The sequence below is a fragment of the Cajanus cajan genome, chromosome 4 (assembly GCF_000230855.2).
Source record: "Cajanus cajan strain Asha chromosome 4, NIPB_CcT2T_4, whole genome shotgun sequence".
Classification (NCBI taxonomy): domain Eukaryota; kingdom Viridiplantae; phylum Streptophyta; class Magnoliopsida; order Fabales; family Fabaceae; genus Cajanus; species Cajanus cajan.
The window spans coordinates 65,968,936-66,041,024 of record NC_138520.1 but is presented as its reverse complement, the minus strand read 5'-3'; the positions used below and the strand labels follow the sequence as shown (position 1 = coordinate 66,041,024).

The 72,089-nt window shown below is 31.0% G+C and overlaps 6 protein-coding genes and 1 long non-coding RNA gene across 8 annotated transcripts; 3 read left to right on the top strand and 4 right to left on the bottom strand.

Annotated features, from left to right (window-relative positions):
• Window positions 1-1,000: 1,000 nt before the first annotated feature.
• LOC145957469 (uncharacterized) lies at window positions 1,001-1,990 on the bottom strand. Its single transcript, XM_083073731.1, has 3 exons — window positions 1,537-1,990; window positions 1,373-1,444; window positions 1,001-1,257 (listed from the first exon to the last, which is right to left on the bottom strand). Exons 1-3 carry the CDS (start codon window positions 1,988-1,990, stop codon window positions 1,001-1,003), a joined length of 783 nt encoding a protein of 260 aa, XP_082929857.1.
• An 11,528-nt stretch (window positions 1,991-13,518) lies between these two features.
• On the bottom strand, window positions 13,519-14,487 carry LOC109790171 (uncharacterized). The gene has a single exon (XM_020349288.2). It carries the CDS (start codon window positions 14,485-14,487, stop codon window positions 13,519-13,521), a length of 969 nt encoding a protein of 322 aa, XP_020204877.2.
• Window positions 14,488-15,578: 1,091 nt separating this feature from the next.
• On the bottom strand, window positions 15,579-17,421 carry LOC109790173 (protein NODULATION SIGNALING PATHWAY 2). Its single transcript, XM_020349289.3, has one exon. The coding sequence runs from the start codon at window positions 17,353-17,355 to the stop codon at window positions 15,724-15,726; it is 1,632 nt and encodes a 543-aa protein (XP_020204878.1). The 5' UTR covers window positions 17,356-17,421; the 3' UTR covers window positions 15,579-15,723.
• Window positions 17,422-36,941: 19,520 nt separating this feature from the next.
• LOC145957468 (putative mitochondrial protein AtMg00310) lies at window positions 36,942-37,379 on the bottom strand. Its single transcript, XM_083073730.1, has one exon. It carries the CDS (start codon window positions 37,377-37,379, stop codon window positions 36,942-36,944), a length of 438 nt encoding a protein of 145 aa, XP_082929856.1.
• Window positions 37,380-42,163: 4,784 nt separating this feature from the next.
• LOC145956924 (uncharacterized) lies at window positions 42,164-43,492 on the top strand. Of its 2 annotated transcripts, none has more exons than XR_014433315.1 (4): window positions 42,164-42,273; window positions 42,478-42,555; window positions 42,629-43,139; window positions 43,240-43,492. It is a non-coding gene; the product is annotated as an uncharacterized LOC145956924 (long non-coding RNA). The 2 variants fall into 2 exon arrangements; XR_014433314.1 differs by having other exon boundaries at window positions 42,645-43,139; window positions 43,240-43,491.
• Window positions 43,493-43,970: 478 nt separating this feature from the next.
• Window positions 43,971-47,929, top strand: LOC145957467 (uncharacterized). Its single transcript, XM_083073729.1, has 7 exons — window positions 43,971-44,032; window positions 44,377-44,649; window positions 44,734-44,860; window positions 44,949-45,230; window positions 45,314-45,415; window positions 45,523-45,995; window positions 46,188-47,929. Exons 1-6 carry the CDS (start codon window positions 43,971-43,973, stop codon window positions 45,988-45,990), a joined length of 1,314 nt encoding a protein of 437 aa, XP_082929855.1. The 3' UTR covers window positions 45,991-45,995; window positions 46,188-47,929.
• A 5,013-nt stretch (window positions 47,930-52,942) lies between these two features.
• On the top strand, window positions 52,943-55,236 carry LOC109790174 (lectin-domain containing receptor kinase VI.3). The gene has a single exon (XM_020349290.3). It carries the CDS (start codon window positions 52,977-52,979, stop codon window positions 55,044-55,046), a length of 2,070 nt encoding a protein of 689 aa, XP_020204879.2. The 5' UTR covers window positions 52,943-52,976; the 3' UTR covers window positions 55,047-55,236.
• The last annotated feature ends 16,853 nt before the right edge of the window (window positions 55,237-72,089 follow it).

Sequence of the window (72,089 nt, the reverse complement as noted above, 5' to 3'; positions counted from 1 at the left end):
TAATATATTTACATAACTTTAAGGCAAAATGGTATAAATAAAAGGTATTCTAGATCAATTTATTTAGAAACTAATGTAGTATTGCTCGAAAACAAATGTCTGGAGAATACTTCTCGTAGCTCACATTCTCATTTCATTTTATTAACCTTACCATTAGATGAATTAATTTGAATAAATAATTTATTTAAATTTTTATGTGATAAAAATTTATGTTATAAGTTTTAGAATTTAATGAATTTTTATATTTAAATATACATATTAATAAACATTTATATAATTTTAAAGTATTTAAATATATTATTATTTAAAAATTTATAAAATATTATCTTATTTTAAAAATTAAAAAATTATAAATTAAATTTTGATAAAAAATAAAATGAAAATACTTAAAAAAAATCAGTCCATACAAAATTTTTTAGTTTTAATTTTAGTCCCTGTAAAATCTTTTTTTTTTTCTTTCTTTCATTCTTCTAAAATTGAAACAATTATTTTTAGTTCCTATTTTTTTTGTGAGCATTTTAAATCACTTTTTATTTATGGAAAAATTAGATGAAAATATTAAGTGTTACATACAATTGTTAGTAATATTATGTAAATCCTTGACATTTTTAAAAATTTCGTATAGATATTAAAATAATTAATTGCTATTCATTTACCTTAAAATAATTTATAAAGATAAAAAAATAGTGACTTTAAATTTAGATGAATGAAAATTATATATATATATATATATATATATATATATATATAACACGTGAATTAAGTCAAAATTCATTTATTTTACAAAGACCAAAACACAGTGTTTACAAATTTTAAAAAAATCATAATCAAAGAAAAATTTAGAAAGATTAAAATCAAAACTCTCTTTTTTTTTTTTGATAAGCAAAAAGATTATAATTATACGGAGTACAAGGGGTACTCCAACCCATTACAGAAGAGTTCAAAATCTAAGCAAAATTATGAAATACACAAACGTGGGCTGAAATACCAACTAGAGTAACTAAAAAGAACAACCAGGGACAGAACTTTTAATCCACTTCCATGACCGCAGTTTAATGTTGTCCAACACTTCCTTACAATCCATTACACCTTGCTGAAAGATTATACCATTCCGATGAAGCCATAGTGACCATATTACGGACACCCAAACCACTTTAAAACACTGGGTGGATTTTTTATATATACCAAGATTCGTCCAATATAGATAGAGAGAAGTTAGGGAATTTGGAAGGACCACCTCAACATCCAACCACTTAGCTACAGATAACCAAGTATTAAAAGCCATTGGACACATTAGAAAGAGATGAAGAGGGTCTTCGATAAAAAAAGAGCAAAGAGAGCATAGATTATTTTCCAACTCCACACCACGTACTTGTAACAATGATTTGCAAGGGAATGCATTCATGAACACCTGCCAACAGAATACCAAGCACTTGATCGGAGCCTTGCATTTCCAAAGACTTTTTATGACTAGATGAAAATCTGAGGAATATGAAAGTTCTCCACCCAGCGAGTGTTGCAGCCAAGAGTACGCACTTTTCATTGAGAATACACCATCCTTATCACAAATCCATCTCCATTGATCTTGTTTAGAAGAGAAAATTTGTAGTCCCTGAAGCATTTCTAGTAAGGAATTCACACTCCCTACTTCATGGACAAAAGGTTCTCTTCTCCATTTAACCTGCCACAGCCACGTAGATCCCTCCCAATTTCCATTATGCCCCACCATTGACAACGGATCAAAGGCAAAGGAGTACAAACGAGGAAAGACATCCAACAAGCGTAAACCACCTATCCACTTATCCTCCCAAAATCGGGTCGAAGTACCATCACCAATACAACGATCAATCTTTTCATCCAACCAAAAATTTCCTTGTTGAAGCACCCAAACTATATCCTTCCACCACCAAGAATCCCTCCTATCCACATTTGAAGTCTTAGAAAAGGACTCAATGCGCCCATACCTACCTTGAAGAACCTTAGCCCACATCGTACTTGGATAGAGCATACACCTCCATACCCATTTCCCTAATAGTGCCCAATTGAACAATCTGACATCCTTGATTCCTAGTCCACCCTCATCTTTTGACTTACACACCGTTTCCCATTTTACCCAAGGAATCTTTGAGCCATCTTCGACACCTCTCCACAAGAAGCCATGTTGGATATGGCCACAATTTCCTTAATCACCGAGTTCGGTGCTTTAAAAAATGACAGAAAATGGATGGGCATTGCATTCAAAACTGCCACTACAAGAAAAATACTAAATAGCGACCGAAATTAGCGACCGAAATTTTTCGGTCGTTATTTTGCGACCGAATTAGCGACTGATTAAAATAGCGACCGATTTAGCGACCGAAATTTTTCAGTCGCTATTTAGCGACCGAATTAGCTACGGAATAGTGTGGTAGCGAGAAAATCGGTCGCTATTTAATTGTGTTTTATGAAAGCATGGCTTGCGACGGAATTAGCGACCAATTTTGAATAAATATCAAAATAAATTGCGACCGATTTTAATTCGGTCGCTAATCCTAAACTTTTGTATATTTTAGCGACCGAATTAAAATCGGTCGCTAAAACTTTTTTTTTTTTTTATCATTCAAATGTCAATTTGATGTGGCAATTTTTATTAAAATGTCAAAGCTAGGATTCGAACCATGAGAATGGAGATTATGGGCCACCCATGGTACCGCTGTGCCACTTTAATTTCTTTGTAAAATATTAAAAGTAATATCTATATATAATATAATATCTTTTCTAAACTTTGAAAAATCCTCCGCATTATATTAGATATCTTTTAATTTAATATTAAATATATTTTAATTATAAAATATAATAAATCAAATCTAAAATCTGTAATAATTTATTTGATATAAATATTTAATATGAAAATATTTATTATAAATTTAGTTATGATTTTTATAATCTTTTAATTTAATACTGGATTTCTTTTGATTATAATATTTTAATATATTTTATTTAAAATATCAATTAAAATATTTTATTACCTTTTCATTTTAATTTATTGTAAAAGAATAAGAATATTTAATTTAGCATTATTAAAAAATAACTATTATAAGATTTAATTTGTTTAATTTTATTATTTATTATAATATTTTTAGTCACTATATTGATAAAAAAAATATTTTTAATTAAAATATATTTTAAAATTTTAATTAATTTATTATCATTCACTCACTTTATTAAAAAGTGATAAAATATAATTTATATTCAATTAATTTAATAAAATAAAAACTTTAAAATATGTATTTAAAACCTATAACAATTTCTTAAATATAAATATTTAATTAATTTTAGTATATATTAAATTTAATATTAGAAAAATTATTATGATTTTAGTTATATGTAATTTAATATTAGATTTCTTTTGATTATAAAATATAGTAAATAAAATCTAAAATCTGTATAAGTTTCTTTGATAAAAAATATTTAATTAGGTTTAATATATAATAAATTTAATATCAAATTATTTATTATGATTTGAGATATAATTATTATAATCTTTTGAATTAATATTAGATATCTTTTGATTATAAAATATAATAAATAAAATTTAAAATCTATAGCATTTCTTTGATACAAATATTTAATATTAGAATATTTATTATAATTTTAGTTATGATTTTTATACTCTTTTGATTTAATACTGAATTTTTTTAATTATAATATTTTAATGTATTTAATATTTTTTATTTCTTTTGATTTGAATTATAATTTTTATAATCTTTTGATTTATTATGATTTAATTTTCATAATCTAACAATTTAACGTTTAAAAATAATGTTTATTTTTAAGATAAATATTATTTAATTATTTATAAACTTTATTTATTAACATAATTATTTAATTATATTAATAGGATGTGAAATTATTTAAAAATTTGATAATAAATTAATATAATTATCCTATTCGAGTGAAATTTAAAATAATTCCTTTATTTTAATCTAATTTAATAATAACATGTTTGATTCAAATAAAATTTTAAAATAAATGTTTATTTATTTATTTATTTTAAATAAACTAAGCACAAATTAAAATTTAAAAAAATGCTTATAAAGAATTAATTTTTTTTTTACTTTTATAATTTAGTTTTGTGAAACCTTCCTCCTTCTCAGTGATACGAGTGACTCTTGCCCTAGCAGAGCCCTTCTTCTCCGTTTCTCCGTTCTTTTCTGTTCCAACGCCGGCCACTACGCTTCCTTCTCCGTTAAAATGCTCCAACACTCTCTCGCCGGCGGTGAGTTCTTAACTTGGTCCTGTTTTAGGTGAACCTATGGGAAGAGAAAGGTATTTGATTGAATGGAATGGAATGTATTCTTTTATGTTCCATTCGATTTCATCCTATTTTAAACATGCAATTCGTAAACAATGGAACCTAGTATTATTTCATTTCGCTTTTTACTCCATTTCATTATTTTCCATTAATTTAAACAGTAAACATAGACCTATAGTTGATCTTTAGGTGTTAATTTGGCTAAGATATGCTCCCTTGCAGTTCTAATGATATAGTACAACTTAGGAAAATGTTGTGCACTTGTTGTATGCATGGGTTGAGGTAAGACAAAAAATGTAAGTTATAAATTAAGATCTCCTGATGTTTTTGAACTGTTATATGATCTTGTATGATACTTACATTTTTCTAATTATATAAATGTAAGTTATAAATTTGTAAAATGCATGTATGCAGTTGTTAAGTTGGCTGTGATGTTTTATGGTTGGGTATATTTATTTTGATATATTGATATGCAGCCCTCATGGACTGACTAAGATGAGTTGCGTCTTCATTGAGTAGGATCCGAACAACAAGAATGTGGTCAACTGTGATGAGAAGTTAAAAAGTATTTTGTATAGGTGATTAACTCAATAAAAAATATCCCTAATTGGATTTATTTTCCCATGCTTTTATCTATTGTGACTCCTCACTGTTCAACTAACACCCACCCATCTTCGTCAGTATTTCTAGCATTAGCCACCTTCTATTCTCTTATCTACTTTGCATTTTGAATCATCTCTGTGTTCTAAACTGTGAACCATCAACCTCTTTTGTTCTTTTCTTTCTGCAACACCCACCCTTTCTTTTTATTGAATGTTTAAGCTGTCTTATATTTGAATTTTGAAATATGATTATGCCTTTAATTTTGTTTGTTTTCTTCACATCTATTGTTATTTACTTGTATGTTTTGATTAAAACATATGACCTTTTATTGTTAATTAAGAATACGTCATGAATGTTATGTATTTTCTTTTTAAATTAGCATTTATATGTATATAGAATAAATTATTTAATCTGCATAAAAAATCAAAATAGTGGTCATCTCGCTATTTGCTACACTGCTATAGCATTGTTTGGGGTATTAACTAGGATGCCTTTCTCTTTGGGTATTGCAGGTAACAAGAGCATTTGAGGGTCCAGAAAAATCTGCAGAGGTAAAGCAAACCAATCTTTTTCTTTTTTATTTTTTTTAAATCTTTTATTTTATTTATTTTTTATTTGTGTGTGTGTGTTGTTGTCAACATTCCTTTTGATTTGTGAATGGCTGCTGTCTTAATGAATTAACTCTAGTCATAGATATTCATCAGGAAAGTATAAGGAAAACTGAACTTTGTTGTTTGAGCATGTGTCACTGTGTGTGTGCTGGTTATACAGTTGGAAAAAAATACTTAAGAGGGCATTTAACGTATGATTTTCGGACATGAAAAAAAATTTCTTCACAAAACGCACCCTTTGTGTATGTATGATCACAAGCACCATAGTCCAAAATCCAGGATCCAATAGCCAAAGTTTGAGAAAAGAAGCTAAGGAATTACCATACGAATTCACTAAGTCTGAGGTAAATATATAGAATGGACGACCTTTAGTTGAAGATTCTCCTTAAATGTTGTGATTTTTTTTTAGAGTATTCATCCTTTTTCCAAAATCCCACACTTGGGATCAAGAGTTGTTTGGTGTTGTGACTCGTGACGGAAAATGCAAGCACCTTGGTAGGGTAGGGGAATAAGTGGGCTCCTGGAGGATAGAGCCTGACTTGGGTTGGTTCCAATTGGGTTACAAATACAATCCTGTTGGCTGTGCAGACATCTATATATACTTTTTTAAGTTGATTAATCAATACCCTCTGTTTGTTTCATGGTGAAGTAGCATCCTGGCAATTTGCTTCTCTTCATGTTCTTGGGTATTTGTACATTTTGTCCAGTTTTGAGAAGAGTAAATTGGGCTTCTGAATTTTTATTTTTCACATTATGTAGTGTTATGTGTCTATACCAAAAATGAAGTATATTTCTGTTACATATTCAAAACAGGCGAGGTTCGCTAAATTCAGGAATAAGGACAGAAAATGTTATATATTAAAGTAAACCTCTATGGATTTAAGTTTTAATCAAATGAGAGTGTCACGTGTTCCGTTTAATAAAATTTATAATAGAGAGATAATTGAGAGCAGTGATAGAGAAAACAGAAATTGATTCATTAGCTGGAAAATACAGAGAGATGATCATTATAAACCTATTCTAGATAACTCACTGCTAAGTCAGCAAGTAAGTAATTCATAACAGCAAAGCTAACTCTGTTTTAGAGTAACAAAATTACAAGTGAAATTACAGTGAAATAAAATGAATATATGTATACTCTACTACTGTCATAATTGGCTCAGTCTTTCTATAGTAGGATTGTTAGATATGACATATATTACACATGTATGATGAATCATGTGCCTAATCAGATTTCCAATTTCAGCACATGTAACGTAAGTGACATACTAACATTTGATTAGGACTTTATTAGCATTTATTACCTTACCCAACTCATGTAAATATAAATAACAATAGTGTGTGGTCTGCATTTGATACACAATTTCCCAAATTCTATAAGGATGTTAGAAATTTTTTATTTTTGGTTTGTCTCGTTTGGTGGATTTACTGATTTTTGGAGAAATACAAAAGATGTACGTTTCCCTTTCTCTAGTTAAATTTAACACTTCAAAATGTTTTCTAGATAAAAATGGTGGAAAATGAAGAAAACATGCTTGTACAATATAATAGATTTCATGAAATTGCATTTTTACCTTCTACTTTTTTCATCCCTGCATCAAATTTTATTAATTGTTTGAAAAACCTCAAGAGAACTATAGAAAATCAATTTGTATGGTTGATAAACGATACAAGATGCTCTGTATGTTGAGCTAATTACAACTAGCAATTAGCTCTAACAAACTAATTCTCAAAAAAAAAAAACTCTAACAAACTAATAATAACTAATAAATTATTCTATCAAACTAACCACTCTTCATACTTAATATTAACTGAGCTGTAAAATTCTTATTTCCTAGTTGATGCTATAATGTCCAAAGTATTTACTTTCTCAATTGAACAAAAAAAAAGTATTAACTGAACTGTAAAATTCTTATAATGCTATAATGTCCACTCTTCATACTTAATATCATGCATCCTTTACTAATAATTTTTTTTATTTGCAGGCTCAGTTACTTGCTGTAGAGAAGGAGAAACATAAATATTGAATAATTCATCTTTTGAGAACCATCAAGGATCTCAGATCAAAGTTAGAGCAAGTGAGTATAGCTGATTTGTTTTTAAATTTTTATTGAAATAAATGATCAAAATATATTGCCTCTTTTAATGTGTTGCTTCAAGTCAAAATTAGCCAATCTGATTACAAAATAAATTAAAGGCAGAAAAATCACGTATCAATTCATATCATAATCAAATTTGATTATAAAAGAAAAATGAAAGATCAAATCTGGTTCCGTGATCAAATATTGCAAAATAGTTAGTCCTGCTTAACAGCAAAAAGTGAAATTATATCCCTATGGGGAGAACTATTGGGTAAAAGATGCTGAGATAAAAGTAGAAAATTTAAATACTGCCTATAAAAGGACAAACGAGAATTAGATGCTAGAAAAAAAAAGATAAATTATACCCCATTCACACCTTCAACAAGAAAAACATTAGAAGAAATCAGAATTTGTTTCCAAAGTACATACTTGGATATCGTTTAAGCTCTCGTTGGACAAGGTCGTAAGGGAAAGGACAAAGTTGTTCCACTCTACATATTGCAACGTCCTTTGCATCAGCCTTTGTTTGTTGATCATCAAGTTCGTAGTAATTAATTTATGAATTTATTAATTAATACTGAAATACTAATGTGTAGTTACGAAGTAGTAAATTGAAACTTGGTTGACAGCTCACGGTGTGGGACATGTGTGGGGTGCGCTATGGCGCTATGCGGCATACGCCAACCGTGATAGGTGGGTCCCACCACGTCGTTAAACTTAACTGCAATAGGACGTTTTTTTTTTTTTTTCAGTTTTCTTTTGAAAAAGACATAAACAGATTTTGCTTCTCTTGTTTTTACAAAATATATAACATTAAAAAAATAATTAATGGTTTGTATTATAAAGCAATAAATAATTATGATTTATGATTTTGTAATGAATACGCATGAAATATAAATTTTAAGCGTTTTCTTTGTTATATAACTATGCTTAGTAAGTTATAGTTATTGAGATAAGGGTTGTTGGATACAATGTGGCTTGGCATGGGCGGTGGGTAATTAATCTTTTCTCCATGGTAGTGGCACTGGTCAACTTAGGATATAAATTATCTCTTGGACCTATCTATGTGTAGCCCTTCTTTCATGCCATAACTTTACCATGCATTATAGTTAATCTTCTTTTGTCTGCTCATATACTTTCCACTACTTGCATCATTTCTATACTTTCCACTACTTGCATCATTTCTATCCACACTGTTTCACAGATTATATTCTCTGTAATCTCTATGCTCCCTTCTCATCTTTCATTCTTGGAAAGTCCAGCTATGTCTTTGCTTTTATATGTAAAAGTTGCATGTACTTTGGAGACATAGTGCTATCCATCTAAGCTTCTTTTGCATTGATGGGAGACCCCTTGTTGTAGACTTTTATGTTTTGGTTGTTGAAGGTGTGAATTAAATGCTGAGCTTGCTGTAAAGGAAGCAAAGGAAAAAGCATTAGAAGAGCATATATGACAGCATGATGAGCAGATGCGGTATATACTACGCCATCTCAACATTGACCCTTTAAGGCCAACCCCTCCTGCACCGAGTACTACCCCAGATGATCCTGACCATGCTGTTGATGATGTTCTTGATGACATAGCAGAAGACCCTTAATTAAGCTTCTTTATTTTACTTGTTTCAGGATATTTTATTGTATTTTACTATTACTTTGTTGAAGTTTAAACGTTTTATGTTATTATTTTGTTTTTAGCATACTATATTAACATACTTATATTTTATTTAGTTTTCATTATAATATAAATTTACATCGATAAGATTATGTCTTTTAATATGTTCTAGTTTATTATTATAAATTGTGTAATAAATATATTATTAATTTCATATTCGTTAACAGGTATAAATTTATAATTTAAAAAGAATTTAAAATACTGGTATATTTTAGCGACCGAAATAGCGACTAAATCAATTTGTAGCTAATTCAAGCTATTAGCGACCGAAATAGCGACCGATTCTATCCGTAGCTACATCAAGTTTTTAGCGACCGAAATAGCGACCGATTGTATTCGTAGCTAGATCAATTTTTTAGCGACCGAAATAGAGACCGATTTTATCCATAGCTACATCAATTTTTTAGCGACCGAAATAGCGACCAATTTTATCCGTAGCTATATCAGTTTTTTAGCGACCGAATTAGCGACTGATTCATAAAATGTTTTTATTAAATAAATACAAAAAATAGCGACGGAATTTGCTACCAAAAAATTCGGTCGCAAAATTGGTCTTCATAAGTTAGGTGACCAAAATTTTAGCGACGGATTTTATTGTCTAGCGACTGATTTTTCGGTCGCTAAATTGCGACGGAAATATATTTCGGTCGCTATTTGAAATAGCGACCAGGGTTTTAGCGACGGAATTTTTCGATCGCTATTTCGGTCGCTGAATGAAATAGCGACTGAATTTACCTAAATAGCGACCGATTTTGGTGGTAGCTAAAACTTGATTTTTTTGTAGTGTGCATTGATTAAGGTTACCCTCCCCCCAATGGACAAATACCTATGCTTCCAAGAGGATAGTCGGTTACGTAAGCCATCCAGTATTGGTCTCCAAGTAGCCAACTTCCTAGGGTTTGCACCAAGAGGTAATCCCAAATGCTTAAACGGTAGTTGACCCACCTTACAATGCAAGAAAGAAGCTGCCAACTCAGTAAAATCTACCCCAGAGTGAATACCAACGACACTACTCTTGTGAAAGTTAATTTTCATACCTGAAATTAACTCAAAACAACGCAATATGGCCTTTAAGCACCACAAATTCTGCATAGTAGCTTCTCCAATTATCAGAGTATCATCAGCAAACTGCAAAAGAGAAATTAATGGACCTTCACCACCCAAGTGTAAACCCTTAAATAGATTCATATCTAAGGCCCTGGTCATCAACAATCTGAGACCTTCTACAGCAATTAGGAACAAAGATGGTGCTAATGGATCTCCCTGCTTTAATCCTCTACCAATAGCTACTTCCCCCGTGGGACTCCCATTTACAAGTGCTGATAGACTACCCCCACATACACAACCTTCCATCCACCGTACCCATCTCTCATCAAAACCACACCCTCTGAGCATATACAACAAGTAATCCCACTCCACAGAGTCATATGCCTTTTCATAATCAATCTTCATAACAAAAATCGGTTTCTTATATTTATGAGCATAATCAATAGCTTCATTGGCCACTAAAACACTATCCAGCATATGTCTACCAGGAATGAATGCAGACTGATTCTCTGAGATAATTGATGGAAGAATACCACGCAGTCTATTTGCCAATACCTTAGAAATAATTTTATACAGGCACCCAAGCAACGAAATAGGATGAAAATCAGTCATACCTTGAGGGCAGGGAACCTTAGGGACCAAAGCCACAAAATAAGACAAAAGAGCCTTTGGAATCTTCAAGTAAGTATGAAACTCATCAAGCAAATCCATCACATCCACCTTGATAAGAGGCCAAAATCTCTTCAAGAAAGCAAAATTAAACCCATCAGGCCCTGGGCTTTTGTCACCATCGCTCTCCCTAATCAAACAACATACTTCTTCCTCCGTAAAGTCACCAACCAACCTTGCATTTTGTGCATTGGATAGCACAGGAAAACCATCAAGTGACAATCGTGGTCTAAGCCAACTCCTTGCTTTGAAATGCTCATCAAAATATGACCTCACAACCTCTTTCATCTCATAAACCTCCTCTACCATTCGCTCACCTATCTTCAAAGCAATAATCTGGTTACATCGCTGCCTTCCCCTAATACAAGCATGAAAGTATTTGGAATTTAAATCACCATATTTACCCCATTGAACTCGCGCCTTTTGAGCTAACAAGCTTAGTTTATTCCTCCGAGTACACCAAATACCATCCAATAGCTCCTTTTGCCTAATCCTTTCTGAGTTTGTAAGAAATTAATCCTCGTTCTTCGCATCCAGCTCCTTTAATTTCTTGGTCAGACTTTTTATCTTAGTATCCACATTACCAAAGACTTCGACGTTCCACTTCTTTAGAGAAATTTTAACATTCAAGAACTTTCCTCTTAATCTCTGGGCGGCCCATATACCTGAGACCTGTTTCTCCCATGCAGACCTAACCACATCGTTAATACCACTATGTGAAAGCCAACAATTATTAAAACGAAACGGTTTAGGTCCCCAGTTTAGTACCTTATGTTTCAAAATCAATGGACAATGATCAGATACATCACGTGGGATGACCTCCACATATCCAGCACCCCAGTGAGCACTCCAACTTTTTGAGACCAACACCCTATCCAACCTACTCATCATAGAACCATCACCTTTAAACCAAGTATATCGCTTCCCAACTAGTGGTATTTCAATTAACTCCATATCTCTTATAAACGAGTTGAATTCCTCCATATCCCGTACACCGTATTCACCATTCACCCCTTTTCTCTCATCTTGTCTTCTCACCGTGTTAAAATCCCCAACTATACACCATAAACAACTCCCAAAACCACGTTTTGACATGATAATCGCTTCCCACAACCGCCTCTTATCCACTAACTGACAAGGAGAATAAACATTCACCACAACACACCTATTTGCATTGTCGCCCCATTGCAAGCAAACACCATGGAAACCAGAACCAGAAAACGTAAACACCAATTTACCTCGATTGGAGTTCCAAATAGAAAGTAGACCGCCACTCCTACCTTGTGAATGAGACGCAAGCCACTCAAACTCTGAAGATCCCCATAGGTGAGCACAAAAAGCACGATCACACCTCTCCAATTTAGACTCCTGTATGGCAATAAAATCAAGTTCGTTTGCTCTAATAAGCTCAGATATACGACGCCTTTTCACATCACCCCCTAATCCACGACAATTGAATGTACCAATTTTCATTGCATTTCCGAGGAACCCTTTTTAGCAATCGCCACCATACGATCCCTCAACTCTAATGAAATAAGTTTCTGTCGCACATCATCTTCATTCCCACGCACCTCCATTCCAATACTCTTGCAGATAGAGAGAATACGATCAGCCATGGCTTCATCATTACACCATTCTAGCTCTGCACCTAAGTTGACACCTTTAGACTCAATCGACGAGGCCACTTTAGATGTCACCCCATCTTCAACAGTCTTTGCAGACACAAAATCTCTAGTTTGACGACGAAACTTGAGAGACCCTTTTTTTCTGCTTTAGCTTTCTAGTTATTTTTAGTACACTTCTCATATTCTTCCTTCCAATTGGCTCATCAGTTTTGGCTTGAAGGGTGTTTATTGACATCACCCCTTCCCTAGTCTTAATACTCCTCTCCTCTTCAACTGGATGAACAACAGCTGTAGTCACCTCCATTTCCACCTCTGTTCGTACCCCTCCCTCATCTCCCATCACATCACCCCCTATACTAAGCACTCCTTTCTTTTTACTAACCTTCCTACTCATATTGCTTATCAGTCCACCATCCTCATCCAAAGTCACCCCTTCAATTACATTAAAACTTTCCATTACTAAATCTTTATTAATAGTAACTTCCCTAGTAGATTCTGTTACCTCTTCCACCGTTTGCTCTACCCTCTCAACACAATTCCCACCACTGTCATCATTGCCAATCCCCGATGTAGCCTCACCATTCGTTCGTTCTTTAATCATTGACTCCACTTGGCCCTCCTCCATCCCTCTATCCTCATCAGAAGAAAAATTTTCCACATCGTCCAAATCAAGTGATTGATCAATGGAGACATCCTCTAAGGTGCTATCATCACTAGTCCATCCTTTTGTCATAAATTGTCCCCCATGTTCCTCGACGATACGCACCGAAAAGCATAAGTCATTCACCAACACTCGTGTCTCCTCATTGATCAGCGCCTTATACGTCGTACTCATTTGAATTCGAGCATAATCAAGATGCCTTCTTTCCCGTGTAACTTCATCAACTTGAATGAAATCCCCCATCGAAGAAACCATTTTAATAAAAAAATTCATTTGACCATGCGTGAAGGGGGATGCCATAACAACGTACCCATGTCTCACGTCGTACACAAACCATCCTTGGATGCCATTCGACTAACTCATAAAACCACCTTTCCCAAAGCTTTTGATACATTGACACCGTATCCTGAAGATTAACATCCGCATCCGATTCCACCAGTACCATATCATCACCCATCGTTGTCACCTTGATATCTAGGAGACCCTCTTGTAGTAACTCTTGACGAATCGTGTTCAACTGAATATGACGATGACGCCGACCCACCAAAGATCGCTGGCATTCCTCAATTACCTGACCATCAACCTTGAAATGAAGATGACCCCACGGTTCCTTTTTACGCACCCACTGTTTTCCCCCCAAAGCTGGCTCATCGATATTGTCCTTCAACTCCCTAGTGTCAAACCTCTTCGTTCCTTTCAATTTATCCGCATACGATGCTCCATGAATGAGCTTTGCTCTCCCAGGCCCAGGTTGCCTTGTACTTTGCACCCGAGTATCAACATGACATCGGTTTGTCTTCCTCCGTGAGTGACGAGAGAGGTTGACCTTTAGCCTCCGTGCTCCTATAACAATAGAGTTCAGACTCCTTTCTAAACCCACCACATCACAGACGCCAGAAAACCGTACGAAACCAAACCTCTGTCCTTGCTTATCACATTTTTTTGGAATAAACACGTCTACTACCGTTCCCCATTTTTGAAAAAATTTCCACAGCACTGATATCTCCTGATTGTCCGCCACATTGGTGAAGAAAAACGACGTAGAATTATTCAGAATCTTACTGAGGTGTCCTCCAAACTTTCCTTGAGCACCCTCCATTCCCCCTTTTGGAAGCCTTATGATGAAGATGAAAAGTGAAGTAAGACTTAACTTACCGGACGGCACCAGTGAAGTTGGAGGCAGGCTGACAGCCTTAGTATCTTTTGTCAAACACCTTGAGGGCATTTCCTCCTCTTTTCAGTAACTGATTACGCATTCCTCTTGACACTCCCCGAAAACACTTAATAGCAACCAGGTCTATAATTAGGCAACAGATCCAGATCCCGAATAACAAAGCTCATGTAGGATTTCGCAGGGGCATTTTGTCGAACAGTTGATGTGTTGCCCACAAGAATCTTACGTTTACGTGATATATAATTCAAATAAAATCCTCCTTTCTTCAGCAGCGAATCAGTCTCCGTGATGAGCGACGTGATTAAGAGAAGTGCTTGGGAAAAAGCAAAAGCTTGGTAGTAGTGGCTGGTGCCAAGTGCACGTCCGGCTCGATAATAAAATTTATTTAATAGTCACAGTAACACCTCGAAGCTCACTAGACTTCCTCAGAGGAGTTTAAGTAGCTATGGGGTGAAAATGTCATCATAGAAAGCATAACACTTCATCTTTTTATAACTAGAGATTAAAAACATATTTAAGTACTATAATTTACTAGTTTCTTTAAAAACTGCCCAACATTGAATTCGGTACTACATTCCATGTAGTGTAGAAAAAATTAGTCTGAAATGAACTATAGAAGAAATCCAATGCTATAAAGAGATATATAATCAAATTGATTATCTTCATTATTTCAGTTGGTCTCCAAATTCAATTTGTAATTCATTTTTAACTTTATCTGTCAATTTGAGGTCACGATTATGCAGAATGTATTTTTCAAAATTTACCAATTTAATAATTAAAATGAATATTTACACAATAACATAAAATGAACATGTGTTGAGCCCTTAAAAATTAAGATCTTGGTCATGTTGAGCAAGTTGAAGAGTGAAGAGTTTCTCTTTTCTCTTTTTGAGTAGTCTATAAACCCAATATTATGCTTAAAGGGTCTGTAGATCCCATACACCGTATACGGTTGGTCGGTTTTAGTATTCAGATTATAGGTTGATTAGTTTCCAGTTTTGCATATGATCAGGGTACCCTTATCACCTCATGTCCCTTTTCATTAATATATTATTGTCTTTAGCAGTTTAGCTTAAAATAAATAAAATCAAGGTGCAAACATAACAATAAAGTAAGGTTGTTTGCAAACAAGTTGTTAAATATCATGGGAAAAAAGAATGAACTTCTTTATATAATGTGTTTAAGGGTACATATGAGCATGAATCTGTACAAATCAAATTATAATAACTACTACCTTCTGATTGTGTAATTCTGACTTATACACACACAAAAAAGTAACCATCTAGCTTAGTTTTTTTTCCAAGTTGAAAATCTTAATAGTTGAGTTCCTTTATACTCCAAAACCAGTTCATTGTCATATTCTTCTTCAATCCTGGTCTGATAGGAACCTTCACTTCCTCTCAACACTTCTCTGATTTCCATCAAAACATTTTTGCCCAATCTACAACCCTCTAAGCTAATCTTTGCCTCAACATGGCAATCCCTTTTCATTTCCTCCCATGTTTGCAACCAATCAAGAGAAGAAATACAAGGTTGCAAAAATAATTGCTCCATTGTAAGTCTTGCTTCTAAGAAATGAGATGGAAAATGTGATTCAACAGACTCCAACAAGGCTTGGTAATGCACCAAATGTCCATCAAAAAATGACTTGAAATTCAAGCAATTTTTCACTTTCTCAAAAGCACCACCATCCCCAAAAGTGATCATTCCCCTGTTGCCAGAGCTATTGATCAAATCCTCAGCTACCCTTAGAAACTCTAAGGCATGTCTTCTACTTCTTAGTCTTCCCATGTGTGGAAGGTCAATCATGCAATTGAAGACCAAAAACTCTCCTCTCCGACCCCTTTTGTTAATCTCAGCAACAAGTTCCTCCACTCCTTTCTCCTCTACCACTAACTTCACACCATAAGTTTTGGCATGTTCATATAGTTGCCTTCTAGTTTCCTCAAAATTGCATGGAGTGGAACAATATTCAATGCCATCATGATCAACCAATTTGATTGATGTCAATTTCAATGTTTTGTGCATGTGTGCAATAGCTTCAATCATAATAGGCCATTCCTCCCCATGTCCAATACAAAAGTCCACTATGTGCACAACATCACAATCTTGTGGCCAGGCTTCAACAATTGCTGAAATAGCTGCAAAGTGAGCAACTTTCCCGATTGGGTTTCCTTGATAGAGTGCCGTCAAAGCAGGCTTAAAGTTCTTGAAGGCCTCCCCTTTGAGATAGTCTCCATGATTTGCTATGCCTTGAGACAAATAAAATGCAAGGCGCTCTAGAGACTCACCAAGTGGACTAGCTTTCTGGCTCATGCACTTCAAAATCACTTCTGCCAGTGCTTTCTGGTCTTGCTCCAAGGCCTCTCCGCAAGCCTCCATCAAGTGTGGAAGACTCACTTGGTTGTCAATTTCCATGTGTTCTTGTGGTAAAGTCAGAGGTGGTGTATGAATTGAGGATGATTCTGAATTCACAGATAAGGCAGGACTCCATGCATCATTTTCCACCTCACTGGAGGATAAATTCTGTGAAGGGAAGAAACTCCCTTCACTTTCACCTTGAGAACTAACAATTTGAGCACTCAATATGGAATCAAAATCATCCAACTCCATCAGTGTTGGAAGGTAAAGGGTTTCTTCATTGATTGGGAATTGGACATGATCATTGGGGAATATGTGGGAGGAAGGAAAGGTGATGGAGCATATTTCAGAAGTAGTGTCCTCTAGAGAACTCAATAGGGTATTGAGTCCACAATCATCAACATGATCATCCATCATAGTGAAGCCATAAGGTTCAAAATCAACATGGTTATTCATGGTGAAGCCATATAACTCAACACCTTGATCAAAAGTTGAGTTCATCTCTTCATAGAATAACCATGGAGATTGTTGATCCTCTGGCTGCATCATCTTTTCCATTGGATTGTTTCACACTTCAGAGAAGGAGAGTCTTGTTTTGAAGTAGGTTTAATGAGTAATACTGTTTGACTATTTATAGAAGAAAAGAATATTGGAGAAAGGGTTGCTCCCCCTCGCTTTCAACCAAAAATCCTTATATGTTATTAAAATAGCATGAATTATATTTTAATGAAGCATTATCTAATCCTCAAAGTTACGCAAAAGATTGAATAAATACATATTAAGATTATTTTACTAACAGGAATTCTAACAAAAGGAACTGATTTAATTTTAACCTGTTAAACTTGCACCCGAAGCCTTGAATATCCTTTAAGAAAACACTGTACAGAACTGATATAATAATACGTATATACTGAAATCTCATTATAGAAAATAATAAAATAGCAAAATAATTGGCCAATCGCTATCTTTACATGGTAGGAATTGAAAACCACGAATTATTTTTACCAAAATTTTAGAGAGTTTTATTCGTAGAAGGTTACCATGTAAAGTATACTTCCTTCGTTTGGCAGCTTCGATGAAACGCGGAATTAAATAATGGTACCCCAAATAACCGGTGATATCACTATTCCATATTATAACTAATTAAATGATTAGTTAATAGTTGATGTCTTTTCGGCACAATTACGCATGAATTCATGAGAAATTGAAATTCAATGACGACGATGTTTCACTGCCTTCTGCATAGCCGTGTACGTATGGTGAAATATATTATTGTACACGCGTCCACGTGGGAAGGCTCCTTAATGCACTGACACGTGTTATTCTCACTCATCGTTGGAAGGGTGCTTTCTAAAACACGACAAATTTAGAGCTCTGCTAGTAATTATATATGGGTAATGCTATTTTCATTTGAATTTTTTACTATTACTTATAACAATTAATGAAATTGAATTTTCAGCTAATTATGCAAAGACTATTTTATAGTTGGACACTTTGAAGTTTTATACACCAGCATCAATACTTGTCATGTTTTTTCATCTCTTTTTTCTTATTTAATCATATCACCTCTCCCTATTTTATAGGTGGCAAATACATACAATTGGTGTTCAACAACCATTTTTGTCATACACTACTCATCACATTTAATTTGAATCTTTCATATCACTTACTTCTATAGTTCTATTTATCTTTTACCTTTTTTTTACTCTAAAATAAAAATTAAATATGCTTTTAGTTCTTGAATTTTTATCTATTTTTATTTTTAACTCCTAAACAAATTATTTACTAGTTTTTATTTTTAAACTTTTATCGTTTTAAATTTTGTCAATTTTTACTTCTATTTTTTAAACTTTTTTTTTCCACTTATATTTTTAATCTCCAACGTCAATATATTTTGTTTCTGAAGAAAAATTTTAGAGATCAAAGTCAAATAAATTTGTTTGGAAACCAAAAATGAAAATGGACAAAAGTTCATGACTTGAAAACATATATAATCTTTAAAATAATATTGAAAAGCAAGTTTATCCTAGTTTTTATAATAATAAAAACGTAGATGTAAAATAGAATGAAAGATATGGCATAAAAATTAAAATATTAATAAAAATATTGTAAGATTTTTAAATGAAAGTAACATCGTGTTTAAAGTATTATCTCCATAACAACGACAGCAATGTTTTATTTAAAGATATAGTGGGAATTTATGTAAAACTATTTTTAAAATTTTAGTTATTTTATGTTTTTTTTAGAAAGTATTTTGTTTTTTAAAAACAAGTTAAAATAAATATGAAAATAATATTTTAAATAAATTTGTCTTGATTTATATATGAAATTTAAATCATCTTTCAATAATAATATAATAAAAGGCTTTTTGTTCAGATAATTTACGTAATGTGTAGGCGTTGTTGTTATTCTTTAATAAACGTTTAATTTTTACGGATAAGAAAAACTTAAAATATGCCCCATAATTTAAATGGATAACTTTTCTATATCTAAAACTTATTTTCCATGAAGAGAATATATATATATATATATATATATATATATATATATATATATATATATTATTGCATGAAAGCTTAATTAATTAGTACATGGAGTTATAACTAAGGTCGTCACTTTACATAAACTAGTATCCTTCATCCAATTTTCCAATCTTAATTTCTTGTTATATTTTGAGAGTTTATCCTTTAATATTAGTCAACATAAAAGTAAAAACAAAATAAAATTGCTCGGATCCAGAATGTACAAGTTGTGGTGAGTTTGACAAGATCCAATGTTGGGTACGTGTTTTTGGTGCGATTAAGTTTGATTTTTACTTAAAAAAATTATATGAATAAAAATAAATTAAGTGCATTTTGATTTTATTCAGACTAAATGAATTATTATTGAATTTGAATCAAATCAAACCAATCTTTTCTCATATAATTTAATTATTAAAATTTTTAAAATTTTTCATTTTTAATGTTATGTTAAATGTTTAAGAGTGTATACCAAAAATAAAATTTAAAGTATACAAATACAAAAATATTTTAATCACTTGTGTATTTAATATTAATTCTTATCTTATTATTTTAATAAAAATATTTCTTTAGTATAATTTTATTATCTTATTAATTTTTTTTTCTCATAAATATTATAGACTCTAAATCTTAAACCCTAAACCTTAAATCCATATATAAAAATATTTTGATCATTTGTGTATTTAACACTAATTCTTATCTTATTATTTTAGTAAAATATTTCTTTAATATAATTTTATTATCATATTAATTTTATTCTCATAAATATTGTCACTTAAATGTTTTTTAACATTATAAATAATGCATAATTTTTTATTAATTCTAAATTTTAATTTAGTAGTTTACAATTTTATTAAATATTTTTTAAATACTATTGTATACTTAAAGAGAATAACATCTTTTAGTATCTTACAATTTTGTAAAATACCTTTTATGTTATGCATTAATTTTGTATACATAATTGTGCATTTGAAAAAAAATATATCTACAAATAAATATAATTTGATTCGATTTGAAACGATTTTATATATTAATTAATCCGAAAATCAAACTGAATTACACAATTTTATAAACTTAAAAATTGAATCAAACCACAAATTTGTGATTGTCCATCGATTTTTGGGTTTATCGCTTAACAATTTTTCGTTTGATTGGTTCCATTTTGAAAATTCCTAAGTATCAGTTAAAGTTTCATGCTCGTACCGTAAGATGTAAGATGTTGAGCCATCAAAGAATCTTTCTATGCAAGACTAGGAGATAGTTCCAATTTCAAGGGAAAAAGACTTTTTTTTTTTACTAAAATATATTGATAATTCCTTTTGTACCCCAAAGTTTTGGTGCCCCTTGGTGAATTAATCAATTGTGTTAAGACACATGTTTAAGTTGGTCACATTAGAATCTAATTCGAAACTTTGACCAAATTGGGTCTCCTCCGCTACATTTGTAACACCCCAGTTTTCCAAAATGGTTACTATTATTATTATGATATTTGGTAGTTATCTTTTATTCCAAATGTAGCTAATTCATACTCCATTTATGCTTAATTATAGGCTTTAGAAATATATGTATATTGTTGGGCTTAATTAGATAGTTGTAAACTTTCTTTTCAATAAAATCGTTTTCGCTGGGCTGACTGGCAAACCTCGATGTTTAGGGCATTTGGGCTGTGATGGTCCAAATGATGCAAAATTGGTGTCAATGGAAATCTAAGAGAAAAACGCACAACTTTTACAGAAATAGCCATTTGCAAAATCGGTCGTTTAGGAGGTCAAAATTGGAATTTGATTGATACAATTGTTTCTCGCTGGACTGATTGGCAAGCCTCGGTTTGTGGGGTATAACTTGGTCGGTGGTTGTTCAAATGATACAAACTTGGTGGCTATGGAAAGATAAGAGAAAATCCTACAACTTTCATGAAGGAAATATTTTCAGATTCGGCTGTCTATAAGGTCCAAATCAGTAGCTAAAGTCGATGAGGAAAAGAACATGGCACCAACTCCATTAATTCATCCCACCAACTTTAATAATTCATCTCACTAATTCATTCCACTTAGTTTTGTCTAAGATTTTTTCATTATTTTCCATTTTTTAATGTGTCTTGAAGGCTATAAATAGCCCTTCACTTCTCCATTGCAAACCATCCCTCAATTCTCATTCTTTCTTCTCTTATACTCTCTTCTTCTCCTCTTCTTCTCTTTGAAGACCTAGAGGAATCCATAGGAGATGGTTCTATCCTAGTAGAAGGAGCCTAGAGGAGGAAGCTCTTCTTTAGTTTCAGCGCTTGTCATCCAGGTAAGGGGGGGAGTGAGAAACCTCGCTCTGGGTGTGGGATTGTATGCTGGGTAGTGGGATTGGCTCCCAATCCTGTGTTTGTTATATGTCATATTGTTTGTATGTTCTAATTGCTTGGTTAATATACGTGTATGAATAGAAACTATGTTGAGACTATGATTGTGAAAGTTGTGAATATGATGTGATAATGTGAATGTGATGATATGATATGATGATAATATGATATGATGTGATGATGAAATGTGATGATGTGAAATGACCATGAGATAATATGAAATATGATTGAGACATGAGATATGAAATGTGATAATATGTTAATGAGATATGAAATGACCATGGAAAGTGATAAAGTAATATGAGAATGCATAGAGTCTTGTTTGACATGCATCATATGCATACAATACTCCAGGTGTGCCGCTGAGGCCGCATACCCACGACTAACAAGGTGTACCTTTGGGTCACTCACGATATGATAACCAGGTGTACCTTTGGGTCACCCACGATATGATAACTAGGTGTACCTTTGGGTCACCCACGATATGATAACCAGGTGTACCTTAGGGTCACCCACGATGATATGAGAATCTTCCGTATGGCGCCACATGCATGCATTTGTGAGTCTAGTCAAGAAAACCAATGCATGATATATGTGCAAATATGAGATATTGTTATTTTACGTATGTATTGTTTGTGTTTGGCTATCTAGTATATATTCCTACACTGTGAGCCGAGTGAGATGTTTTCTCACTCCCTTTTTCTTTGTGTTGTTTTTCTTTAACCGTTATACAGGTGATTCTCAGCATGAGGCTGAGGATGTTGGTGGTGAAGCTTAGGCTTCTTTATGGGCTATGCTCTGATAGGACATGTGACATCGGGGTATAGATAAGATTAGATTAGGTTGTTAAGGTTATTTTAAATTACTTTGAAAACTTTGAGATTTATTTCTTTGTAATTTCCGCTGATTATGTTTGTTAAAAATGTGATACTCTGTAAACATGTTTGATTATTAGAGTTATATTATTTAAATTTATTGATTTATGATATGCGGGGTAGAGGGTGTCACAACATTAACTCAAATGGACCTGCAATATCTGAATCTGAATGTAGGGACAATTCTTTGTCCACGGTACAAAGAAGTAACACTTTTGTTAATCTCCGTGGCATCAATCTCCTTTTTTATCTCACTTTTGGCTTCTTGTTAATGCCATTTTCCCTTTTGTTCCATCAACATTAAACTGCTCCGCTTCAACATTTCTATAGTGGCATGAAGTTGCTCCATCACTATCACAACCACTACAACTGTTATTAACTACTATAACATAAACAATGGTTAATTTTACATATAAGGTTGGAAAATATATTAATGGAGTCATGAAAGTGATTTTTGTGAGGAAGGATGGCAAACATGAAAAGAATGGAGTTTTTGGTGATGGTTTTATCGGAGACATTAATGAAAGTTGCAAGTTTTTACAGAGTGGACAAAAAGGTGCATAAAGATCGAGTTTTTGATTCATAATCATCTAGATATGGTTGTTGGATCATTGGATTGATACATATTGGTTGGTCAAATTTTCAAATATACCGATGACATGGACAAATAAGCCACATGTCAATACCCCATTTGCCATAACCATAAAGGACATTGAAACCCTCTTCTAAAAAGGAGTTACCAAATATATTTTTATGTTTTCTTTTATTAGAAAATTTTGATATTCAAACCTTTAGTTTTTAGAACTAAAGCGTAACTTAAAATTTTGAGTGTGCTTCAAAATTCAAATGAATCACGGTTGTGAATATCAATAAGCACAAATGAGCATATTTTTATGAGAGTGTATCAAGCTATGTTTTATCCAATCCCAAGCGTGTGGTTCAACGGTAGGGGTTGATCCACGCTTAAACAAGATTAGGGGTACACAACCGCGTTAAATCTTGGGGCCAGATATCCCACCCTTTGAGGTGCTTTCAACTTAAACCTTCATCATTTAGACTTTTTTTCCTGTAAATTTTTTTTTTTTTGCATCTTCTTTACCTATTGTTGCACACTTACTCAAAAGAAATTAGGTTTTCCAAAAAAAAAAATATGATCAATAAAATGGTGAAATAACAATTAATGACATGTTAAAATGCAACGATTTATGAATTTAATACAAATACGTTGGAAATACTTCTATAAATAATATTTCAGAATTTGATAGGTCTAAAGTTCTTTAGTACTTTAGAATGGTCAATTTTAAGAATGAGAACAATGTGAATTTCTACTAAACTATTATCTGATAAATTATTAGTGTAAGTGACACCCATTTTATCCAAACATATAATACAAATATAATAAAGAAGAAAATTATTTATAACTTGAGTAAAACAGTCCACATATAAAATACTCTTAAACATCCAACCAATTTGAAACAAAATTTATAAAATAGAAACTTTACAATTGTATCTAACAAAGAAACATAATGTCCAAATGAAATAAACTTCAAATCTAGCCCATTGCTACAATGTCACACTATTAGAGCAACCCATTTTCAACTTTCGGCACCTTTAATGACACCCACATCTAATTCATCCTCACCTAAAACAACCACAAATAGTACAGTGATAAAAGTCAGCGCACACATGCAAGTTACAAGAAGAAATTTCATCCATTATAACTCGGTTCAAAAGTATATAATTAAACATATCAGTCAATCTCATGTTATATTATTAATTCCAAAGTCATCCAAGTCTATCATCACATCCTAACATAATTATTCACCATGAACATACTCATACCAATGCTCATGCACCACAACCTCCTAAGAAACATTGACTCGTAGCGTCGCACAATGGGCAAACCTTATCAATCCCCTCAGGCACCACCACACACTTCCCCATTGTTAAATACCATAGAAGCCCGTGGATATATAAATATAACATGCATCCCTTGTTAATCAACACATAGGCCAAGGCGGTTATACACACACACACACACACACACACACACACACACACACACACACACACACACACACACACACACACACACACACACATATATATATATATATATATATATATATATATATATATTATACCTTTCCTGTTAATCACCACATAGGTCAGCGTAATGCATATGCGTCTATCAATAGTCAATCCATACCATCAAATTTATTCCTCATCTTCATTCATGCTAATGCACATTTATTAACCATTTGCATACAACCACATTTATATATCACTCATTTAAATACAAACCATTCATACTCAAATATACTCAGTCAAATACACACCATTTATATTTATTCATATAATAGTCATTATTGAACATCATACAATTCATAACTATCATAAAAATTCATCAATATAAAATCATATTTCACAATCCTACATCAAACTCATTTAATCATATCATAAGTATTATAAAGCATTACTAAGAAATCATAAAGTATCACAAACATGCAAAAAGGGATCCCAAAACGTCAAAAATGCAAACTGAAATAAAATGCTCGTGTCCGACATCATAAGTCTTGACAGTTTGACCTCTACTAACTATTTTGACCATAACTTGATTTATACACATCCTATTTGAGTGATTCCAATGGCATTGGAAAGATAACACCTAAGGTTACAACTTTTGTAAAGAACATGAAACCTAAAAATGTCGTTAAGGTCACCTCACATGGCTAACAACACAAAACTTAATATTTCGTGCACTAGAATAGAGACTGAACTTATAACTCACATAACTCAATCAATTCTTAACCTTTTTACACAATTCTAGAGTCTAAATTATAGTCCAAAGTGTCTACTTTCTAACCCAACAAATGGAACTTGATTTGGTTAATCACACAGAAAAATGTTATAAATATATTAAGGTACATCCATAAGTAAAATCTTCCGATTACTCATTAATTCATATAATTAAGGGTGTTCATCAATCTACAAGAATCCTAACTTACAGAGCACATCCCAATGAATTCAATTATCATGTAGATCATCAATTTTTACCAAATAATATAACAACCACATTTATAAATCAATATAAAATCTTATTGAATCATCAATTTCACAAAATAACACATTAATCAACAAAATCCTAATCCCTCATAAACCCTAACCCAAGAGGCATTTCAAGAGGATTAAATTATCAAACAAAATATCAATTTTCATCAAACAATACCTAATTTATAATCATACATTTACACATAAATTAATTAAATTATCAAACTCATAAACAGAAATGAATTAGAAAATCCTAAGAATTTTAGGGACTTCTCTCTCTGCCCATTCCCTCCTATAACCACGCATATAAAATACTCCCTTTTTCCCTGTACCTTGTTGTGCCAATAGGAACAATTCTTATGTAGTTTGGGATAGCCCTTGAGCACTTTTCCTCATAACTCATTTATTTTTTTTTTCTTTCCTAATCCTTCAAAACGCAAAATGAAACAGATAAGATTAATTTTGTCTGACCCCTTTCTTAAAATGATTCACTAGGTCAGGTTAACACAATCGATTTTCCTTCTCTTCTCGATCTACTTCTCTTTTCTTCAAAATAAATAAATATATAATATAAAATACTTTTCTCCTTGTAATAATAAAAATATTTTTGACCAAAATATAATAATATAAAAATATATTATCATCTTTGAAAAACAAGATGTTACAATAAACATCTCAAACCAAGTACTAAACGTCATTTTGGACAATATCACAATATCTTTTATAGAAATAATGTTAAAACCCATTAAGCTAATAAAGAGTATAAAAGCTTTACGCTTGATAGCAACTTTGATTTCCCTTTTAGTAACCATTTAGAAGCATTCTCACAAAGAGAAAGATGACTATTATATATAGTAATTAACATGGAGACAAAAATATATTACGAAAATACTTCATGACTTCCCTTCTAAGAGTCTTAGCATCATCACATTCAAAGACAATTCGCCAACATCAGAGTATGGATAGTATCTCCAAATCTAATCCATCATTCCTTGTATTTATTGAACAAAAGAAGTTCTTATTTCAAACTTCTTTGAACTCAAATTGATTACCAGTTTCATACTTGAGAAAATCCATCTTCTATCACAAAATGTTGTTAATTATCCTATATTCTCATAGATCCAATGGTCTTAACACCATCCAAAACCTACACTATGATGTTGATTTTATAACGTCAAACTAGTACCTCTTTCCTATTTAGTTTTATTTAAGATTGACCTTGTTTTAATGTTTTATGTTATGTCTTATTTTTATGAGATTATCATTAATGTAATTGTATATCGACAAAAAAATTATCATGACTACGTCTTAAAGCGCTCATGGTATTATTATGAATATACAAATCAAAATTTTGAAAGTCCAAAGATATACATTGCTAGTTAAGATATGATATATTGCATTGTGATTACTAAGGACACAATCTAATAGATTGTTACATGAAATAGTCGAAGTTTCTTACCATAAAAATAATTGCATGCACCCATAAGAAATCTCAGTCCATAAGCAAGTGTCTTCTGATGATAGCTAAATGGTCACAATGATAATTAAGTTTGAAGGATGACAATTGAATATTAATAGATAGAAAAGAAGATTTTGAATTAAGAGGAAACATTCCATGTAAACAAAAATCAGACTTGAGGGAATTGTTGCTATGCAAGTATGAATGAGGAATTCTACATTAAATAAAGATGACTATATTAAATAACATATAAGTAAAAAAAGACCTATAAATCTTGTATCTTAAAATTTTGGATTAGATATAATATAAGTTTACTTGTACTCATAACTCCTTAAATCTCCCTAATAATTTACCTGCTCATATTCTCATCGATTGAATTTATTTTGAGGGAAGCATATATAATATTATGCCAAATATATGCTTTCCAATTAATCAGAAGATGATAAAGGATATTTTAGTTAAAGCTCTATAACTTCGTAGTGTTTTATCATGCAGGAAAAATATAAATAGGACAAGTATTAGAATTTTTTATAACTTGATATATAGTGTGATGGCAGAATAAATTTGACCATAATACATCATACATGTCATGACCAAACAATAATACAGATTAAATATATACTACTGGCTCACTCATCTTCATGGACTTGATTTATCGGAAGTACGTTGTTGTTTCATGAGATCACTATTTGAGAATTTTCCTGCATGTGGTCTCTGTTAGAATAATTATATATTCAATATTTCTGTTAATAGTCTCCACTAAATGGGATCTAATCGGCTAAATTTTTGAATATAAAATAATTAAATCCTTTGAAAGTTTGAAACAACATTTCCCCCAATGATGTAAGGTAGAATGGGTCAACAAATCAAACAATTTTACTTCCAATTTATCCTTTTACAGAACTTTGATCGATCTGGCATGCATACATTAATTAGAATCATAACATTATCGTCATTTTCTAATTTCTAACAGCCAAGACCAACGTCCTGCCACGAAGCGCTCTTGAATTCAATATTAAAATATTTCATTATAATAAAAACGCGTTAACTACTCTTTCGAACTTTTCCCTTTGTACTATTTTAAATTATAACTATTATCACCAAAATATATATAGAGAGATATATGACCAATTGAACACAATTGGTATCACACTTTTACACAACATATATGTATCAAATGAGAATTTTTGGTAATTATGAGAAGTAAGAACTATAGATTCACGTAATTTTTTATTTTTTTTAATTTTGGGTAGGAAGGTGAGAATATTTGTTTTAAGGCTTAGTAGTTTGGATATCTTTTATTTCCAAGAAAAATATATTCCCGGGTGGAAAAGTGATATTCTAAAAAATATATAGGAAATTATTTTCTATGACAATTGTAATTTTCATTTTTTTATTTAAATTATATTAAAATTTTAAAAATATTCATAAGAATATTAAAATGAAATCAATCACCATTTTTAATAAACCATTAGAGTCGACTTAGTTTAAGATAATATGCACTTAGTCTTAGTTTCATGTTGTTATATATCATTGTAATTTTGACTAATAAAAAAGACACAATTCTCAATATTTCAAAAACATAACATTCCTAATATTTTAAAAATCTTACTTATAGAAATACAAATGATATTTTGAAATAAAAACCACTAAATCAATTCATACACACACTTTTTATATTTATACAATAAATAAATTGGGCAAGAGATGAAAGAAGTAAATATCAATTGCATGTGTTGTTATTTTTTGATAATCATGATATTAGTACAAAATATTTACCAATTTTTTCAATAATTAATCTTTGTCAAGAAATCTGACCGATCACTTTTGATAAGGTCTCTCTACTCAATCACTTTTTTTTATACATAAACTTAGATTTGAGATTTTACTTAAAAAAATCAAGTTTAATACAACTCAAACCTACGACTATATATAGTAATTTCATGTATAATTTAAATAATGGATATTTATTATTAAAATTATATGATGTCTACAAATTTAATGGCAAAGATTTACTATTCACACACATCAGATCAAGAGATGAGAACAACTCCTATAGAAAAATAATGCTTTTAATTTATTGTTATGAGAATATGTAAAGAAACTAGCAAACATTAAGATTAAGCCTCAATTTTATAAATGTCTCGTATTATACCATCTATACGTCGCGATACCATGTGCATTAAGAACATAAATATATAGCATTTAATTTTTTATGTAATTCAAAATATTTAATAAATTAAATGATACTTATTTCTCTAAACTTATATATAAGAAAAAAGAAAAATTTCATATCAATTAAGAAAATTCATTAAATACATTTAATTTTCACAATTTCACATAAAATATATACTACATTTATTAAAATATCATTAACTACACCTATAGTAGATAATATTCTCATTTAGTATCTTAAGTGTAATTTTGATTTTAAAAAATTTCAATTAAGTAAGCATTAGATAAGATTTAATTAATTGATTTTTTTTTATTTTTTAATTCAAAACATTTAAGTATTTTTTGCTTATATATAGGTTCAAAGGGAGTAGATATATTATTTAATTTATTGAATATTTTGAATTATTTAAAAAAGTATATTAAATAATTAAATATTTATATTTTAATATAATAACTGTTTCTATTTTCATTAAATGCTTTAATTTTTTATTTAACCATTTTATATTCAAAGCATGATATACATATGTTATACTCGTTCTTGCAAAAGAGAATTTCCCCCCATAATATATTATTGCTGCATAAACAAACATGTCATGTAAAAATTCTCAGTGATTCTTAAGTTTGAAGATAATGATAAGTTTTAATAGCTAAAGCATGAACGCGACAAAATACATGAAGATTATATAGGACTACTAAAAGATATTTGCATGAATTAATTGAATAGAGGACTTGTACGTATTTCTTTAAAATATATAGGTTTATATGCTTACAACTCCTTGGATCCTATAATGCAAGGATTAATATAAGGTTAACATGTGTTTTAATTCAGTGCCAAAGAATCAATGACTTGCTTGTAAATTTTGCGTTAATTTAAGCTGAAGACATAATGTCCTTATATTTGTTTCCTTTCGCTTTCCTTCAAGATCCTTCATTAAAACTCTTATTTTGTGCAAAAACAAATAAAGACAATTTATACTACATTTATTATATCATCTTTCCATTACGATTATTATATATAGAGGGATAGATAGATAGAGATTTTGAGAAGTTAAAAAAACCCCTACTAATTACATAATTTTTTGTAGTGTATAGTACGTAGTTCTTAATCCATTGGATATATATTTTCAATCCTGGCCTTATTATGTAGTCGCGTCAACTCAAACTCCTATATAATTTATTTTATAACCATGATTATTATTTTTTGGTAAACTAAAAATACTTATAAATAATTTTAAAAATTCAGGTGATTAAAAATAAGAAAGTAAATATGTCTTTTTTTTTTAATCCTCAGCCTGAACAAAGAAATAAAAATCAAATAAATTTGTAAGTTCTGAATATAACTTGTTTTACTTGTTCAGAAACAATGTTTTAAATTAAGTTCATAACGTGGAAACATCACATTACTATGTTCACGTTTTAGAAAATAAATTTGTAAACTTTAAAACACCCTCTAAGAGGATTTGAGGAAAAAAAGAGGAAGTACGCGTTCATGTCGTCTATTTCTTTCTTGTTCCCCCATTAAAACGTCTTCCAAAGAACACTATGTATGTTCGGCTTTTCTTCAAAAAAAAATTCTCCTTTTCATTCTCACACCACTCATTAATTAATATAATAATATTATATTATAATCCATAAAGCTGGTCTTCAAGCTTTTTTAACAAGAAAGTCGTATGTAAATAATTATTTTAAAAAATAAATAATATGTAAAATATGTGAACAAAAAAGGTCATCAACATTCACCACATATTAAAAGTAAAGACAATCATTATGGATCAACTGAAATAGAGTTATTCCAACTTAATTAATAATTTTCAATTTTGAATTATAAATATATAATTATGTTAAATATTAAAAAAATTGTATATATTATCTTCGATAGACAATATGTTGTATAGAGAATATATATATATATATATATATATATATATATATATATATATATATATATATATATATATTATTGAGAGTAAAGACAGTGAATTTACGGCACAATCTCTTCTACTTAATTAACTCATTAATCTATCTACAAAGAGTTAAGACTACCATTCAATAGGAAAGTTAAAAGCTGAAAACAGTTGAATATTTATATCATAAATAATTCAGATTCTTTTCAATATAATAATGAAGTTGCATGTGGTAAGCCACTGTTTTGGTACATTTCTTAATTTCGTCCTTTATTTTGTTCATCAGTGAACTATATGAATTACATTATATTGACTTTTGGAATGAAGTAGAAGTTTTAAAGCAGCATCTCTCATGTATAACTATATGCGTATATTTTTAAAGTTGGAATATAATGCTTCTTATCCAAAAGATAATCACAATCTTCATAAATTACAGTATCATTGAGTTTTTTTGTATATTCCTATCTGAAAGATAAGCATGCATGTGAAATGGAAAACAGCCAAAACATGAATCAACGTGTTTACGTAACGTTAATATTAAGTTTTAAGATATTTGCATGACAAAGGAACAGGACTCTATTGAAAGAATGAGAAAAACACCAAGATAATAAGAGTTAAGGACAGATCATCAGTGAAAACTAGTTCCAATTCATAGAAACTTCTAAAAATATCTTGCAGTTTTGTGTATTTTATGATTTTTTTTTTTTTTTTTAAATTTTTGGAAAGCTAGTGACAGATACGATGACCTAAACCAACAAAACAATAAATGGGTGGTTCAGAAATATTCTGACCAGTTGCAAAGCTAAGGCCTAAACCTATTGATAAATACGACGACCTAGACCTATTTGAATAGGATGAGTCCATCTCAAATATAATATTATTTTCACTAAATTGTATTTTTTCTCTATATAATATTTAATATATAATTTTAACCTCTTATTTTTTAATTCTACGATTTTAATTTTTAATTTTATAAATTTGTAATTTTAACCTTATTACAAATGTTCATTTATTAATTAACGGTTAAAATTATGTCATTCATCACAACTTAACATTAAATAGATGTTATAATTAATATTTAGGCTATATTACAAATTTTTTATTTTAATCTCATAAAGATGATAAAAATATATAAAATGAGATAAAATAAAAAATAAAAATACAGTTTTAAATATTATTAAGCACGTAAAGTCACAATCAACATTAAAATTTTGACAATTAAATAGACATTTAGTTGTGGAATCAAAATTATAAATTTTATAAAATTGAAGAATTGAAATTATCAAATTAAAAATTAAGAAACTACAATTGTGAATTTACATCTATACAAATATATAAATGAGATATTCCTTTTAATAACTATTTTGATCTCCATATTTGATAAATTACTATATCTCTCTGTTACTAAAAAAAAATTAATATATTTATATTCTAAGACTCAAACTCAAGACCTTAAAGATTAAAGATTAATCACGACACTAATTAAACCATCAAACATTAGTTATTTATTTTATTTTCATTTAGTTATTATAAAAACACGAAATATTTCGATCTCACTATTTTGTTATATTTTGTTATACAGGAGATACAAAATGTCTCATCATTTTTTATTTTTATTTTTTAGTAAACTATTATATTTTTCAAATATTAAAAAAAATAACTTCTTATGTTCTCTTTGAATAATCACTAACAACTACTTATTTCATTATCCTTTTTATTTTATTTTAATTTTTAAAAATTAAGAGGTTCAAAGTGTTTCTCTCTCTCTTTTTTTTTCTTTTTTTTTCCTACAAGTTGAATATTATAAAAATTAAGAGGTTCAAAGTGACTTTGGTGTTGTATTTTGGTTTTCTTGCACTTTTTCCCCTCTACTATGGCTAATTTTGGTCATTTGATTTTATTGTAAAACATGATTACTATTTTTTTTTTATAATTTATTGATTAAGTACTTTTATCAATTTCTAATAAAACTAGTTTAGAATCTAGCTAAAGGAACTAAAAATCTAGTTGTTGGTGTGTCATGTGGGAGCAACCTTAGGCTCTGGTTAGAATATAGAAAATAAATATATTTGTTGGATATTAAACATTATTTTGTCCTGTTTAATTTGTTTGTGAGGCAGTGGAATTGTGTATCATTCAAAAGTGAGACAGGTGAAACATAATATTGAGTATTTTATCCTATTTGTGTTGTGAGATAGTTGAAATGATTTTGGCCTCTCAAAAGTGAAATGTGTGCTAGTTCAAACTTGTGTAACATGTCTTTCAAAATTTGTGTTTTACATGTTTTAAAATTTGTGTACAATGTGAATTCATTTTTCCTTTTGTAATGTTGTCACTATCTCAGATGGTGCATCAACTTCACCTTTAAACAAAAGGGCAAGTTGTATTGTATGACACAATATTTCAGGTAATTTTAATTCAAAATTCCTTATTGGTTTGGGTTACAACTTTAGACTTTTCTTTTTTAAATAATTGTGTTTATAATGCAGGAAACCCTCTATTTATCTTTTTTCGAAATGACCAGATATAATTGCATTTAGATTGCTTTGGGTTACAACATTAGACTTTTGTCCTTTATAATTGGGTTATAGAATTCAAAACAATCACACTTTGAGATTCTAAAATGACTAAACATCTACAATCCCTATCAGGATTCTATAGAGTTAATCATAACAGTGACTTAGTAGCAATGAGATAATTAAATCATTATTCATTATTTCCTTAGTCATAAATAAGGTGTTATTATTGTAAACTCCTTTTAATTCAAACTTACAATGCTAAACTATTCTACCTTCAACTGCCAGAGGAAGATGCATGCGACTTGTTAATAACCAACTCAATTCTTTGGTCATAATAAATACAGATAATAAAAAAGAAGTTGGCTAAAGATAAATGCAAATAGTAGAAAAACATATATAATTGAATAGTGCAATTCCTAAGCTTGATGTTCTGTTGTGTAAAATAAATCTCTTCATATATTGAATGTAACATTTACAAATTTTAAGATTTGTTGTAGGATTTGTTTATAGTAAGATATATTATAAAATTTTGGGATATATTGTAAAATAAATCTATTTATTATAGAATTTGCTGGAGGAACAACCCTTGGGCGACCTAAGAACCCTGGTCGTGTACGTAGAACTAGGAATGGTGTTACTATTGGCCAATACTTTTGGACCCTTGTCATAGGGCTCATTCATATCTAAATTGAACCTATGGGATTTGGAAACCCTCACACAACAAATCATTGAACAAGTCACAAGCACTTTAATGTCAAAGTACATGCATATAAGTACTCCACATGTCACTGGGTGTGCCTTTAGTTGAGGTGGATCATGCTATTATGGCATGAGCTAGCACTAAAGGCAACTGTCCAACTCCTTCAATTATTATTGCTTCTAGTCATTTCTTCGAGGTAAGCCTCACGTTGATATCTCTAATCAATGTGAGTTATGCATTGATGGTATTCCTCCTCATGTAGCGACCATTAGTAGAGTTTATGAGAGGATTTCAATTACACACCATGTGCCTTTGACAAATGATTTGGTCAAGGTGGTGGTTGAGCAAGTTTGAGATTCTAATGCTCGATTTTTCATACCTACTTTAGAGGTTCAACAAGTTGGGCATGTCCTTAAGACTTTTATTTCATGGTCGAAACATCTTGTGAGACATATTTCATGCCATGATATATATTTTTTACTTATGTTTTTTATTATTAATAATTTCAATTACTAATACTTATTGTTTATTAATATTAATGTTTGATGTTTGATTATTGTTTAGGGTATTGATGGATCAAATATACGAGTTCCACCAGTTGATAGGTTGAACCCAATAATGATCCCATTAGTGACTTGAGTGAGGGGTTAAAGCCCTTACTTTAAAGTTGACCATTGTTGGTGACTTGTCAAACTAATATAGAGACTATTTACCATATTTTTATTTTAGTTTTGTTACTCACCCAACCTGACCATTTTAAGTGACATGTCTTGCAAGTCTATTTGGTGTGAACGATATTGATTTCACGTTGTATATTTCATTCCAAGATATATATGAATTAATACAATGCAAAACCATGCTTAACATCCCGATTATACAATTATGGATGTTGTAAGTACACAACTTTTAGTATCATTATCTATTTAATTATGATTCATTAATTTAGAATTAACTTTTCTTATATATCTAAGATATTTTGAATCAAAAAAATTAAAGAGCTCGGGTATGGTAACCTTTATGGATTTTTTGAGTCCCAATCCATATAGAAGTCGAGGAATAAAAAAGTGAAGGCTCAAAATTATATCAATGAAAAAAATGAAAAATTCAACAAAGAAAATTTACTTGGCTTTTTACATTAATTAGCAAGTACATGTTTGTTAATTGCGTTTAATTTATGTATGTATGCATTGTGTGACTAATTATGGCTCAATACAAAAATCATTAATAGCTCTTTGGTTCTTGTCCTATAAACAATGTTGTTGTATGATTTTGTTCTATGCATCGTAGGCCCAATTTACAATTCAAAAATTTAATAAAGAGGTAAACTTTAATTTGTAATACATATATTAACTTTATGCTTTATATCATAAATTTTAATCATATAATTTACATTCATTTATTTTCTTCAGTATTATGGTCATATATAATGTCATGGGTGGTAGATCTACGGAACAACTAAAGAACCTAGATTGGGTTTACACCATGATAAGTGGTTTATAACTTTAATATGCCTAAAAAATGTCTTTTATTAGTTTACTTAAAAAAATACTTATATACTCAATTTTTTTTTGAAACAGCAAAATAAATTGAGGTGGCACTAGGGGTGCCACAACCCAATATTACAAATTACAGATTATTTATAATTTAGTTCATTTGAACCAAATTACTGCATAACCAAATATAGAAACCATATAATTACATCCCAAAATAAGCTACGCCCCGATTCTTAACTTTGGTTACAGATTATTTGACGCAAACTACCCAAACTTGTTGCTCGTTACATTACTGTTATTCCCCATTTCTAATTACTGTGAGCATAGGTATTATTGACCTTCTTTTACCTTTGAAACCTCCATTCGTTCAGACAACCAGAGACAACAAGCATTGACCTGGGTTACAGAGCCACTGAGCAAAAGGAATTGTGAACTGCTTGTTAAGTAACCTCATCCACTGCCATGAAGTACACGTGATCTCTCTAGTTGTGTTAAATTAAAAATCTCACCTTCAAATCTACCCTTATTCCTATTCATCCACACCGTTCGAGTCGTTGCTAACCATAAAGTTCTCCAAGCTTGTATTTGAAAATTAGATGATAAGGGTGCTGGGATAAAGTTGAAGTGATGTGCCACATCTTGAAGGAGTGGAGATGGAAAATTTATCCAATTCAACAAACTTTTCCAAATGTTATAAACTTCTTGGCAAGTGCAAAATAAATGCGAAACAGTTTCCTCTACCTTGTTACATAGCACACAAATGGATTGTTGTTCATCTAGGATTAAATTCCTTCTTTTTAGGATATCTACAGAAGGAATACCTCTATTGACTATCCTCCACAAGAAAATAAGTGCCTTCGGTGGAGCTTTTATAGACCATATTTGTTTGAATAGCGTTCCTTCCTCCTCGGGCCTTGTCTCTGATTCAATCACCTTGTATGCCTCTTTCACCGAAAACACTCCATCTACTTTGGACCTCCAGAACCACCAATCTTTTTGGTTAATTGTAGGTTGCCATCCTCGTAACACTTGACCAAGTTCTTGTTCCATCTCTATATGACTTACAACTGTTTGATCACTCCACCTGTGTCTCCAGTTCCATTCACCCTCTACCCACCCCCCCCCCCCCCATTTCACTAATCACGTGGTGTTTCTGCTTAGAGCTTGCAAAAAGTGATGGAAATTTTACTGCTAAGGTAACTTGATCAACCCAATTATCCAGCCATAATCTTACCGCACTACCTTTGTTGACTTTCCACTCCAATTGACTATCGAACCACCCCTCTGATTCCAGCCCACCCCATACCTTTATCAAGTCCTTCCACCAAATTGAGTCATTTTGTAATGCATTTTGTGCACATAAATTTTGGAATACCCCGTATTTGGAGCATAGCAATTTCACCCATTGAGATTCCGGATTGTGAAATAAACACCACCTCCATTTGGCAAGGAGTGCCTTGTTAAACAGATTAATGTCTTTTATACCCAGCCCCCCTTTTTCTTTAGAAACTATGACTTTCTCCCACTTGATCCATGCCATCTTTTTAGTCCCTTGATTAGACCCCCATAAGAATTGTCTTTGCAATCTTGAAATCTCGAAACTCACACCTTTTGGTATCTTATAAAAAGATAGATAGTATAATGGTAGAGAAGTGAGTATTGAATTAATCAATTGCACTCTACCAGTCATGAATAACACTTTCCCTTTCCAATTAGATAGTCTCCTTTTTATTTTTTCCACTACAGGGTTCCAAATTCCCTTCCTTCTTGGGTTTGCACCAATTGGCTGTCCAAGATAAATAAAGGTAATTTCAATAGTTTACAATTCAGCAGTTGTGCATATCTTTCCATTGCTTGGCCTTCCAACCCAATGGCCTTGAACTTTCTTTTTATGAAATTAACCTTTAGACTAGAAATTAGCTCAAAACATCTCATAATTGCCTTAATAACCACCACGTTCTGAATGGAGCCCTCCTCGAAAATCATTGTGTCATCAACATGAATGTGAATACTATGTGATGAATTGGATGTTAGACATAATTCAAAGGGATGTAACAAATGATTGAATTGGGATAATATAATTTTTTACTTTAACAATATTGATTAATTATTTTTTTTATTGATTATGATCTAATTAATGTCATGTTGTATGTTACAAATTTTTGATGATGTTGTACCTTTGTTGAAAAGCAAATTAGAAGACATTTGAATTCAATGAACAACCTTACAAAAATTTAGAAATAGATAATAACTTTTCATGTAATAGTTGAACATTTGCAACTTACATGTGTTGATTAATTATCTAATGAATGTTATATTATTAGTTGTCTTTATTGATTTGTAATGTTTGGATGAATTGTATTGATGATGTTATGAATGAATTATGTTGATAATATATGTGAATGTGTGTATCAAAATATGAATATATGATTCAATCTGCATGGAACATTATATTTATTTTCATTATAGGTTTAAAATAAAAAGAACCAAAAAACAAACCGAATCTTAAAAAAAATAAACATCTACATTCGTTAAAATATAAAATCAAGACATATAATTCTATATCAGTTCATACTAAAAACCGATATAGCCTACTACATAATTCTACATCAATTCATACCAAAACTTATGAAGACATATGTTTAAATCTACTTCTATTTTTCTGGAAAAAAAAAATGTAAATGTGTATATATTATATCAACCTAAAAATTGATATAGAAAGATATAATTTTTTTCATCGCTTTATTCTATATTGATTCTATAAATAATGTAGAAGATATTATAGAATTGATCTATGTAGTGAATGCAATTGTTCTATCCTTTCTTTGAGATTAAATATGGACAGTTCTTAGAGGGGCATCCGATATTTACTTCATTACATCGATAATTAGTCAGTGTTGTTTGATCTAACTTCCATTGGTATAACTATATAATAATATTTAATGTTAAGGTTGAATTATGATTTAAATACATATAAGTCATTAAAGTAATAAGAGTTTACGCTATATGCAAAATATTATTGATTCAAAAATTTCATTTTATCAAAATCAAAAAAGAAAAAGAAAATATAAGAAATTCATTTGAGTCCTCATTTAATATAATCTTATTAACGTGAGTTTTCATAACAAAATTATATATCATTTAATAAGAAAAAAATACTAAACATTAAAACTATTCCTATTAATTAACCATATTTTTCAGTTATGGAAACACATTTTTTCTTAGCGCAGAGCAAGATAAAATCACTTCAAAATACCTTTTCAATCAACTATTTTATGATTTCTTCAGATATAGTTTTTTTTTTTGTTTTTTTTTTATCGTTTAGATGGATTGGTGCATGGGTGATGGACCATGGATCGAAGGCCCAAGTAATTTTCCAAGTCTCCCAAATGTGGATGGGGGCTAACCCTTAAAACTCAGCCTTTTGTGAACTTCTCTTGCTAAATAAAATTGCTGATTAAATTGTTTCCATGAACTTCTCTAAACTACTTATAGGAGAAAACAATAGAAAAAAATATAAATTTAATTTTTCTACAAGTTAAAATTAACTTATACATAAACTTATAAAAAGTTATTTTTTTTATTAATTTCTTTAAAATTAATGTTAATTTATTTACGTATGAGTTAATTAGTTTATGAAAAAAAATATTTATTTTCTTTTTTATAAGTGTTTTTTTAAGAAATTTAAGGAAACAAGGCTTGTATAGGTTGGTGAATTTTCATTAAGAGATTGGAGAAGAAACAACAGGAGAATTGTATAATAGAATCGTCTAGTTGGAGCTGTTTATCGTATGTCTATGAGAAATAAAAAAATAAAAGATTTTATATAGGACATAACTAGATTAATTTATTATATTATTAAAAATATAAAAATCATTTAATACTCACTTTATAAGTAATTTAAAGCATAGAGTATATTTAATAGTTTTACACCACATGTTTGGACTCGCAGTAAAAATTACTTCTTTCATTCATAATAAGTGTCGTAAAAGAAAAAATGAGTCTCAAAATAAGTGCCACGTTAATTTTTCATTATAATATTAATTATCTCTTTTATATCTACACTCTTAAAAATATCATGTAGAAAATTTTTGTATTATATCATTTATAAATAAAAAGATTAATAATAAAGTTAATTATGTAAAATTATTATTTTCTTTTATCTATTTAATAATTTTTTTTATTTATATCAAATAATTTATTACCACACTTATTATGGAAGGAATGGAGTATAACTCATATATATTTATTTTTGATATGTCTCGGCAAAGTTTGGAAGGGATTTAAGACGTTATTATATGCTTTTAATGATTTATATTGCAATGGATTCTGGAAACAGGAGTGCTATTTTTTTAAACCATCTTCGTGCTTTTAATTTGAGTTAATCACTTATATTCTTACACTAGCAATCAATTATATCTCTTAATTGTGTCATGTCATTGTAAACATATTTATTTTTAACAGTTACATAACACAATTAAGAAATATAATTAATTATTAGTGTAAAAAAACTTTATACTGACAGTGTATAAGTAATTAACTCTTTTAATTTTATGATAAGTTTCAGTATTATGAGGTCAATAAAATGGACTTAGTTACACTTAAAGTTTCTTAACTAGTATATTATATAAGAATTAAATTAAATTTTTCTTAAAGAATGATAAAATGGGTTAACTTAATTTATTTTGACTTGTCCTACCATTAATTAATCCGTTTAAAATGAGGTGTAATGGGACAAGCTGACTCGCCTAATAATAGTGGGCTGAAAATCATGATCCACTCTGTTTAAGATATTTGTACAAATGTTTCAAAAATGAAAAATAAAGGACTCCAAAAATCATTCCGAAAAAATAAAATATTAATTTAAATTATAAAATATTAAATTAAATAATTATTTTATAATAAATTTATTATAAAATAATAATATTTTAACTTTTCGGAACGTGATTGAGACTTTTTTTCGGAGGATGAAGCACTGCTCTTCAAAAATATTAGCACCAATGTTTCTAAAAAATTATTGAGATAACCATTTAAGAAGTTGCAGCTTGGCCTATACTAAATTAACTATTTATGTCAATAGTAATCTTAAATTAACCTATACAAAGCTTAATAAAACTTTGCTTATATACTAATCTTACACTACTAGAAATATGTCATTTAACTAAGAATTTTCATGCGAAAAATTATTTGTAGGAAATTATTACAAAAATTCTTGCAAATATAAATCTCCAATAAATTATTGCAAATATTTTTATAATTTTAAATTCGCAAAAAATTCTTGCAAATTTTACTTAAAAAATATTAATTATATAAATTTTTTTGTTTCAAATAAAAATTTAAAAAAAAATTGCAGTAATTTTTTTATTTTCCTACAAATTTTGTTTTAAATTCGCAAGTAATTTGTTTTCTTTTATGAGTAGTATTTCCTGCCAATTTTCTTATTTATGATTATTTTTATTAATTTAAAAACTGAAAATATTTTTGAATCTTCCGTAAATGTGAACACACATTTCCGTCTTCTCAAGTAAGTCACCTCACAACACTTTTCCTCATTACCGTAACACTGCACAACATTTCTCAGCTTTTCCTCACACTTTTCTTCGTAAACGCGTAACCTCCGCACACCGCTCACCGCTCACCGATCACCGCTCACAGCTCACCGCTCACCGCTCACCGCTCACCGCTCACCGCTCACCGCTCACCGCTCACCGCTCACCGCTCACCGCACACTCTTTTCTCGTTCTGCATAAAATCTGTTAGGGTTTTTGTTTTCTCTCCTTTTCCTAATTTTTCTCCCCGCACGACACTTCATTTTGTGTGCTTTTGAATGTGGATTTTATAATTTTATAATTTTGTGTGCTTCAGCTCAATGCTAGTTAGGTTTATAATTTTATACGCTGTTACTTACTAGTTACTACTTTTGCACTTTTGCTTGCTTCTCGATCGTGTATCACGTGGTGCTCTGCTTGTATTTTTCTCCTTTTTTTTATGAATTTAGTTTCGGTTGCAAAGCTATTATCATTTGAGTGTACTCATGAGGCATAGATATTACTTGGATGGTGGAATGGATTGTTCAAATTTTATCATTGGAATTCATCATTTCTTTCACATATCTTAAATTTAGAGTTGAGCTCTTTGCTGCATTTGAGTGTACTCATGAGGCATAGACTTTAGCTTTGCTCCTCCAATCGAAGAAAGGAACAGTAAAGATATAAATATGTAATAATGCCTTGTAATTGGATAATCACCGTATTGTGGAAATTTATTTCAATTTCATGGCAGGGTGATTTCAATAACTTCTGATTACTTGATTGTTAGCAAGGCATGCATCTACAACAACAACAAAAATCTAAAATTAATAATGTATCTTTGCTTGGCAGGGAGTTCAAAAGAGCCTTCCAAGGAGTTGTACCAGTCACCTCAATCCAATTTTGGTAACTACTTTTACTGTCATTTAAGATTGTAAAATTACACAACTAGTATGACTATAATCAAATTGTAATTTTGATCTTGAGAGGAGATATATTTTGTTAAAATGGGCATAATTTGCAGATGAAATATTAGTATTGTTGTTATTATTATTATTATCTCCGATGCAGAGGCATCTCATATTTTTCTTTTTGGTATTCTATTCACAGTGCTATTTTCCTCAGCACTTAATTGCCAGTGTTAGGACACCACTGTTTCTTCTCAATGCAGCTTATGATACTTGGCAGGTAAATTCCATCCACAATTTCCCTTACAGTTGGTTCATCATGATGATGAAAACAATAATCTTTCTGAAATCAGTGAATACCTGTGTCAGGTAGAGCATGTGAATGAGAGCATGCGAATGAAAGTAAAAATGGCAACTGTTTCAGGTCCAGTGATATCATACACTGGTTTGCTGCTATTTTTTTGTACAATTAAATTGGCCCTTTGTTGTGAGAGGATGTGTTCTTGTTTTCTGCATAGACACTTGTTTAAACTCTGCCGTAGAAACTTTTGATACTGCTGTTAGTAACTCAATGAGTGTTATACATGTTTTCCAGTTTTTATTGGAAGACTGATAAAGATGACATAAGGAATGTTTTGTTCAATATGGTTTATGGTTTCTCTGAAATGTTCAATATGTTGCGTATCTTGTTTGGAAATGCGCTTTTATGTTATGACTTGGTATTTGTTTTGTTTTGTTTTCATTATGACTCACTTACTATCTATGATATGATTGTTGACGTGTGACTGTGTTTACCAGGGACCTGCTCAGGCTCAGAATCTAAGGGACTCGCTTGCTGAAGCCAAGTCTGATATTGTGGTCAAGGTGTGATTTTGGTTTGGTTTGGTTTCTTTTATAGAATGTATGCTGAAATTGTTGATTAGTGTTTTGCGGTTTAATAATGTTTTTTCGTTTTAAAACGCAGATTGGACTCAGGAAAGGTTCTCGTTCCTTTGCTGAAGCTCGGGCAGCTGGATTTTCTGAGGAGAATGGGACTCTAGGTGACATATATGAAACTGTCTCCGGCAGTGATCTTGTGTTGCTGTTGATTTCTGATTCCGCACAGGTTAATCAGTTCAAGTCAATGCTCCTGAAACTATATTTTATTTTTTAATTCATTATATTATTTGCTCTATATTCTTATTATTATTCGTCTCTTGCTGTTTTATTGTGTTGGTGAAACTGTCTGATTATTAACACACAAACTCGACGGTAACTATAAGGCCTTCACAGTATTAGTAGCAATTCTTTGTAAGAAAGTTGTTGGGTTAATTTCAGCCATGTTAATTATCAGAAATTAGACATGTCAATGCAGCTGCTAACACCCAATCCATTGTGCATAAATTATCTAGATGACTTTAGTTTATGATAAGATTCTTAATTCTTCAATAAATTTTATAATTAATATATTTTATTTTAGTTTATAAGCACTTGAATTAGGCATTTTAAGATGTAGGTGGATTACTATTAGCTAGTTCCATTATTAGTTGCTTTTAATTACTATTATTATTAGATATAAGGAATATTCAATTATATTCCTTATAAGTTGTATGTCTAATTTTATTGTTTGATTCATGTTTCTTAGTCATTTTGGAGTCAAAGTAAGAATAATTCACGCCTAACTTGTGGCCATCACTTGTGTATTTGTATGTTCCCATGACTGTTGTATATATGTTTTCTAATAATGAACGTGTTAATGAAATTTTTATGTACAAGTTGTAATGTAACAAATGAATCATAAATGATAGGTTGGTGTTGTAGCAAGTGTGACTACTAGATCTTTGATATTACAGTAACAGCTTACTGTAATGTAACAAATGAATCATAAATGAAATTTTTATGTACAAGTTAAATCTTAATTTTTAATAATTATATCATAAACTAAATATGTTCCCATCTTATCAAGAAGAAGATTTAATTATATTACAATATGTTGATATAATTATACCTAAATCTTAAGCTGTCAAGCTAACTAAATCTTAACCAAAAAGTTTAAAGGAAAAAAGTTTAAAGGAAAAAAACCTATACAAGCTAATATACCATTGATTATACCATCATCTAGTCTACAAGCTTATGCTAATCAACCTCAACCCACTTATTCTCAACCTCTACCTCCACATCAATTTCAAGCTCCACCTCCTCCCCCTCCACCTCCCCCTCCACCTCCCCCTCCACCTCCACCTCCACCTCAACCCACCCAATCTCAACCTATCTCTGTTCAAGTCATTCATATGCCCGAATATCCAACAGTTAATGAAACTCCATCTTCTTCATCTAGTCATGTTAATGGAGACAATAATGGAAACAAAATCTTGATACTCCCAGAAGGGGATGGGTGAGTCATTTTAATTTATTGGCATATGATATGAATTTTTGTTTGATATTTTAATTAATTATCATTTTTTATTATTTTACATAGGTTTGATCAACACAAGTTGGTAATTGGGGCACTTGCTTCAATCATACGAAGTAACTTGGGGGAGGCAAAACCATCATGGAAGAAGCTATCTATCGGTCAAAGGGATTCGTGGTTTGATATGCTTCAAGTAATCAAACTTTAAACTTTTATTAAAAAGATTCCATTTTGAATATTTGCCTAATAATTTTTTTTCATTTTTATCAAAACCAATGTAGTCAAAATTTACATGGCCACCTGAATATAATGACATGGTGCGACGTAATTTTGAGAAAAGAGGTGCAGCTAAAATGTCTCAATTAATGCAAGAAGTTCGAAAGGATTTAGAGAGAAAACCAATTTGGATAGGAGAAGATGTATGGGCACACTTGAAGGAACACTGGAGATCCTTACGTTTTAAGAAAAAGTCAGAAGTAAATAAAAGAAATCGTGAATCTGTGAATGGTGCATCTCTTCATACCGGTGGATCAATTCCTCACCGTTTGCATTGGAAAAGAATGGTATTATTAATTTATTGTTTTTTTTTATAATTTAGTTCTTGAAATTAATGTCACTAAATCTTTTTTTTTTGTTATCAATGCAGAAACAGGAAAAAGGAATGGATCCATCATTAAGTGAGTTTTATTTTCGTACACATCGGAAAAAGGATAAAAGTTGGGTGGGTCATCATGCAGAATTAACATTTGTAAGTTTTTTGTTGCTGATTTTTTAGAATATTGGAGTAAGGATAAAGGAGAAGTGGAGACTTTTTGTTAGTTCAAGTTAATTTTATTATACAAATTTCATTGGCAGGACAAATTTCAACAGAGGAAATTTGAGTTATCATCTCAAAGGGAGGATGGAGTTGATAGCCAATCATCTATGCCTTCTGACTTGGATATATGGGTAGATTTAGTTGGAAAGAAAAATGGAAGGATCCCTGGTCTTGGATCTTTAGGCAAAATGTTGATTCCATCAAGATTTTCTACTAAATATGAGGATGTGTGTACTTTAAGGGGTCAAATTCAGGCATTAAATGAATCATTGCAAAAACAAGAGGAAGAGAAGTTAGCCATGATGCAAGAGTTGCAAAGACAAGAAAAGGATAAGCTAGAAATAAGACAAGAGTTGAATGAGACAAGGAAACATTTAGTAGCTTTAATGACACATTTAGGATTTGTTGGCTCTTCTTCTCATCCACCTCCATCACTGGAACGTAGCTATGGAAATGTTGACAATGATGATGATGAAGAAGATAGTGATGAGGAGGGTGATATTTGAAAAAGGTGTATTACCTCTTATTCTATTTAGTTTCTTGTCCTAACATATTTGATTTGTGTCTTGAATGCAATAGATTAAATCTTTAGTATTTATTTTTTTTCCAACTGTGAGTGTTATTTAATTTAGTGGTTTTTTTATGATGACATTGTTATAATGATGTTAAATGAGATCTTTGACCTTTTATGTTTATAAATCAGGAACTAACATGGACTGGAATTAGACTGGAAGAGTTTCAGCCATCCTGCTTTGAGAAGGTTATTGTCATTGTTTTGCTTAGTTTTGATTATGATGATAATAGGTTTAAACTTAAAGAGTTCAGGAAATTTTTGGTCATCCAAATTTGAGAAGGTTCTTGTCATTGTTTAGTTTCTTTACTTGATTTTGGTTAATAATGTGATGACACACATTATCAAGTACATCATCAATGTTGATACTCCAGTTATTAATGCTGTGCATGGCTTTTGTTTGAGCTTAATTAGCATTCAGCTGCATTGAATCATTTTTGTTTTTATTTTTAACTCTGATGCTTGGTTGAAATTATATTGGACTACTGCTATTCACACAAAAGTTGGCATAGAAAAAGAAGATATTTGTTGTTAGGCCATTGGGTCACCTACAGTCACCGAGTCTTCTGATATGCTGTCAGTGATCCAATGGCCATAAGTTGTGCCATGATCTGAATTTCTTTTGGAGGTTTGGTGTCTTTCATTTTTCCAGGTAGTTGGTTAAGATAACATTATGCTACTGCTTTCAGTACTTTGATGATGCTTGGAGATATTTTGGATGAATTGGAATTCGGTGGCTAATGTGATAGATTTTATATATTTTTGTTTTCACTATTTGGAATTTGAGCCGAAATGCACATTGTATGTTTTATTCAACTCATTTGGTATGCCCTATTAGGTATACCAATTTTTTGTTGGAACCGATGACGATTCCCTACTGATTGATGCAAAAACATCACTACTAAATTTGCTTTTCAGATTTTGTTTTCAATTCAGTAGTTTTAAATATGGCACAAGGCTTTGTGATTGTTCGTCCATACGGCTTGGGGCCCCATTTTGAATTAAATTGTTTTTATTGGTGCAGTGTTGATCTTGGTCAGTATAATTATTTCTTTCTTTAAGTTGAATAAAATCGTGATTGTCATGGTTTTTAGTTGGAAAAGAATGGAGTGGACGGAAGGCAGTTTCATGATTTTTCTTCTTTCGTTCAATCTTTAGGAAAGGAGCATTCATCTAATTTTAGTCCCTCCAGTACGGGGGAATTTGGAGGGGAAGAAGTGTAAACCATTATAAAATATTACTTGCGATTTTTCCTAGGAAATTTACTTGCGAATTTGAAATTTTGCAGAAAATTTACCTACAAAATTTTAATTTTGCAGAAAATTTACTTGGGAAATTTTAATTTTGCAAGAAATTTACTTGCAAATTTTAATTTTCGTGGAAAATTTCTTGCAAAAATTTTGTGGATTTTAAAATTTGTAGAATATTTTTTGCAAATTTTTTAAGAATTTTTTTTTCACAAGAAAGTTTGCTGCCATTTTTTTTTGCAAGAAAGTTTTCTATAGATTTTTTTTTAGTAAAAATCATAAGAATTTTTTTTGCGAATTTTGAAATTGGCAAGAAACAATTATCCACGAAGGTATTAGCTGCGAAAATAAATTTGTAGAAAAATTCGCAAAAAACTTATTTCCTACAAATTTTAATGAAAAATTCCTAGGAAAATCCTTAGGTAATAGAAAAAATTCTAGTAGTGTTAATTAGCCTATACTAAGTTTAATTAGCCTATCTTAGTTAACAAAAAATATTTTGATTAATAAAACTTAGCCTGTACTAAACTTAGTGTATGTTAAATTAAACTTATCTTAAATTGAAACTTAGCCAAAATCAAAACTTAAGAACTAAAACATTTAAAACTCAGGCTATATAAAATTGAATTTATCCTGAATTAAAGTGTAGGTTGCCAAACTTAGCCTAAATTAAACACTAGAACTAAAATAATAAAGACTTATGTTATATTAAGTTAAACTCATAAATTAAAACTTAGCCTAAAAATTAAAATTGAATGACTATAATATTAGAAACATAGGTTGTATTAAATATAAACTTATCTTAAATTAAAACTCAGCCCAAGAATTAAAATTAAGGAACTAAAATATTATTGGCTTATATTAAACTAGAATAATACTCGTACATTTGTAGAGGTTGTCACATTTTTACGTATGTTAAATACACATATACTATCTCATTTTTATGTATGTTAAAAATATATTCGTTTATAAAATCATATTTTTATATTGAGATGAGACAATTAATTGTTTGAGTCTTTTTTTAAATATAGAAAGAATAAAAGTATTATGAAATTATAATCTTATATATATTTCTTATTTTACTTAAAATAATTATGATATTATAAGATTTTTTTATAACAATTAAATTATAAGAAGGGATTTATTACTTACTTCAAGTATCAGTTTACACAATAATTTATATTTTACATCAAATTTTAATGATTCAATCATTAAATTCAATGTTTTTTATTGCATAGATGCCTTCAATTTTTTTTAAAATTAAAATTATTGAACACTTCATTTCATTAATTCCAAATTAATGAATAATCATAAAATTATTTTATAAGTTGATTTGAATTTATATAATGAAGTATTAAAATAATTTTAAAAAATTTAAAAACTTTGTAAACTTAATCTATACATTAAACACTTTTAGTTTAACGATATTAGATCACTAAAATTTGATATAGAATATGAGTTATTGAGTAGTGTAATTCTTGATAAAAATACTCTTAGAGTAAGTTAATCTTTCCATATATAATACACACACACATTTAAAAAAAAATAAAAAATCATATGATATTTTGTTATATAGATTCAAATTAATGCATAAAATATTTTATGATCATTCGTCAATTTGAATTAATGAAACAAAGTATAAAATATTTTTTAATTTTTTTTTAAAAATTATAAATTTAATCTATGCACTAAGAACTTTTATATAATTTAATAGTTGAATCATTAGAATTTGATATAAAATACGAACTATTGAGGAGGGTAAGTTTACAAAGACTTACTCTTGGAGTAAGTGAATCCTTCTTATTGAACGATTGACAAATGTAGCAAATTGCGTGTAATATTTTCAATTTAAGATCGTCTCCTAAAGGAACTTGTCTAATATACGACAAATGTAATTCAATACACTATGCTATAAATCAAAAGAATGAAATTAGAATTGTTGAAGTTGAGTTTTCGCATAAACAATTCTAAAGAGATAAAATAAGCAAAGGTATTAAATTTATCTTTTAGGGTTTTTATCAAACATGTGAGAAAATAAATGCATAAAATCAAATGGAAAGAACCATTGAGATTAACTTGCCAACATATTTTTTTATATTTTTGGGATAATTTTTTATAGTAAGATATCACTAAAATATGTGTATATCTACACCATGTAAAAAAATAAGTCGAGACGGATTAATCCGCTAATTTATTTTTTATTTTTTAAATATTTTTTGGGATAATTTTGTAGTATGATATCACTAAAATCATCCCAAAATATATAAAAAATAAAAAATAAGTTGACGAATTAATCTATCTTACCTAATTTTTGACATAGTGGGTCAAAGTAGATTAGTGAATTGACAAATTGAACTTGTTCCACCATCAAACCAAATCCTTTGCCACCCTTAATTGGAAGTAATTTTTCTTACTATAATAGTTAATATTAATTAATTATGGATATATTATTTTTTTGACAATGTTTGTGAGTCTTTTTTTATAAAGAAGATTATTCTATTTGGTGTACATATTTCTTGGACAACTTCCTATAACCACCTTAAATTATTATTTCTATTGTCACATCTTTCAAAAACTTCCTTTACTCAAAAATAAGTGAAAAGTAAAATGGTGTGAAGTAAGTGAAAATACATTTTCGAGAGAGAAAAAAAGAAATAAAAATCGACATTTTTGAGAGGTAAAACATAATGTTAATAAAGAATATAAAAATACTCATATATTGTAAAAATAATAAATTTTTATTGTAATTATAATATCAAAATATTACAAAATAGTATTATAAAAATGTGAAATTTGAAAATATTTCTTGAAAAAATAAGAAAGTAGATAAGTAGATAAATAAATAGAGAAAAACAAATAGGATTTTAGGCGATTTATTTTTTCTAAAAAAATTGACAAGTATACAACCTAACCTTCTTTTAATAATGGTGAATGATGATTAAAGTTATCATAAATTTAAACTTAGTAATGAAAATATTAAAAACTTAGGTTATATGAAATTAATTAAACTTAATTATCCTAAAGTAAAACTTAACCTAAAGTAAACTTAGAAACTAAGGTAGAAACTTAGGTTATGTTAGATTGGACCAAGAAGAGAGAACTTGGTTTTGCTAATTTTACCATGCCTCCTTCGTGTACTGTTTGCGCTTTTTATTTGTGATCCTTGGTTACCAAGGTAGTGAACCTTCTTCTTTTTAATTGTGAGTTTAATTTGATGCCTTTATACTTGTGTGTTTAATTACGATGCTTTATATTTAAGTTATGCACCAACCTTAAGTCTTATTTGATATTAAATATAAACGATTATTAAATTATTAATTAATTGGATTTAATCTTGAATTAATTGTCCAATTCAAAAATTTTAAAAGTTTTTTTTCTTCTAAATGTGAAGTCTAAGTTTAAATTTGATAAAATTTTAATTTAGTGCATTTCATGTCGTTCTCTTATATACAATGATATATATGAGACTTATCATCAACGTATTAACCAAATATTAAAAACATTTTCCCTTACTATAGGATAGGGTTTCTTGTTGTATAAAAAAAATGAGACTTACATGTTTGTTATATGCTTTTTATAGAGTACATATCATAGTTATTAATCAAAGTTAAATTAGTTCAAGACACGTGATTGAAAAGTATGAGAAAGTGGCACAATTTCTAGAAATAATTTGCTAAAAGAAACATTGTCGATACCTAGAGGTGGAAAATATTATTAATGTTACCCTGTGTGTTATCCATTTAAACGAGAGACAATTAGAAAATAAACTTATACGGGAATATCTTTTCTATGATGGATTTTTTAAGACTTATATAATTAAATTGGATATGACATGATGAATAGTTAAACATATTAATTAAGCAATTAAGCAAATCTTGAACGCAAAAATCAACATGGGTTGTTTTGTGCATGATTTATGAAAAGACTTATTTCAAATTTTCTTCTTATTTTTTTATTTATTTTTTATTTTTAGAAGTGCTTATATATGAGTTAAATTTTTTTTAAAAAAAATTAACAAAAAATAACTTCTACAAACTACATAAACTAATTTTAATTTATATAAAAATTATTTGATTTATCTTTTTAAAAATGTTTCTGAATAGATTTACTCAAATAAACACGATGTATAACATGTAGTGAGATAATGCTAAATTTTTTTGTTGCCTAATCATATATTCGAATCATCCCTCTACTTCTGTGACTCCACCCAACCTCCTGAAGAACATCCACCACAAATATGGCAGCATATATATACATACTAAGCTTCCCAAACAGTGACGGTCTTCCCAAACACCTTACATTTTCCACGCCTGGGATCTTTTTCATTTTGTAACCTTCTCTTCATTTTCATTCTAGGGTTGTGCAAATTGCCATCAAAATGAAATATTATTGGTGCATGTGGGGTACGTTGTCTTTTGGGTAGGGTCTTCGTATCTTTTTCTCATGTGGTCCATTAATGTGAATTTGCGATTAATTGAAGGGTCACTTGGCATATTTCAAAACCACATAACAAACCAAAGAAAATAATAACAAGCCTACAGCCTGCGGTCTCAATGTCTCATTCCATTACGTAAATAAATCAACTAGCCAAAGACTTTCTTCATATATATCAGATCGTTGTGGTTCTTATCTCTTTTGTGTCATGTGCTTCATTACTTTCTAATGGTGGGACAATAATTTAAGCCTAGAAGCTGAGAAATTTCAAAGTCATCTTTATCACGACAAAGTTTTAAGCTCTGTAAATAGACTTCAAAAAGGAAAGGTGGCAGAAAGGAAGAAGAATTTACTTCCATCCAAGGATATTGGAATGTCAGAATTCAAATAATCTGAGCCATTTCATTAGTGTTGAAAACTGTCACATTGAGTGCATTTTTTAAGCTAAACGAGTCATGATTGGCTGCTATTCTTAGAGAAAATACAATAATTATTGAAAATTATATGTTAGTAAAATCTCTTTAACACATACATACTGTGATATCTTATCGGATCACCGTTAAACTATTATGTTTATTGGTGTGAAATGTATTACTAGAATTTACAGAAAAAAAATATTAGTACAATTTCGTGTTTCATTTCATGATTTTAATTAATAATAAAAAAAATGTTTTAAGAAAGAATTACTCACCCCACTCGTACTTATATTTTCAGATAGTAAATTAATGCTATTTTCTGATAAAAAATGGAAGAGAGAATAACAAAATTTGAACCTCTATTTTACTTTTTAATTACTATTACTAATAAAAATGGGACTAATTAAGACTAAAGTCTGTGTAAAACCATATCACAAGTGCGTCTGACTTTTTAATTATAATTAAAATTAGAGATTCACTTATGTTAGTCGCGTAGTAAAAATTAGTACTAAATGTTAACAATTGCTAAAGTGAAATTCTAATTCTAATTAAAAAATAACACAAAATATTTTATAAAATTACATCTAAATTTTGAAAGAGAAAAAATCTGAAGAATACTTTTTAAAGAAAAAATAATAATTACGCGGTTTACATTCCTCTCCACTCCCACGCATTCACATCAATATATGGAATCATATGAAAGACTTTTTCCTTCGAATAAAAAAAATATATAAAAGACTTTCCTTGCATGTTCTTGTCTTTGACCCGTTCAGTACTTAAAGCCTAAAAAGGCCCCCACAATATTGATTCATTATTTGCTATCAATGCCTATAACTCTTACCATTGCTTTATTCTCTAAGCCTCTAATGGTTTCTCCAATTCTTTTTCTCTTCCTTCTATTTCTTTCTCTCTTTCACCAAGTTGCCTCCAATCCTTTGCTCTTTGAAGGATTCGATGAAAACAGTGAACTCATCCGCGAAGGAGCTTCAATAATTAAAACCAGTCGTTTACTTAAGCTCACAAACAGATCAACCAACATTGTTGGCCGTGCATTCCACAACAAACCCTTCCAAATGCTTAACAACACAACTCCACTTCAGCCCTATGCTTTTTCCTTCAGCACCTCTTTTGTTTTCTCAATTGTGTCCCCAAGTTCTGGCTCTGGTGGCTTTGGCCTAGCCTTCACCATAGCACCCTCAACACAGTTTCCTGGGGCTGCGGCTGGTCATTTTCTTGGTCTTGTTAACTCAACCAATGATGGAGATTCCTCAAACCACATCTTTGCAGTTGAGTTTGACACAGTGAATGGCTACAAAGGTGATTCAGACAGCGAAGGAAACCATGTTGGGGTCAATGTAAATGGAATGGGCTCAAAGATTACTGAGCCAGCTGCATATATTGAAGAGGGCACTGATAGTGTGAAGGATGATTTTAGAATGGCCAAGGTTGATGCTGTCCAAGCTTGGATAGAATATGATGGTGAAAAGAGAACTCTGAATATAACAGTGGCTCCTTTGCCTTTACAAAAGCCTAGTAAACCACTTATAGAGAATTATGGCATTGAGCTTTATGGTGTCATGGAGGAAAACATGTTTGCTGGTTTCTCAGCATCAACAGGCCAGGAAACAAGCTCTCATTATCTCCTAGGGTGGAGTTTTGCAGTGAATGGTGTTGCCCCTTCATTGAACATTTCCAACCTTCCAAAGCCACCACCAAAGGAGATAGATCCAACCTCATTTCCTTGGGTCAAGGTTGCAATTGGCATCTTGTCAGGTCTGACTTTGAGCCTCTTGTGTATTCTTTTTCTCATGACATTTTACAAGAGATACATGGATTTTGAGGTTCTTGAAGACTGGGAGATGGATTGTCCACACAGGTTTAGGTACAAAGATCTTCACCTAGCAACAAAGGGGTTCATAGAGAGCCAGCTCATAGGAGTTGGAGGCTTTGGTGCTGTGTACAAAGGTGTCTTACCTTCCACAGGAACTGAGGTTGCTGTTAAGAGGATTGTGAGGAGCCCTTTCCATGGAATGAGAGAGTTTGCAGCTGAGATTGAAAGCCTAGGAAGGTTGAGGCACAAGAATTTGGTGAATCTTCAAGGGTGGTGCAAGAAAAAGAATGATCTACTACTAGTCTATGACTTCATCTCAAATGGTAGCCTAGATTCCATCCTATATAACCCCATTGACAATAGCTTTGTTTTGAATTGGGATCAAAGATTCAACATTCTCAAAGGCATCAGTGCTGGACTATTGTACTTGCATGAAGAGTGGGAGCAAGTGGTGATCCATAGAGACGTGAAAACTAGCAACATTTTGATAGATGGGAACCTGAATGCACGTTTAGGTGACTTTGGACTTGCGAGGCTCTATAACCATGGTCAAGTTTCACACACAACCAATGTGGTTGGCACTATAGGGTACATTGCACCAGAGTTAACTCGCACAGGGAAGGCTTCTACAAGAACTGATGTGTATGCATTTGGTGTTGTGCTCCTTGAAGTGGCCGCAGGGAAGAGGCCAGTTGATTCAGATCAGTTTTTCTTGGTGGAGTGGGTTATTGAGAATTACCATCTTGGTCAAATTCTTGAGGTGGTTGATCCTAAGATGAATTCAGTTTATGATGAGGAAGAGGTTGAGTTGGTTCTGAAGTTGGGTCTATTGTGCACTCAACATAGAGCAGATTATAGACCTACCATGAAACAAGTTACGAGATACCTGAACTTTGATGACCCTCTCCCTGAGATCGGTGATTGGGGAGATGGTGTTTCTAATGCTAGCAGCAGAATGAGTTCAGGTTTCTTGGAAGTCACGTCATCTATGAGAACTGTTGCAACATCAGGGTATTTATCATCCATTAGCATGAGTACCAAGTCCATAGATGCTGGTAGATAGCAAATAATATTATTGTAGAGTAGACAAAATGAAAGCAAATTAATATTGTTTGATTACAAGTTATAGAAGTTTTTTTTTTTTATTTTAAATCTTTTCTATTAAAGAGAAGATCTTAAAAGTGTTTTTCTATTAAACATTTTCTATTTTCGCTGGAATCTCTCTAAATATATGGTAGTTCTTGTATACAATATATTATTTCATTTGTCAACAATATATATCTGAGAACTTGTTTAAGGAATTGAATCCAATATTATTAATACTTTATTGGTCTTTATTTTACAATATTAGATTTGCTTCCCTTAATCCATTAGAACGTTATGTTACTAGGGGTGGAAATGAACTAGTTTCGGTTTTATTTTAAATTAAATATAGTCCACACAGTGCCATAAACTTGTACGTTTATTTATTTTTTAAAATGCAAATATACCGTTTTTCAATCATAAAAGAGACCATAGCCTATAATCCGAAGTGAAGAGAGGATTAATTAGCGTGTCAAGTAAATATTATTATATAAAGATACTTTTGCTAAAGAATCAGCTACCTTGTTACCTGCATGCTTTTGTTGCTTTATAAACAAGAGAAATACTTGCAATTGTGTCGTTAAATTACAAAAAACCACAATTTATTTGGTAATTTTTAGAGAGACGATTTAGATGAAATGTAAAATGTATAGAATATGTAATTTTAACAATTTTTTCAATTAATAATAAAGAGAATATTAAAGGTTTTGATCCTCTGATAAACAAAAGGCAATAGTTTGTGACTATCCACGGTCTTCAACAATTTTGTGTGGAAGTAGTTCGGTGAATGTTTGTGTACGTTGTGCCATAAACTTGTAAGTTTAACAATTAAGAAAGTACTAAAAAATACTTAAAAAAATACACGTCGGAGATCCTATGTCCATTATTCATATGAGAAATAAGTGTTGGAGTTTTTAAGACTATTTTTATATCGACAAGATAGTATATATAAGTGTGATTTAAACTCATAATCTAAAATAATAATATCAAAGTTTTTTTATGAGTTAGATTTAAACTCATATTTTAAAAATAATAAAGAAATAAGAATAGAAAAGAATTTGCAATTTTAAGATAAATATATATAATTTGGTCGTGATATATCATCGTAAGGAAATTTCTTATTGCAATTTGGTTAACAATTTTATTCAATTATTATTTTTGCAATTTTTTAATTTATAAGTTAAGGAAGCCATTACTATATATAGACGTAAGTATATAACTAAGAAAATTTCTGTTAATCTACTGTGAAGACTTTGTCCTTATTTGAAGATGAGAAACAAGTAGCAACTGATTTGATGGCTTTTATGGTGCAAGACATTTTGACGTTGTTGTTAATTACTTAACTAATCTTGTCTTATAGTTATGCCATCAGAGAAAACTCAATTAAAGAAAATGAAAGTGTCAAAAAGTGATAAAATAATAAATAATTAATTACATAACAGATACATTGAGTCAAGTACTAATTGGACAAGAACTATATATAATATTCAACTCTGTATATATTCATGAGTTTTTTTTTTTTGAATAAGTATTATTCATATCTAAAGTCAGACAGACTTAATGGATAAAGACTATATTCATTATGCAGGTACCATTCAATTGCCGTTAATAGTACGAGTTCTGGCTGGATTAATTGCAGTTTGACATTGTTCTTCTATTAATTGAATTCATGAATATTGTGATGTAGCAAAGCTTTCATGTAGATCCTCCAATAAAGATAGGATTCTTTCTCAAGTGTAGGCACGTGTACTACAGTGTGTTGATAGAATTATTTCAGACTGTTAGTATGTAACGATCCCCGGCCCCATCGTTGTATTTGACGAAATTGACCACTAACAGTGAAAATAATTACCACAACTTAATATTAACATAGATATCCTGAAATCACAATAACAATATATACATGTATGTAATAAAAGTTGTATTACCATTAAAAATACTATGCAATATATATATATATATATATATATATATATATATATATATATATATATATGAATATGAGGAGGTTATAATTACACTGGTGTAACTTTTACTAAGTATTATATCATTCAATAACATTATATTAAATGTGAATTTTGTAAATCCAACCGTTAGATTGAAAGTTCTTTATTCTTAGATTATATATACAAAATTTTATATTAATCCAAGATGATTTGATACTTCATTCTTATAAAATAAAATTGACGTAATATATTCATTTCAAAATATATTAAAATATGAATATTTTGATTACCTTCAAGTTGTTTAATTTTAACAAAATTTAATATATACATATAAAGTGATATGAAGTTATAATTCAATAGTTTAGAATTTAAGGATGAAAAACCTAACATGACAATTTCACATCTAGCTCTTTTAACTTTTATATATATATATATATATATATATATATATATATATATATATATATAGTTAATTTGCTTAATTTTTGCCATTTAATTTACTTTATTTTAGCGTTCCCTCGATCTGTTGATATATTTAAATAATTAAACTACCTAAATTTATTTTTCTCCCATTTCAATTATTTATAATCTCTCATCTTTTAATTTCTACCTTATTTTCTCACACTTTGCTGTCCATTTTCATCTTTACTTTCGCGATCAACATATCAAGTTTACTATTTAAAATTTTAAAATATGTAAAATCAAATAAAAGTCATAAGTTATGATTTTCAAATGAGCATGAAACTAACTTTCAAACTAGGTTAAAAACTACAAAAGTAGGGTCACGAAGGGACGGTAAAAAAACCTAACTTAATTAAATTAGAGTTGCTACCATAATTTAATAAATAAAAAAATACAGAAAATCCAAAATAGTCTCAAACAAAAAAAAAAGAATTGTATGAAGGTCAGTAACACATAGGAAGGTGTTAAATTATATATATTTACTTTAGTGAAAGATTTTATTTATTTATTTTAATATAACCTCATTGCAGATGATAAGATAGTGTGAAATAATTATATGTGTACTCATGTGAGTCACACAACAAGAGAAGAAAGTTTAAATTACACATCAATATTATTGAGCATTGTGAGAAGATTTTAAAGAAAGATTATTTATATTATTACTTAAATATTTTAATAAGTACTTTGTTATTTTTAATATATTCCACTTTGTATAGGTTATAAGATAGTGCAAGAAACTATATATATATCTTTACAAGTTACACTACAAGTAAAAGGAGTTAATCATGTAACAATCTGTAACAGCCCAGCAACCCGCATGTGGATATTGTCCGCTTTGGCCGCAGCCCTCACGGTTTTGCTTCTACCAATGGCACGCATGCCACCCCAAAACGCGTCCACACAAGGAAGGTATCAACACCCATATATATGGCATGCTTCGTTCTCCTTCCTAACCGATGTGGGACTTCACACAATCCACCTAGTCGTCGCACAACAACAACACCCCGCAGAATAGAGTATGCATATATATATCAAAATAAAATATATACACATAGGTTTAGCTTAGGACTCAACAAGTCAATATACAAAAACATCAGCCTAACTACACTAGGTAGCCAAAAACAACAAAAATATTTGCTCTATCTGTCAGTTGCAGACCTGCTACTATACTCCAGCCTATCCCTGCTCTGCTCCCATACATAGTATGATCATTACAGTCCAATCCACATGGAAACAGATAAGGGTAAGCTAGTGAAAAGAATCATCATATATATATATATATATATAGGAATTACAAACAGCTTCAACTTATCAACATATCATCAAATTCAACAATGTTGACACACAACACATAACAACATACATCTACATCTCAGCTTCACAACACACTACACATATACATCTCACATCATTCGGCAAAAATCAACATCAAACAGTTCATGCGTCGTCATGCATTTCATCTAGATTTGGTCGCTTGTAAGCGGTATAGCTCGACCTGGCCCCTATACCATGGTCGTTTTGTACACGTGTGCCTCGACCTTGCCCACACACAGGACCAACTAAGTACTTAGAGGAGAACAACACAGTGACCACTCCAAGGGACAGTTTCTCAGGGAGAATTTTCAACAAATTGGGCTCTAAGAGCACCACAACTTTCTCAATCCACACAAAGGGATGAGTAATTTCGAAAAACATTTCCTCTAGTCTTAGTGATCAACATCTCAGCCTTACGACCTACACAGATCAGCCTTACAGCCTACAACAGCTTAGCCTTACGGCTTACACAGCTCAGCCTTACGGCCTACAACAACTCAGCCTTACGGCCTACACAGCTCAGCCTTACGGCCTACAACAGCTCAGCCTTACGGCCTACAATAGCTCAGCCTTACAGCCTACACAGCTCAGCCTTACGGTCTACAACAGCTCAGCCTTACGGCCTACAATAATTTATATTCACAACACAGCTCAAAATCAACATTCAGCACATCACAACATAATAACATTAACAACTTAGACAACATACAACTCAGCTCGGCTCAACAACATTAATCAGCATAAGCATCATACAGCACAACTCAACGTTACATCATTAACAACATAAACAACATACAACACCGCTCAACTTTTTATCATACGACATTAACAACATTAATCAGCATAAACAACATTCGACATAGCTCAGCTTAACAACAATAACAACTCAAACAACATACAACACAACCTAGCTTAATAGCAATAACAGCTCAAACAACATACAGCACAACTCAGCTTAATAGCAATAACAACTCAAACAACATACAACACAGCTCAACTTAACATTATTAACAACATGATCAACAACTTCACAACATACAACATATTCAACATATAATACAACTCACCCATCTTGTTTATAACTCATCTATCATGCCAAATTACCCGCCCAAACAACACCAATCAACCTAAGCACCTAAAACAACTTTCAACTTAACCAAATCACTAATTGTGAAATGACAACCTTCACATAAAATAGTGTATCAGGAGTTATACTACTCCTACCATGCTCATCATTATCTCATATGAAAGATAAGAAGATTTCTTAAAACTCTCATGAAGACACCAAGTCCTAATTTTTTCATCTACCTGGTTAAAAATTTTAAAAACCGCAACAACTATAACCAATGCTGGCAGCTTGACCCCTCTTCACTAAAACAGCCATATTTGGAGTTCTAGACCTCCTTTTTGGGTGATTCCAGCGTCATTGGAAAGCTAACATCCAAGACTACAACTTTCATGAAGACTCAAAAACCAACATACTCAAGCCCGGCGCATTAAAATCACGCTCGGCACAAACTCAACCAGATACCTACAGAGGTCTCCGTGCCCGGTGCAATTATCCTGCGCTCGGCGCAATATCAGTAAAAAAACATAAGATTCACGTCTGATAGTGCGCACAGCGTGGTTCTCCCCACGCCCGGCGTGATTCACCCAGGGATTCTCCATTTCAAATCACGCCGGGCACGAAGAACTGCGTCCGACATAATTTCAAATAGTAACCCTCACCACTTCGAAAATTTCACCCAAAACCTGCAAAATCAGCCAACTCAAACACATGCAATCCATCAAATGAACTACATTTACATCAAACAGCTCAAAAATCATCCCTTTTTCAACATGCAACCATTGAAACTCAAAAATCCCTAAATTTCACCCTTTTTCCCGAAACCCCGAAAAATGAATTTTTTCTTCAAAACAGCCCATCAATCTTTTCAAATCGAATAACACATGAGTTTGTAAACTCATTCCAAACAATCTGCAAGAAATCTAACTTCCCTTACCTCGGAAGAGAAGATTCCGAGCTTCCAGGAAGAGGAAAAGGAAGAAGGAGAAAAAGAGAAAGCTCCGCTCTCCGCTAGCTCCACAAGAAAAGGACCACCTTAGCTCACTACCTCAACTTAAGAGAAAGGGAAGAGAATGAGAGAACAAGAGAGTGAATGGAGAAAGGGAAATGAGGAGGGTTGAGAGGAAGGGGGAAGAAGGAGGGAGCGGGTCTCACAAATCACCTATATATTGTCAGTGTAAATATTTTTTACACTGACAACCAAGCATATCTCTTAATAGTGCCATGTCATTTGCTCATTTAATCAAATAAAAATAAAATATAAAATAATATAAAAGATATGATTAGTTTCCAGTATAAAAAATTTTACACCGACAATATATGGATGATTAACTTAAGTAAATATAGTAAATTATACATCAATGTTGTAGAGCACTATGTGGATTTTATTAAAATTTGTGTTTTTTTATATTAATATTGAGTTGTATCAAAATGATTTTTGTTTTAACATAATCCACATTGTACAAGGTATAAAATAGAATGTGCAACTATACAAAACAAGCAAAGATAACGTAAATTATACAAAACAAGCAATAACATAGAGCGTTGTGTGGATTTTTATTTTTTTTTTTAATTTTTCTTATTAAAACTAATTATGATGTTTTCATTTAATTTATAAAAATAGTGTGGCATTAGATATAAGATAACGCATACGGCCATATATTATTTATATTATTATTCTTTATTCTATTTTTTTACCAATTTAATTAACAATTTAAACTTAATAAAAACGAATAAGAGAATTACAAATAAAAATTTGCATTGGTCCACTTTGTAAATGATGGGATGGTGCGAAATGGGGACTCGTAGGCTCAAGTTAGTTCATATGTCAAAAGATAAAAATAAAAAATAAAATAAAATAATAAAAAGACTCAAGTTACTAGTGCTGGTCTCAGTTATGCAGTCCATGAATTAGTCTCCTATTGAAGAAGAACCATTGGGCTTCAGCCCATATAATGTTTGGAGTAAGGTTGGGCTTTAAGGGAAACAATTACGCTTCAAGAAGATGGGCCTGGTATTTGTTATCTTATGTTATGTTATGTTAGGGATTTTGAACAAAATAATGTTATTTAAAAAATTATTTATTAAAATTATTGAGAAAGATTAATTAACTTTATGGGTGAATCTTGATATATCTACTAATAAAATAAATTAAAAATACTAATTCACGAGGTTCGTTGAAAGGAGTCATCAACACCACCCCTCTTAATTAAAATAAATAAATAATAATGTACTAGCATTGTCATGTTTTAGTATTATAATGATGATGCTACTTGTCGTCAACCTTTCAAGGTACCACATACAATAGAATCATTTATAGAATGTTGACATGTGACAATAAATGCTGTTTTTCTTTCTTTATTATTATTATGATGACCTACAGTGGTAACACTATGTTTGGATTAAAAAAAAAGAAACAAGGGAGAGAAGATTAGAGAAATAAAAATCAAGGGTAGTTAGGTAGTAGAAACTGTGTTATTTAGATGAATAGAAATAAGAATAAAAATGATACACGATGTTATTTTTTTCTACTTTGGTTGAGTATAAAAGTGGATAAAAGTAAATTAGAATAATGTTTCTTGAAAATCAAATTTACCTATTACGTTTTAACTTTTTTTTTTCTCTCTCTCTAAATATTATGAATTAGAAAAAAGAAAAAAAAAAGAAGAAGGAAAGATAAAAGGATAAATACTAGGGAAGAAGACATGCATGCATATTATGAGTATCACAAATATATTTTCGATATTAGTAGTCTCACATATGAAGGGGAGAGTTGTTTAATATGGAACCAACGTGCATAATCTTCTTTTCACCCTGAACCCTAATTCAAGAAGGCAAAGATTATATTTTTCTTTTCTTTTCTTTTTCGTTTTTATTTTTCATTTTTCTCTAAGCCATTCCTCTCTATTTGTTTCTCTGCCAAATTAATCCATCTAAAGAAAATTTAAAATGCACGCTCGGGGATCTTTGATAGAAGCAATCAAATTTTTGTTGGATAAGATTTGACAAAATAAAAAAGAAACAAACTAGCTAATTCAATTTTATTAAAATTAAATTAGATGAAATTAGTTTATTAGTTTTTTTTTAAAACTAATCATACCGAAACCAACTGAATCAAACACAAGTTGAACTACATCAAGTCATGTTCAACTTTTGTTGAATTTTAAATGCTATTATAAATCGGGTTTGGTAGTCTAGCAACAAGGTGTATAGTTTTGATCTTAATATGTGGTGACAAGAAATTATGAGAACTCAGGCGAATATTAAATTTGATTTATATTTTAATATAATTTATCAATATATATTTTATTTCTAAAAATTGTTTAAATAAAATTTAATAATTAAGTTATTTCAAAATTTTATTCAATAAAATTAATGCAATTTTTTTCTCAATTCATTCTCCTTTAAAATTATCAATTTATAGGATTCAAATAAACTTTTTTAAATAATTTTATATTTTTATTTTTTAAATAAAAATAAACTAATTTGATATGCACGAAAATAGTCAAAATTAAAAAGAATAGGTCTTTAATAAATATGTAATCTTATCACTATCATTTTATTAAAATATTTATTTTATGATTCATACTATTCTAATAAAATTTAATTCCTATATATTATTTTTTTGTTGTCATTTTTTGTTTTGATTTAGATAAAACATAAACTGATTATTTAAATGATCTACAATAATAAATGAGTAATAAAAGTTTTTAAATGATCTACAATAATAATATTTATTCATATACATATGTTTATGCTATATAACTTTACTAATAAATTAATCATAAATAATATAATTAATTTATTATTTAAGAAAATAAATTAAAAATAATTTTTAAAAATATATGTAAAAAAGATTGAGGGGGTGTAATTGTCTGCCTTATTCGTCTTGCAGCAACCATAACTTTCTTAATATATAATATTATGTGTAATCACCATTTTTTTTTAATAAATAACTCTTTTAAGGAAAAGTATTTCTAATCGCGATTCTTAAGTGAAAGATTTTTTTTTTTTGGTATACTAATCTTTATATATATATTATAACTTAAGTCAAAAGATTGAATTATGATTTTTATTAAAAAAAATATAAATATTGAATTACTTGTAATAACAACTATTATTTCAATTACCATTTGCATTTATATATTCTCTATATCACCTTGTTGTAATTTTTTCCCATACTATATTGTTATTTTTATCCTTCTTTTAAATCTGTATTTTATTAATTCATTTTTTCGCATGAAATTTATATATTAACATTTACTGCAAATTAAAAGACGAGAGAGAATTGTTTTTTTTTTTTTGCACATTAATATGAGTTGCCCGGCGAACCTAAGCAAGTAGGTGTTGATGATTTGATTGGGGAAGTCACAACTCCTAAATAATAAATCTCCATAATTATTTTCATTAAATTACTACTACTAATGATTTTTAAACAATCTGCATGCTAGCATTACTTTGGTTCTATTATAAAATTGTCAATTGTCAATTGTCAACTATATATTTATACGTGAAGATTATTAATCATTTCTTTTTACAAACCAAAGACATTATTTGAGTGGTCCCATCATATTTATTACTTGTCATTAATTCTAGATAGGCAAACTAAATTTTGTTAAATATATTTGGTAAGCTTATTGGTTGTATACGTTGCATGAGTCAACAATACTTCAAAATGATGCTATTTATAATTTATAATATATAATTAAGTATGAAAGGTGTGTATATTGACACATATATTTCTTAACTTTGGTGGGCAAAAGGATGAGCTTTGGATGTATACCTAACAAGAGCGAATGAAGGCCTACCCATATAAATCTGGAAGGAATTTATGTAAACATTAACATCGGGTCACTAAAAAATATATGTTAAAATGCAAATAAATAATGTTGTTATACAATGATACACAGTAAACCAAGACTATTATATTTCTCCCTCGTGTTAAATTTTAAATTATGTACGATGTAATATTTTTTTTTAGTTGTTGTTGTCATGCCTTCACCTTAAATGGCCTTGGGAGTAAAGGAGTATTCGATATAATTCGTAGTTAATTAATTAGTGGTAAAATAAGTTATAACGTTAAGTTATTACATCAAATGTGTCCTAATTGAAATAATAGTTGTCAAAATGGCATTTTTTTTATAATAATTTCAATTTTATGATATCAATTCGTGTATCACATATACTACATCATTTAAGTTGTTACCTGATGTAGAAAACATTGGTTAATCAACAACCGATGATGTATATCGCGTTAAAACTCTGCAAGTTTTCCTTTTTCCTTACGTGTTTGTTGTTCTCCCTTCTTTCTCATCACTTGCCATCTCTTTTGATGTGTAAGCCTCTCATACACATTACATCGTAACAATAACAATATAATAATAGTAATTAATGATAATGAGTTTGTTTAAATATAAACTAAAAATATTTTTAAAAAGTAGTGAAACAATACTATCATCATGAATGCGACACTATTAATGATCTCATGAATGAATATTTATAACTAAGTTTTAATCTAAGTTATTAATTATATTTTATTTATAATTTAAAGGTTATTATTAAATATTTTGATCTTAAGTTCACTTTGGTCTCTTATAAATAATATAACAATAGTAATGATCTCTTAAATAGAATATTTATTTATATAATTTATTATAAAATTTAGTTATATATAATAAAAATTCAGCATGTGAAATGCATAAAATAAAATATTAATAAAAATCAAAGAGTTAAATTGGATATCTTGATTTGATTAATTTTGAAAAAAAATGATTGATGAAACAACTCCGTGTGGGTGATATTTTTCATTGACACATGCATGAAATGAGATATCCATATACGCAAGGATAATATTTTAATAATTCCATTTCTAAATAATTTATCGAAGACTGGTATAAAACGACAAACATACTCATTCTGAAATAAAAATACTAGGGCACTTGTAAAAAGGAAAAAAAAAATGAAGTTTGATCCGACTTTATAGGTTCACCCACTCTATTGTATCTTGACGTATTAGAATTAAAAATTATGACAATAACGAGGTTCATGACAATGCTATTCAGCGTTGACCTCTTCCATGAAATAGATGCCCAAGCTTTGGAGTGAATATCGGCAAATTACGAAGAAATTTACTGTAAAATAAGTTTATATGGGAACGTGTTCTTTGTTGATTATTTGAATTTGAATCTTGATTTATATTTAGAACTGCTAGTATTCAAACATTTTGATTTATCTTTGCTTCAATTGAAGAGAATTTGGTTTCTTGATGGCGTAGGATGGACACAGGGTCTACTGAACTTGTTATGGCCATTCCCTTGAAGTTTATGGTCCTCATTCTTTTTGGTTAGTCATTTTTGTTAAATGGGGAGTCGAGTGTTGAGCGCTAGACATAAGTTTTTTCCGTTGTCTTCCTTATCTAGTTTAAACTTCGATTTTTGATGAGTTCTTGATAAGTTGAGGTACCCTTTTCTAGTTGACGATTAATTGAGGTGTTGTTTACGGTGAAATTTGTTTTATGGATTCTTTTTACTTGAACTAGCACGAAAAACGTTTCAATTTAGATATGTGATGTTTCTGAGTTTTAGTCTACGAGAAGAGGAGTAGTAGGAAGATTTAGTAATTACTTGTTCTTAAAGATTCTTCAATAATTAACAAGCAATAATTCTCATACATATAAATGCTAAGATGAACAGAATGAATAATTGAGATACTTGCAATACAAATCATGGTTCAACTTGCATAATGTTCCAGAGTTACAATATCAAAGTAATATAACTACGTGATTAAAAGAAATAACTAAGAAAACTAATGTTAATTCTACTCCTATAAAGAAAAAGACAAGTGGCCGAGAGTTAATCATACCCAAAAACGATCTTGTGCACGAAAGCCATATGTGTGTAGGCAGAGAGTGCTTCAGAAGTTAATTCAAGTATGAGTTTTTCCGACCTCTGTGAAGGTGCGTAGCTTCTGTATTTATAGAACCAATCAAGAACGATTAATTTCATGCATGTACGCCACTAGGGGATAACCGCTATCCACTATGCTTGTTACGTGACTCTCAATTGTAACTTCTCATAACCGTTCGCCTCACGCTTCAACTTTACTCGATTCGACCCTTAATAACCACTTTAGTGTGCCTTAACTATTAAGATCCCTTCAATAACAACTCTACAATTTTGAGTTACTATTACATTCTCGAGTTGCTATCGAGACCGCGTTCTAGTTTAACCCCTTAATGAACAACAGATAAATTTTTGAGCACTCCTTTGTTCAATTTAATTAATTCTATTCGAACACATTCACATGTGAACACATAAGGCTCTCAATTTAATCTTGGTAGGTGTTTGACCTTTATCTTTTGTTTCGAGTAGTTTTCACACCCTTTTTCGAGTCACATGATTTTCGAGTAAGCCTAACAAATGCCCCCCTAGGAATTTGGTTTCGATGAGCATCTTGGGAGAGAACTAAATTCCTATCAGGGTTGTTCTTCGATACTTCCTCGATTTGTTTCTTGATGTTCACTTTTCTTGATGTTAATTAATCATTCCTTCGATGAAAACCTATTCTTGTCATCAATTAAGGTACTGACCATTTGGATGTGACATTGATGGCTCTGACGGCGCATACTTCCGTTTTTCCATAAATTTGTCTTCTGATGTGAAACGTTTTGGCGGTTGTTTTGGAAATTCAATTTAAATTTTAAATAATCTTGCCCAGCCCAACCCGTTTCAACTTAGGCCCATTTACCTCGTTTAAAACCTTTTTTCACTCTAGGGTTAAATCGTTTTCACCATTCTCTTCCTTCGTGCCCAAGTTTTCTTGCTCATTGCTCCTTCTTTTGCTCTGGTTCTTGATCTTCTTCTCCGACCGTTCTCTCTGTTCTTGCTTTTGTTCGTTATGGCTTCTTCTGCTGCGTCCACTTCCGCCGCTGTAACTTCTTCTATATCTCCAACTCCTACTACTGCCTCTTCTCCCGTCTTGGCTACTATGACAACCTCTCCCTTAACCACTATGACCAATGCCACTTCAACCCAGGCGGGTTCCTTGTTTATGACTGGCGCTCAAATGTGCAAGGTTAAAGATGGGGACGATACCTTCGTCCCTATCCCAGGCATGGAGGAGGCAAGCCTTAAAATTTATCAGTCCCAGGTACTTCTTCCTTTTACTCTTGCCAATGGTAATACTCATGCTTTTTTAGGTCCGTTTATGGGTCAAAACAAGAAAAAATTTGGGAATACTTTGTTACCTGAAGACGAGTCGTCCTTACCCTTCATCTACTCTTCGGAAATAGATTTATCTTTGTTCAGCGATACCACTAAGATTTTTAGGGCTTTTCCCCCTCTTAAAGGTAGACACTTTCAGTGGTTACTTCGAGTAGAACAAGCAATGGGTCCTTCTTGGGTAGAAGCTGGCATTTTTGAGTTTATTCAACTCGCCAAATTTGATCTTCATCTCTTCGATCCTCAAATGCTCCTTTCTGCAATCTTCTTTTGGAACAGAGAGACTCGTGCTTTCGAGTTTCCCTGTGGTTTTGTTAGTCCCACACTATTAGATATCGCGGCCATAACCGGTTTAACCCCCTTAGGAGATAGATTCTACCCTGATGTTGTCGAAGAAGAAATTTCGATCAAAGAAGTTTCAATTACTTGGGACAAGAAGACTTACCTGGCCTTCATCAATGCTCATGTAGGACAACCTGGCACCCCTGTTTCAGAATCTGAACATATTTCTTTTTTGATGTACTGGTTATCCGCATGTGTCTTCTGTACTCCCTCTCTTCAGGTTCCAAAATATTATTACATTTTAGCTCAAGCCTTACATCTTAAAAAGAAAATTTGTTTAAGTAAACTCTTGTTAGCCTCTCTGTATGCATGTCTTGATGAGGCTTCAGAAAGTCTTTCTCGAGAATCTGGTCCTCGAAACCTGTCTGGGCCTCTATGGTTACTACAATTGTGGCTGAACGCCATTTTGGAGAACAAGCTCTCACTGACTTCATCTTTTGCCCCAACGTGTGCCCTCGAAGGAGCTCGCCTCACCACACTTACTCCTAGAAAGCGTCTGGTTGACAACTTCTCGAAATATATTGCTGCGATTCTCAGTTTCGCAGAATTTAGTGAGGATTTGGCTCCGTTCATACGTACCTCTTTGATAGGTCCTACTTGGCTTCGCCACAATAATCAAGTCTGGAATATGACACGGGATTCTGTCGAGATATGGTCTGGATTCCTATCTTGGGATGTGATTATGTCTGTCATGCGTCAAAAAGATGTCAGAATTTACCCTTACCAACCTCAACTCTTCGCTCGACAATTTGGACTTTGTCAAATGAAACCTCTCCCTCTTCGACGTAAAGAAAAAATAGATTCTTATATTTGTGTCGAGAAAGGGAATTACGAAGAAGTTTTGGAGTTCATCTTACGTCCTGAAAAACAACTTCACCTCACGCCTTGCTCTTTTTCTCCTTCGTTCTTAGTTTCTCGATGTTTTCTTCGTTGGTGGTGTGAGTATCATGTTGACAACATGATCGACTTCGATACATTTTTAACAAAACTGATTAATTCCCCACTTTCTTCGCAGGGTCCCAAACAAACAGGTACTTTCAAGAATCAAACTATAATTTATCAATTCGAACAATTTTTTAAGGTTTGTTATCGACCTAACAATGTGCATCGAACCATCTTCGACGCTTCGGTCTCATTATCGAAAATGGTACAAAGGAACATTCGCTCAAAAAAGGTAATAAACCCTCGAGGTAAAACTGATTTCGAAAAATTTTGTCCAAAACACATCCCTCCTCTGCCGAATGCTCTTTTTGGTTTAGTTAAACATTTATCTCACCCTCCTTGGGTGAGGACACGACCCGCTTTACCTCGAGCGCAAAGAGATTCCTGTTAAGGATCGGGTTACCTATGCGAGATGTTCCGTGTATGATTTTCCTCGAAGCAAATGGTGGCCACTATGTTGGGTCAATAACGTTAACCTTCCTCCTGGTAAATGTCTTTCACCACTCTTCTTCGATTTTGATTTGAACTTATCTCATCTCTTTCTTCGAATTTTGCAGCCGTCATTCCTCAACGCGTTCTACAACATGTTGAGCAAACCCCTAATTGAGAGAGTGAGGAAGACGAAGATAAGGAGACATCAAAGAAAGGTCGAAAAAGAAAGACCGTTGCTGACAAAGTTTCTTTACGTTCTAAGGTACCATTCACTTCGATTTCACATTTTTTACTAAAACTTTTCGAATGTTTCATCTTACCTTTTCAAGCTTTTACCTTACAGAGTATCGAAACTTCAAAGAAACAAAAAGTAAGCTCAGGCAGTACCAAAACTGTAAGTGAATCAACCCAAATACCAGTGTTACTCTCTTGCTTACATTTCTTAATAATACAATTGTCTTCACTTTCAGGTCTCGACCACTAAAAAGCAAGATAAAGAAAAAGGAAAGATGGTAGTTTCTCTTTCCAAGAAAGCCCAGAAGCCTCCGACTGTGAAGCTTCTTCAAGATGCAATGAAATCGGTGTCAAAGGTAAGTTAATTTTTTTTTTCGATTTATTTTCTCTATGTCATTGACTTCTCTAACACCTTTTTTATTGCAGGAAGTTGAAGTCATCCAACTTGATTCTTCTCACGATGTATCGAGAGATTTACCCCTTGTTACTGAAGTAACCCAACAGGTTCACTTTTCTAGCTTTTGGTCTAATAACCTTTCCTTCATTCTTCTCACCACAGAATTTATGTACAGTTGACCACACCTCAGTTGAACATTGCTGAGATTGCTTCTGTGGTGGCTTCAATCGAAGTCCCTCCTCAAGTCGAAGGAGACAAACTTTTCGACCCTGAATCTTCGGCTATTGTGAAGACCTTACATGATTCTGCTCAAGGTGAACCCTCTTTCGAGCTACAACCTCCCTTGAGTCCGAACAAGGGTATATTTCTTTCGATTGTACAATCTCGTCATGATTCTTAATATCATCCTCTTATATATTCTCTTTTTGTGCAGGGTCGACTGAATCGCCTCGACCTTTTACTGCTTCTCCCTCAACTCAAGGAGGTGCTACCTCTTCTGTTCAAGGCCTTTCTTCGATTCCTTCTCTTGACTTGGATTTGATGAGCTTCTTCAATGATGAAGATGAAGATATTAACAGTATCTTCGAGGTCTTAGATAATTGGACGAGTGGTCCTTCGGAGTCGGAGAAAGAAAAAGTTAAAGTTGTCGAAGAAATATCTTAGACTCCATCATATCAACCTCTACTCGACTCTTTTCGATCGAAGGCATATGTCGAAGATCTTGACCAGGCCTTTCTCCTTCCTGAATTCAAGACAGAGGTTGAGCAAATGATGGATGATCTATTATCTTACTCAAATCTTCCTCCTGAAGTCCACTCTAAGCTGCAAGAATTTGTCCAACCTTTTAGCCTCGCATGGGACCTTCGATCCCAATGGTCTACTGCCTTTCAAGAGGTAACCCATGTCGAGGTTGAAAGCGAAGAAGACCGTGCTAAACTCGAAAAGCTCCGAACTGACTTGCTTATGATCAAAGACTCAACGGCGGAAATGGTGTCTTCTCTGCAAAAATTACAACAAGAAGAGAAGGATATAAAGACCACCATCAAGTCTCTCCAACATGAGTTAGAGAAGGCTCGCTCGAAGAAAGATGTTATTAAGGTTCAAAGTCAAGAGATCAAGCAGCGTCAAACGGGTCTCATAGAGGAAGGCAAGGTCATCTCTTCTCGACTTGCGAAGACCTTAGAGCAGAAGAAGCATTTGGAAGCTCAATGTTCCTCTCGAAGAAAATGTTTGGACGAGGCTTACAAGGCTTTCAATGATTTTAAATCAAAGTTTTGTAATAATTAGATTTCTTTTATTTATCCTTGAACAATCAATATTCTATCCTGTTATGAAAGCACTTTAAGTATTTTCCATTTATTACTTTGCTTGCATTCGAATTTACTTCTTTAATCACATTTGCATTACTTGAATATACTTGCTCGACTACAAAGGGACCTTCCCAATTATAAGACCATTTACCTAGATATCGAGATTTTTACTCCATGGGAAGAATTACTTTTAACACCAAGTCCCCAACTCGAAATCGTTGTGTTTTAACCCTCTTGTTGTACGATTTCTCGACTCTTTCCTTTTGTCGAACAATATTTTGCAATGCAATTAACCTTTCCTCCTCTAAAGAAATCAACTCATCATACATTAAATTCCAATAATCATCAGTAGGTAATTC

Bases quoted from the DNA above. Each gene is read 5' to 3' on its own strand.
- LOC145957469 (XM_083073731.1), bottom strand. From the start codon at position 1,990: ATGTGGGCTAAGGTTCTTCAAGGTAGGTATGGGCGCATTGAGTCCTTT. The intron at 1,445-1,536 runs GTGCGTACTCTT...TGGAAATGCAAG, and splicing joins TGGTGTATTCTCAATGAAAA to GCTCCGATCAAGTGCTTGGT. The intron at 1,258-1,372 runs GTACGTGGTGTG...GGTTATCTGTAG, and splicing joins CTTGCAAATCATTGTTACAA to CTAAGTGGTTGGATGTTGAG.
- LOC109790171 (XM_020349288.2), bottom strand. From the start codon at position 14,487: ATGCCCTCAAGGTGTTTGACAAAAGATACTAAGGCTGTCAGCCTGCCT.
- LOC109790173 (XM_020349289.3), bottom strand. From the start codon at position 17,355: ATGGAAAAGATGATGCAGCCAGAGGATCAACAATCTCCATGGTTATTC.
- LOC145957468 (XM_083073730.1), bottom strand. From the start codon at position 37,379: ATGGCATGGATCAAGTGGGAGAAAGTCATAGTTTCTAAAGAAAAAGGG.
- LOC145957467 (XM_083073729.1), top strand. From the start codon at position 43,971: ATGACTGTTGTATATATGTTTTCTAATAATGAACGTGTTAATGAAATT. The intron at 44,033-44,376 runs GTAATGTAACAA...ACCATCATCTAG, and splicing joins GAAATTTTTATGTACAAGTT to TCTACAAGCTTATGCTAATC. The intron at 44,861-44,948 runs GTAATCAAACTT...AAACCAATGTAG, and splicing joins CGTGGTTTGATATGCTTCAA to TCAAAATTTACATGGCCACC.
- LOC109790174 (XM_020349290.3), top strand. From the start codon at position 52,977: ATGCCTATAACTCTTACCATTGCTTTATTCTCTAAGCCTCTAATGGTT.